This window comes from Arvicanthis niloticus, chromosome 8 (assembly GCF_011762505.2).
Source record: "Arvicanthis niloticus isolate mArvNil1 chromosome 8, mArvNil1.pat.X, whole genome shotgun sequence".
Taxonomy (NCBI): Eukaryota; Metazoa; Chordata; class Mammalia; order Rodentia; family Muridae; genus Arvicanthis; species Arvicanthis niloticus.
Genome location: NC_047665.1, coordinates 72,327,815 through 72,399,903, shown reverse-complemented (window position 1 = coordinate 72,399,903; position 72,089 = coordinate 72,327,815). Strand labels below are relative to the sequence as shown.

General features: G+C 43.2%; 1 long non-coding RNA gene and 1 pseudogene across 1 annotated transcript; one reads left to right on the top strand and one right to left on the bottom strand.

Annotated features, from left to right (window-relative positions):
* Positions 1-3,576: 3,576 nt before the first annotated feature.
* Positions 3,577-12,409, bottom strand: LOC143443377 (uncharacterized). The gene is made up of 4 exons (XR_013112320.1): positions 11,968-12,409; positions 11,724-11,809; positions 4,936-5,094; positions 3,577-4,850 (listed from the first exon to the last, which is right to left on the bottom strand). It is a non-coding gene; the product is annotated as an uncharacterized LOC143443377 (long non-coding RNA).
* Positions 12,410-49,473: 37,064 nt separating this feature from the next.
* Positions 49,474-50,947, top strand: LOC117714076 (F-actin-capping protein subunit alpha-1 pseudogene; annotated as a pseudogene).
* The last annotated feature ends 21,142 nt before the right edge of the window (positions 50,948-72,089 follow it).

Below are 72,089 nucleotides of genomic sequence, written 5' to 3'. Positions count from 1 at the left end.
CCATCTCCAGAGCTTCTCCTCTGATCAATTTGCATAGTCTTCCTTCCTTCCTCCCTCTGTTTCTTTCTTTCTTTCTTTCTTTCTTTCTTTCTTTCTTTCTTTCTTTCCTTCTTTCTTTTGTCCTTCCTTCCTTCCTTCCTTTCTTTCTTTCTATTTTATGTGCATGAGTGCCTTGCTCGCATGTATGTATGTGCCCTGTGTGTGTGTGTGTGCCTGGTGCCCAAGGAGGTCAGAAGAGAACATGGATTCCCTGAAACTGTAACATACATACAACAGCAAATGTACAATAATAAGGTAACAACAAAAATCATTTTATAGCTAAGAGTCACCACAGCATGAAGAACTGTGGTAAAGGGTTACAGCACTAGGGAGGTTGAGAACCACAGCTCTAAGCCCTCTCTCCAGCCCCTGCATATTTTTAATAAGAGCCTCAGCTAATCCAACCTGCCCCTCTGATTTGGTCAGCCAGATGCTGAACTATTGCATCTTGGCTTTAGCGAAAGCTAAATTGCATCATTAAGACTCTCATCTGAGCCTTGTTATTTTGACTTTTTGACTCCCCTCGCCCTCTGTAACATAAAGTAGCCACGGTCTCTCAAATGAACAGCCACGTTTGTTTGCCAGAAATTCTTTCTGTTCCTCAGCCATCCTTTTCAGACTCCTAATGGTATGTATTTGCAAAGTGGAAAACCTGCCGGCACTATTTGACTTTAATGGGAGCATTTAAACGCACTTTGCCTACAAATCTTATCACTTAGTTACTTAACCTGTATGAATAGGTTAAATATTTTCCACAGTATTTATATAAATATGATACCTGGTTTCAAGTTAAGCCTAATAAGAAGGAAGTTATTCTTTACTTAAATTACATCCATTTCTTTTCATTTGTTTTTATCTTCCTCTTTTTTTTTTTTTATGGGCACTTGACTAAGGAGATTCACGAGGCAGATGTGGAAATGTCACTTTACAAATATGAGACTGTGCCAGTATGCTACTGTCCATACTTTAAGGAACTGTAACTATTCCTCCAGGATGTATGCTTTGGCCATGAATCTGAAACCTAATATAAAAATCAAGTTAATGTGAGAATTTTTTTAAGTCCTGGAAATCAAGCATTCTGCACAGGGCTGGGGAGCTGTAGCAGGGTGGTGCGGGAAGCATCCGAGTGTTCCTCAATGCTAACAAAACTACCCTTGTTCCTGACTTCCTCAAAGGCTCCAAGGCACACATCCATCCCAACTCTCTGCCAATGGGCACACACATTACTGAATGCTTTGTTGCATGGGTGTACCTGGAAATAACCTGAGATTCATTCATGGACTCTCCCTTGTTTCTCCCATATTTCTGCATCCCAGGAGACATTCCTACCTCTCTGGTTGGTTCCCCAACCAAATGCCGTGATACAGGGGTGGGAGATGGCTGCACTGTTAGGAGTGCACTGTTCTTGCAGAGGTTGGAGTTCAGTTCCCAGGATCCACTATCCAACCCCTCGCAGCTGCCTGTAACTCAAGCTCCAGGACAAGCCACACTTCTGCTATGTATTTGTATTTGCACACACACACACACACACACACACACACACACACACACACACACACTATTTAAAATAAAATAAATCTTTTAAAAGAAATTATTAAACACACACGAGTGTTTTAGAGTACAGAGGCCATAGGGGTAAGTCTACATAGCTGCCAATCTTTTGTTGTTGCTCCAATTTGACTTTAGTTTTTTTAAACAAGGCTGGCCTCAAACTTGCCATGGGGCTGGAGGTGACCTTGAAAATTCCAATCCTCCTGCTTCCACCTACTAACTGTAGGGATTACAGGCATACGTCGTCATGACCAGTTAATGGGTGCTAAAGATGGAGCCCAGAGTTTCATGCATGCTAGGCCATCACTCTGTCTACCGACTGGCATCTTCAGCCCCCCCCGCTTTCAATCTTACCAGCTCAGCACATCATCATGCATGCTGAATGGTACCTTCATGACACCATACAAATCATTGCCTCAGCCTCATTTCCTAGACCTTCTGCCTTCTAGCACAAGCAGAAGAGAAGATGAGGTCAGCACAGGGCTGCTATCATCTTGTGGGAAAGATAACCCTCAAAGATGAAGCAGGTGACAGGGAAAGCGTCAGGCAAAACTGGCATCCTGCATTTGCACCTCTCATGGAGACTCGAGATGGTATGGCATGCACAGAACTCGCAGTAAAGACTGGGAAAGTCTCAGGGCCACCCTGCACCACATACATTTGTATTTTTAAAATAAAGAGAATTGGTATATGTATTAGTTATGCCTACATTGCTTGGACCCAACATATGACAGAAGCAATCGGTAGTTTTAATTGGGACGCAGGGTTCAGGGCACATGTTCCATCATGGCAACTGAAGCAGCTCTATCCCTGGTATCAAGAGTACATGCAGCTAGTTCACAACAGGAATAAGAGATCGGGCTCCCACCACAAGTGGGGCCAAGATATAACCTTTAAGGTCCACCCTCAGAGCTCCACTTCCAGCTGGGCTTCATCTCTTAAATGCACACAACCTCTCAAGGCAGCACAATCAGCTGATGACCAAGTGTTCAAAACACAAGCTTGTGGGGTACATCCCACATTCAACCCATGTAACCTGTGGCAATATCTTATCTCCACAGAGAGCAAAGAAACCCATCTAGGCCATGAGTGCTGGGTCTCTAAAGGACTGGACCTGAAGATAGGGCTTTTATTCAGTATTTCTTCTCATCTTAAGAAGCTCGATTTGGGAAAGACAATGGTGTCAGTGCTTCAGCTGCCTCATGCTGAGAAAGGCTGCTCAGTGTCCCCAGTGAAAGATACACCAGCTAAAGAAGAGGCTACCTGGGGTTAGGCATAGAGACCAGCCTGATGGGCTCAGTGAGAAGTGAAGATGACTGAAGACAAAGACCTTCTATCCAAGGAAGCAGAGACAATCTAGGCATCAGAGTGCTATCATCTCTGAGGAGAAAGTAGGTGGTTGGGAGGTAGGTCAACTAGGGTCTTGGTCTTGTACTGGGAACTGTGCAATGAGTGACCTCAGGTCTATAAGCTGATCCTTCTGGGCTCTGTGTTTCCAGCTACAGGATTGACATAGATTTGGTGTCTCTAAAATCTCTCCTGCTTGAAAGTCACAATTTTGATTTTAAAAGGTTATTTTAGCCAATGAAATTGGGCATCCAAGTAGTCTCAGCTACTCATAAGACTGAAGCAGAAGGATCACCTAGATCAAGAGTTTAAGGCAATTCTAGGCTGTACAAGGAGACTAGGCCAAATAGCAGAAACAAAAAACCATCAATTGGAAGGTGGAAGCAAGAAAATCAGGAGTCCACGGTCATCCTTGGTTACATGGCAAGTTTGAGTCCAACCTGAGCTATCGCTCTGTCTCAGTTAGAATGCCTATCGCTGTAATGAAACATCATGACCAAAAAGAAGTTGGAGAGGAAAGGGTTTATTTGGCTTATGCTTCCACAGCACTGTTCATTATCAAAGGAAGACAGAACAGGAACACAAACGGAGCAGGAACCTAGAAGCAGGAGCTGATGCAGAAGCCATGGAGGGGTGCTGCTTACTGGCTTGTTCCCCATGGATTGCTCAGCTTACTTTCTGATAGAACCCAGGACCACCAGCCTAGGAATGGCCCCATCCACAATGGTCTGGGTCCTCCTTCACCAATCATTTACTAAGAAAATGCCCTGCAGCTGGATCTTATAGGGCTTTTTCTCAATTGAGGTTCTCTCGTTCAGATAAGTCCAGCTTGTGTCAAGTTGACATAAAACTATCCAGCACACTCTGCAAAACGGTAAATGAAAGGGTGGGAAAGGAAGAGAATGAAAGGGAAAGAAATTAAGGACAGAAGTTGAGGAGAAGGAAAAGGGAACCCCTGAGTACTAGTGGAACCTTGGTTATCTTCCAGAAACATCTTAAAGACTCATGAAGCTTTCATCTTCATCTCTTAGAACAACAGGCTGGCCTGCTACTGGGCCACACGGGTCTTCAGCTCTGCTGACAAATGCCTTCCGCTGACAGAGCGTCCCGAGTCGGTGGACACAGGGAAGCTTCCGCTCCTTGTTTGAACAAGCTGCAATATTCTGATGCCACAAGCCTTGAGGGTCCTTTAACTTTGGAGGTCCTCCATTTTTTAATTTGAGGAGACTCTGACGTGGGCTGGGAGAACCATGTGTGTAGCATCCACTTTAGAAGTCAAAACTCTTGGACACTGTAGTACTTTTCCTTCTATCCCTGCTACACATTGACACCTGGCCTGACCCATTATCCATCCATGGGCCGCTCATTCCCATGCCTGAATCATGAGCCACAGAGAACTGCCAGAGTCACAGCATGGAATGTGGACCCAGAGCAAATTCTCACCAGGTTGCGATGCTTTTAAGGCACTTAAACATCTCCCTGCTGCTCCGTTTGAGCACCTGTGGTTCAAGACTATTTTAAGAAACAAATCTCTTGGGTTGCATAACCTTTGCTTCTTCTAGATTCCTATAGGTCACCTCCAGAATGGACTTCCTGCACTCAATAGTCCTTACGCTTGCTTCAACTCAAATCTCATCCTGTGGCTACAGCTCAGAGTCAGGGCAGGATGACAGCCTTTGGGTGTCATGTTGATGTTCTAATGTATAAAAGGCACAGAGAATTTTAAAAGTTATAAAGAAAAAAATTTGGGGGACTGGAGAGATAACTCGGGGTTTAACTTCTTCCAGAGGTCCTCAGTTCAATTTCCAGCAACCACATGGTGGCTCACGACCATCTGTAATGGGATCTGATGGCCCTCTTCTGGTGTGTCTGAGGACACCGACGGTGTACTCATGTACATAAAATAAATAAATCTTTAAAAAAAAAAAATAAAGGATTTGATCAGTGTTCATCCACAATATGGCACATTCACAAAGATGCCTCTGGGAAAGCACCAACCTGATTCTAGTTGTTTTTGTTCCTAGACAAGTGTGTGACAGTGGTTCATAGCACCAGATCCTCAGCTGCAGACTAGTTCTTCAAAGGAGCAGTAACAGAGAGGGCAAAGTGGTACAGCAGACATGGGCTGATATTTTAGTACGATTGCTAAATCACCAGCTGTAGAAAGAAAAGGATTCACAGATAAATATCAGGGGAAACATGGCTATGCCTAACCTACAAGAACAAACCATTTTCTCAGCCAACAACAATATACCTCTCACCCCATACTGCATTCCACTCTAAAAGCTGTAGTTAACTTAATTCATTTCATATTCAAAATAACCAGACAATTTGAATACATACCTCCACTTCCCAAATAAGAAAACGGAAACCCAGAGATGTCCACTCACTTCCCCAGGTACCAAAACTACTGTTTAGTGATGCAATCCTACCCAAGCTATCCATCTACTTAATCCCAACCCATTATGCCCAGGAGCCCCAGAAAGATGGCAGACAAAGGCTTCAAACATGTCAGTTCAGCGCTGTATTTGAGTCACTCTAATAGATTATTTCTTTCTCTTACACACTCTTCGCACATTCTCTGAAGGTCAGGCCCCAACTGCTGCCGCTCTGCACATGTGGACAGCAGCTGTCCCAACCTCACCTTCTCCTTTTTTATTAGTACTAACTCATGGGTTCAATTCATGCTGCTTATACGAACACAGGTGTGCAAATTCTGGCAAGAATGTGGAGAAAAAAAGAATGCTTGTTCACTGTGATGGACTAGTGCAGCCATGGCGGAAATAAATGTGAAGGTTCCTCGGAAAACCCAAACTAGACCTACAATGTGCCCGGCTCTACCTCTCTGGGCAGGGGCTCTTCATCCCAAGGAGCTCCTTGAACATCCATGTTTGTTGCCACTTGGTTCCCAATGGCAAAGAAATCACACCCACCTTCGTGCCCATCACCAGATGAGTGGGTCATGAACACAGGGTACATACACACCACGGAACTTTATCCAGCCAAACAGACAAATGAAATTTGCAGGGCACTAGATAGAACTAGAAGATAATGTGTTGAGGTAAGCCAGATTCAGAAAGACAAATACCACATGTTCTCTCTTACTTGCAGATCCTAGCTTCTAAATGTTATGTATGTGCATATTCATATAGAAGTAAGTATCTGTCTAGACGGAAAATTTGAAAAGGGGCAACTTGAGGGGTGGGTTTGGGGATGGCGATGGGGAGGGTAACAACACATGTGAGTATGGAAGTGGGAAGAGCGTTATCAGAGATGAAAGTGTGTAATGGGGGCAGGGATTGGAAGCGCAACAAAACTGAGGCTAGGAAAATGCTTCAAGAAAATCTGCCACTCTGTAAGCTAATTAAAACATAAAATAAAGTAAAAAGAAATTAATTCAAGAAGTTACCAAAGTATTCGATGGGGGAAATGAAAGTTTCTTAAAAAAAAATTAAGAACAAAAGGCATGAATTCTAGCTTGGGAACTGCAAGCAAACCTTGAAAAAAAAGTGTTCACCTCCGAGGTGGGGGGGGGAGGGGAGAAAGATAACCCTGCAGAGTTGAAAGCATCAGTGACAGAGGACCAGAGCTCACAGATAAGGGACTGGAGATGGGCCCCAGGATAAAAGGGAGTCAGGTCAGTAAATAGCATAAGAAACCCAAGTGACAAAAAACATCCAGAGAGAAGATAGACTCCTTGTCTGCTGGAAAGCAGCATTTTCCCACCAGAAGGAGTGATGTAATCAACCCCAAGCTGAGGATAAGAAGTGAATTAAAACCTGCCTGAAGTCCCCCCTCCGCCACCAGCTTCTACACCCGAAATAGGAAACTTCACTTTTTTCTTTTCTTTTTTGTTTCTTTGTAGCGCTACAGTTGGAAACCAGGGCCTCATGTACAGTAGACGAACACTGCTACCGAGCTACCTCCACTAGCCTAGGAAACTCTGCTTACAGCCAACCCACAAAATGGAGTGAAACCCTACTGACTAGTACTTAGCAGCCTAGACCCTAGAATGAAGCTAGACATCCTCGTTCCTGAAGCTGGCTGCTACAGTCATGTGTCCTGAGGAAATGCCTCCACTGAAGGGAAAATTAGACTGCTTCCAAAGGCAAGGAGAGACAGCAGGTGTTATCCCAAATAGATGCAAAGGGTGTCCCCTGGAGTCGGTGGAAAGGAGGAGAGAGAGACAGTACCATCACATGAATTAAGCCTCAGCCACTGGTTTCTCATTCCTACACAAAAGAGTTCAGCCCTGGTGCCATGTCATGGCCACCACTCAAGCCTGTCACCTATCACATTCCCTGGACTATCAATATAACTTCCCCTCTCACCTACCTCACCTGCCACCAGAGTGATCCAACCCTCAGATCTGACTGAGTGCCCAAGATTAGTGTGATGCCTAGTGCTATGTGCCTCAGTGTACAGTGTCGTCAGTTCCTTAGGAAAGAAATGGTGACATTTCCTGCTTAAAAGCCCCTCAGAGCTTCCCACAAACTTCAGTGGCCAAAAAACAGTGGGCCAAGTCCTGCCTGCACACACACACACACACACACACACACACACACACACACACATCTTGCAAAGCCTTGGGCATCTCCTACCTGGCCTGGTTCAGAAAGCTCATTAGACCCTATGACATGGCTAGAGAACCAAAAATCTAAACATGGTGAAACATAAAAGACCCTTCCTGCTCCTGCCCCACCTACCTCCACTCTCTGCTGATCTCCTTGCCCTGGGCTTTTCTCTCCAGTCTGAGAATGATCAGCAGCCTTGAATCTGCCCAGCAACTCCCTGATGTGCTGCTCTGGCCCCCCATCCTAGAGTACTGGCCCCTCACCAAAGCCCCTCACTCAGCGTCAGGCTCCACCCACAGGCTGTAAGCACAGCAGACTATTTAATTAAGGACTCAGTCTCTTCCTCACCTCTTTTCCAGCCCCACTCATATCCCACCCCAGAGCCTGGAGTCAAACCTTGAGGCCTTTAGTTCTGAACAGAAGCTTTATCACAGAGCAATCCCTACCCTCACTCCCAACTCATCCCTCCTACTCCTGCTTCACCTACACTATGCTCAGGATTTAGCTTCGAACCAGAGCACCCCATCCCTTCCTTCTCAACATCAACTGTGGCTCTACTTCTAAGAGCCCGCTCAGCTGGAAGCTCCTATGGAAGTCTTCACACCTGGCCATCTCTAGTCCAGCAACAGGCCTGGCATATTGTCAACATATTATCACTAACAATTAATGAAGTAATGGTTAACACAATATAAATAAGTAATAAATATTTATCACATTTATTCGTTACTAAGGAGGGATTCATTTCATGTGCATTAATCCTCTTAAATTTTTACAACTATTTGTGTGTGTGTGTGTGTGTGTGTGTGTGTGTGTGTACCATATGTATTCAAGCACCCTGAGAAGCCAGAGGATAGCACCAGATTCACTACAGTTACAGGTGGTCCTTGGCAAGACCAGCAAGTGTCCTCTACCACTGAGTCATCTCTCCAATCTCTGTATTAACCTTTAAAAAAAAATCTCAGCTCTCTGTTTATTCGACCCCAGTGTGTGTATGAGTGTGTGTGTGTGAATGTGTGTGTATGTGTGAATGGATGAGTGGATATGAGTGTGAATGAATGACGTGCGTGCGTGTGTGTGTGTGTGTGTGTGTGTGTGTGAGAGTGCAGATGCACATGTGCTCTCCTGAGTTCTGGGATCAACTCCAAAGCCTAATGCATGCCTAGTACATACTCTGCTACTAACCTACACCCCAAGTCCCTCCACTTTTTTAAAAGTTATTTTTATTTTATATGTATGAGTTTTGCCTCCATGTGTGTCTCTGCACCACTTGTGTACCTGGTGCCTATATAGGCCAGAAGAAGGCATTAGATTCCCTGGAACTGGAGTTACAGATGGTTGTAAGCCACCATGTGGTTGCTGGGAATTGAACCTAAGTCCTCTAGAGGAGCAGCCAGTGCTCTTAAACGTTGAGCCATCTCCCCAGTTCCTGCCCTTTGCATCTTTGAAGAGAAATTTGAGCTTAGTAACTTTTAACTCTGTGGTTCTGAAACTACATTATTCTATGAACAATAATAGAAACACTACAAGAAAATTTCTTGCCTATGTCTATAAAAAATTCTTCTTTTTCTTGTCTTCTTCCCTTTCTCTCTCTCTTTCTTTCTTTTCTTCTTTCTTTTCTTCTTTCTTTCTTTCTTTCTTTCTCTCTCCTTTTTATTGCCCTTTCCTTCTCTTGTTCTTTCTACTTTGTTGAGACAGAGTTGACTTTGTTACCCAGGTCAACCTCAGCATCAGGGTGCTGGTATTTCAGATAAACATGGTCATACCAGGCCCTACCACCTTTTGTAATAAATCTGAAGCTATGGAGACAAAGAGTAGACAGTCAGGGCACCACATACTAGAGGAAGCCATGTGTCTCTTTTGAAGCAGAGCAGCTACTTGGGGAACTATCATGGAACCTGAGTTTTCTACCGTTAATGTGAAGGAAAGAACTCTGGGTAGGTTACACTGAGTGGCTGGGAAAGCCCAAGGAATGCATGCATCCCTAAAGCTTCAGAAGGAGCCCTACTGTCAGGACCTTGGCTTACATGAGTCAAGAAAAAAACCCAAGTATTACTGAGAGGATAGAATTCCTGAGAGGATAGAACCCTGAGTTCAGGCTTTTGATCTTCAAAACAGGGAGATAATAGGATGGTGTCCTTTCTGAGTATGGAGTCATCTGTCACTATACCTCTAAGACACAAATATGCCTACAGATTATTGCAAGAAGTAGGCAGAGACTCCTGGCTGTTCTCTCTGCTACCTGCTAAATGATCGTGGGTACAGGTGAATGATAAGGTACAAGCCTTTAGGTAGTTGTCAGGTCCTAACTATTGTCAAACTTCCTTGAGTGACCTTTTAGCATCTGTTACTTCTTCCCTCTATTAGTGACTTGCCTGACCCCATTCACGCAGGTGATCAGAGGGCTGATTTCCACTTCAGTCTCTTCACTGGGTGGGACCCAGGAAAGTCCTCACAGTCTCATCCTGTCCAAACCCCCTACGCAAAGCTCCTCCCTCAACCTGAAGAAACATTCATGTCTAATACAAAGAAACAAATTAGTGAATAAAGTTTAAAAATAAAGAAATGTCAAGTAGATGCCAGAGAAATATCAGGACCTGCAATCTTTCAGGGCCCTCCTCTCCTTTCAGAAAACATTCTTCTCTGGGTGTCTGTTTGCCAGGGTGAAGTCTAGGGGGTCATGGAAAGCTTTCAGTGTGGACTCCCTGACAAAGGAGCTTAAGCCTTTCGTGCAGAGAGCTTTGTCTTTGAGTACATTGTCACCAAGGGCTTCATTTATGAGATGGGAAATCAAATCAGAGAAGACTTAATTCTGGAGGGGATGTGAGCTGGAAGTCTGATTCACTTTCGAATGACTAGAAACTAGGGCTTGGGGAGATTTAGTGACTTCCTGAAGGTCATGCACGCATTTAATAACAAAGGCTCATTGCCTTATACGTTCGAGTCCATAAACACACAGCATATACATCAGTGTGCACATGCATACAATTCCCAAACCTCCAAAAGGCTATTACTAGCTGCTCTAGTCTGTCCCCCGGTACACTGTTACTAAGTGTCTTGGTAAGCTTTGTGCTACTGAAACAAATACCTGAGATAAATCACTGTGGCAAGAGGAAACTGAGTGTGAAGGTGCTTATCTGTAATCCCAGCCCCCAGAAGGCTTCAGCCAGAGGATGGAGAGTCAGAAACCGGCTGAGCTACACGGAGAAACCCTTTCCTCCTAAAAAGAAAATTGAAAAGAAAAGTTTACTTTGTCTCTTGTTTTGGCGATTGCAGCCTGTGGTTGCTTGCAGGCCTGTGGCAAGGTCGTATATCACAGCGGGAATGTGTAACACAGGAAGCTGCTCAGAGATTCCAATGTCCCCTTTGAAGGTGTGCTTCCAATGATCTGGCTTCCTGTCACAAGCCCCCACCTCCCACAGCACAAGCTGGTCACCAGGCCTCAGCTGATGACTTTTGGGGGGGGGGGGTACATGTGTACCAACCATAGGACTAAGGTAGTAAATCAGCCTCTGGGGAATTAACTTAATGAGATGCAAACAATTTAAATGAGGTCCCACAGGGCATTGATCAACCCACGAATATACAGATATCTGGGTCATCCATCCTATTGGTGGAAATGTCTGTGAGAAGCAGGAAAGACAGCCATTCCCAGGAGAGGAAAGTGCAGTAGAAACCTGGCAAGACCCGGAGGAATTCACCAGAGTCACTGGGCTTGAAAGTTACCTGCAATTAAAGAGTCAATACTGGCTCTTTAATTCCACCCCCACCCCCAACCCCAACCAGCCATCCACCTCCAAAAGCTGTGTAAAATAAAAGTCAGTTTAACAAGGAGAAGAAAATAAACAAAGCCACGCAATATTTCTTTTTGTAAAGAAAGTCTTCTCTGAACTAGTGGGTAAAACTCTTGCCATGCATGTCTGAGGCCCACAGGACCCATGTAAAAGCCAGGTGGAGTGCTGGGCACATGTATAATCTCAGTGCTCCTACAGAGAGATAGGAGCTAGATATCCCCAAGAAACTAACTCAGAGGCCAGGTAGTCTGGTGTGCTCACACCCAAACAACAAAGAGTTCTGCCTTATACAAGGTGGAAAGAGAAAACTGATGCCCAAGGTTGTCTTCTGACATAAACACCACCCCCACCCCCACACACAGGGTAAACAAGAAAATGAAAAACAGTTCTAAGAAACATGGTCTGGATTAACCTTGGTTACCTGCTAAGGGAGTTATCCAGTGCTGGAGTGCTCAGGACTAGAAAATCTTGCAAGGGGAAGTGTCAAACACTTTCCAGAAATCGCTTCTGGCAATTTAAAAACAAGAAAGAGATGAATATTGGCAAACCCAACCATGCCTGCTTTCTCCAAGATTAAGCCATGGTAGTAGAGTGTTCATCAGCAGGAGTCATCTCTCTTCTCTCTTAATGAGATCCCAAGCCATTGTGCACCCAGAAATCCTCACCTGCCATCACTTCAGTCCTGATGGCAGGTGGAGAGTGGGTGTGACAGGATCTTGTGACAGCCCTTCATGTTTCGGGGGTGAATATGGCCTGGAAACCCCAGCAAGTTCCAGTTTCAGCTCAAAGAATCCCTTGCCCCATCTGCTAAGTCTTGAGAATAGTTTTCTTCACTATACACCAGCCACAGGGAGAGAGATCACCATTCCAGGACATTCTTCTTTCTTAGTGCTCTGTTGGCCCTGGCAAAGAGTCTCCTTCTGCTTCAGCATACGTGGTGACTAACTGCCTTCCTCAAGAGCCAGGACTCTGAGCCAAGTTTCCCTGAACAACTCACCACCCAGCCAGAAAGGCGCTCTGTTTTAGCCTTTGTGTTTAGAGACAAAAAGATGAGGAAAATTCCCATCCTGTCCTAGCTCATCCCTTCATGGTTCCAAGGTGAAAGATTTTTCCATTCTGTCTATAGCATGCTTTGAATCTGCTGATTGAGTTTCCAAGGTTAGCAGGACTGGGTGGCATATTGGTTTGTTTTTTTTTTTTTTTTTTTTTTTTTTTTTTTTACTTCTGTGATAAAACACCATAACCAAGGCAACTTATAGAAGGTTTATTTGGGCTGATGGTTCCAGAGGGATGACAGTCCACCATTATCCTGGCAGTGAAGCACAGGAGCACACAGATGTGACAGCTGGAGCAGCAACTGAGAGCTTACAGCTTGAATCTCAAGCAAGAAGCAGACAGAGGGAGATAAACTGCCCTGAGAATGTCACAAGGTTTTGAAACTTCAAAGCTCACCCCCAGTAACATGCTTCCTCTAGCAAAGCCACACCTCCTAAACCTCCCCCAAAACAGCTCCACCAACTGGAGACCATGTGTTAAAACATCTAAGCCTATAGGGACATTCTCATCCAAGCAACCACGGGAGGCTTTGTTATTGCCTTTAGCTGATCAGGCTATTTGTCTAGTTATCAAACTTTAGACTGCTTTAGCATTTTCTTATTACCTGGGGAAATAAAATGTAAAGTGTCGCAACACTCATACCTAAAAACGTAGCTGGCTTGTCTCAACCTCCAGTTAGGTTTAAACCTTCTTACATTTGCTACATCTTCATGTCCTATAAAAGCCATCTTATGTGGAGAAAGTTGACTGTAGGCTGGGTGAGCCACCTGCTCCTCTGAAATCCTACTTGAGCTCTAAGTGATCCCCAGCTCTACCAGGTTACTTGTGACTAGTCAGACAGTACATGCTGCCTGTGCCTCAGAGCTACATCCTGTTCTATATATCTGTAAAGAACAGGATAGTATTCTATGCCATTGTTTCTTGAGGGCCTGTTTTCCCAAAATGAGATTATGAATTCCTCCAAGACAAAAGCATTCACTTTTCATTTCCTCCTACCCCTGTCATGTGTCCCTGCTTCCCTCTCTGCTTCCTGTGAAGATCCACACACCCAAAATAACAGCATAGCATGCAACATGTTGAGACACTCCCAGTGCCACGTGTAAAGTACACTAGAAAGCAAGCCACACAAAAGTGCTTCTACAAGCTTCTGTTTGTGGCCCTTCCTGATGCATCCTTCATTTTAAGGACACACAGTGAAGGAAGTCACTTTTTCCCTTCCGCTGCTCTGACACTGACATTCATGGAAATTTTTATGCAAATATGGAAGATGTAGAGAAATAATTCATGCTCTGTTTTACAAGGAACCCATGCTGTATCTCTGCCTTTCTGACTGCTCAGCCCTTGGTGAGGTAGTACTTTATCATAGTTACCAAAAGCTCTGATGTGGTTTCTTAGTAGTTAGTAGGCAAGCTACTACATATCTGAAAAGATGAGAACCACAGTGACCCTTATGCAACAGAATGAGTAAACTGAGGCATGCTCACAATGAAGCAACTTGTCCAAGCGTGTGCAGCTTGCCACAGTAAAGACAAGCTTCTGATTTGGGTCTGTCTACTGATGGTATATTAACTTTCTACCACCATAGTAAAAAACCTGATAAACACACAATCATCCTGGCTCACATTTTCTGGAGGTCCCAGTCTGTGAGCAGTTGTCCCCATTGTTTTCAGCCAACAGTGACATGGGACATTGTGGTGGAAACTTGTGGCAGAACAACAACAAAAAGGCGCCTCTCATGCTGGGAAGCAAAAAAATGGTAGAATGGATCAGAAGATCCTAATGACCTGATGATCTCCTACCAGGCTCAATCTCCTAACGGTCCTGCCACCAACCAGTAGTACCACCCAGGGACAAAGACTAAAATAAAGTACATGCCGGGCGGTGGTGGCACTTGCCTTTAATCCCAGCACTTGGGAGGCAGAGGCAGGTGGATTTCTGAGTTCGAGGCCAGCCTGGTCTACAGAGTGAGTTCCAGGATAGCCAGGGCTACACAGAGAAACCCTGTCTCAACCCCCCCGAAAAGTACACAAGCCTTTGGGGGGGGAACCATACAAGAAAAAAAATTTGAGGTGACTTTTATTTACCTGTTTACTGCTACCACTCCTGCCCCAATCACCCCATTTCACTGCACTCTGTTGTCAAGGTTTCTGTATTTACATTATTTACCAATTACAGCAATGCCATCAAGGTGACTGGCTCTAGAATTGTCATCCTCTAGCAATGCAGTACCTACAACAGTGTAGTTACAGAAATACTACTCTATGCAGAATTAAGTAACATAATAGAGTTGCAGAGAAAGAGAAAAGAATCAACTCTAGGTCACAAAGCACCGTTCTTTAAAGAGAATGTTCCAGACTTCTCACTTATGCTCCACACACTTTTTCTGACTCCCTTCGTCCTTCTTTGCTGTGCTCAGTATCCCCAGGGCTAGTACTTTTTCACGTAAGGTGTGCAGGTGTTCAACTTTCTGCAGATTTGCTGGTCTGAGAATGCCTTTCCTTTGCTGAAATGCTTCAGACCAAATGATAGTGTGATTATTTTAAACAACGGCTTGTAGTATTATCCTGCTATCAGTCCTTGGCATGTGATTATCAAAGTAGTCTGTCTTTGGGTTGGATTGTGTCAGAATGTCTGGTTTCAGAAATTGCTGTTTGTGTCACTGACTTCCGTTTCCTACAACATCACTGAATGCGTTTGGCTTGGGATTAAGATGGGATGTCTGTTTCTTATGTGTCCCTAATTGCTTACTCAACTTTTTGTACGATTTCGTGTGTAATGTTGTTCTCAGGAGTGATGATCGTAAAAATCAAACTATTAGTCAACTTTGTAGAGTTTTGAAGGTATTCTATACCCTCCAACATTCTATCCAATATCGCAAACATTCAGCAAAGATATAATTTATGTAATTATATATTATAATTACAATTATAATTGTATATTATAATTACAGCAAGTATATCTATCGTACTGGTATGTAAATTGGTCTTCAAAAAATGGCAAGATTACATGTATACCAAAGGATTGTTTTAAAATTTTCTGTAGGATTTATTATAGTAAATGTTTTATTCAGATATCTATCTATACAGATCATGTAAGAAATTATAGAAAGAAAAATTTTATGCTCATGGGAAAAGACTAAGGAATCCTGATCAAGTGAACCTTTCCTATGAATGTTCCCTGTTCCCTTAGGTAAGTTTCTTTGACTATGTATTTGACTTTACCCATTTTAACTTCTCTGAATACTATTTCTTCCCTAGTGGAAGATTCTAGTCTACCGGCCTGTTCACTTTTATTTATCTGTTTTGGTGTTTTACTTTATGGAATGAGTGTAAGTTTTTCTTTATTTTTCTTTTAAGATTTGTCATTGGTCACATCAAATATATTTTTCAATGCAACTGTTGTACTTCTTTTTTTCTAACCAATAATACTTTAATTACCAGGAGCATTTCTTATTTTGATTATTTTTCAGTCATAATAACTTCATCCCAAAAATCTCCACCATTTGATTTTTTCTGAAAATTCCAGAAGGAATTTTTGGGGTTCTCCCTCACACACACCGTGTTTGGTTGGTTTGCTGAAGGGGTAAACACGATCTGTGCAGGTAACACACCTCCTCCTTTCTCACAGGAGGAGGTTCGGAGCAAACAACAGAGAGTAGGCATATTGATGGGTAGTGTTCCCCACTCTACAGAACTGGCAGTCCAAACTTCTCCTAGGCTGTCTTAGGCTCGAAAAACACTGGCACAGTCAGACCTGGGCAAGCTGGCTTCTCCCAGAATCTGCTGGGCTGGTCCTGGGTCCTAGGCATAACTAGTTTTTGTCGTTAGGCCCAATAGCTTTGCCTCTCCTCTCTCCCCTCTCCCCTCTCCCCTCTCCCCTCTCCCCTCTCCCCTCTCCCCTCTCCCCTCTCCCCTCTCCCCTCTCCCTCTCCCCTCTCCCCTCTCCCCTCTCCCCTCTCCCCTCTCCCCTCTCCCCTCTCCCCTCTCCCCTCCTCCCCTCTCCCCTCTCCCCTCTCCCCTCTCCCCTCTCCCCTCTCCCCTCTCCCCTCTCCCCTCTCCCCTCTCCCCTCTCCCCTCTCCCCTCTCCCCTTCTCCCCTCTCCCCCTCTCCCCCTCTCCCCTCTCCCCTCTCCCCTCTCCCCTCTCCCCTCTCCCCTCTCCCCTCTCCCCTCTCCCCTCTCCCCTCTCGCCTCTCGCCTCTCGCCTCTCGCCTCTCTCCTCTCTCTCTTCTTCCCTCCCATCCCTCCTTCCTTCCTTTTTTAAAATGTTATTGTTTGAAACATGATCTAGCTATGGTAGCCCAGTTTGGCCTTTAACTATTTGTGCAGCCCAAGTTGGCCCTGAACTTTCTGAGATTCTATTGCTTCAGACTTCAAAGTGTTAGGAGTCCAAGCCTACTATCTCATGCCCAGTCTACACTGCCTTACTTTTCAATGTTGGGTGTTTGTAGAAATCATTTGATTTTGTTACACTTGTCCCAAATTTGCCAGGTCTGGCAGAATGATGGTTCCTGACCCAAGGACAAGGCCAGCAGGTTTGGGCTTCTACAAATATGAGTGGCTGCTGCTTGTTTATGTAACAATGTACGTATTTTATGTGCCTCCTTCAAGGAATGTCCTCCCTGTTAATGACTCCATGACAGAAGTCTGGGAGGCGAAGGTGTGGCTAATATCTCAGCAAACTGGTAAATGCTGAGACCTTCAAAACAGCCCTTAAGGGCAGTGGAAAGAACTCTAAAAACATAGGTTCAAAAATATATAAGTAATCAGCTATGCAAAATATAAGGATGAAATATGAGTTATAAGGGGCTTCACGAATCTAACGGAACAAAAGCAGCCACATTGTGAGCCGACTTGTCAGGAAGATACTAAGGAAGGAGAGAAAGATTTAGGGAGTGGTGATTGCAGGAGAGCCCCCCCAGCTAAGATTTTTTTTTTTTTTTTTTGGTTGTACTTACAAAGGCAAACAGATTCCTGAATTCAAGGTCGTCCTGGGATAGAGCAATGTTAGGCCCAGGTGTGGTAAAAATTGGTAATTTCAGGAACTGGGTTCCACCCAGTTAATTTATCATCTGTGGTTAACAGAGGCAGGCAGATCTCTGAATTCTTTTGCAACGTTAAAAGAACTCATGTGCTTTTGTCTCCTAAGAATTAAGGGGCTGGGGTCACAGGATGCTGATTCATAGGACAGTCAAAAGGAAACCTGGAGTAAATAACCAGATTGATGTGTAAAATAAAAGACTGGGCTTATGATCTACAAGAGATGGCTATCCAGAGAATTTAGAACTGCTTGGAGAACTGTTTCAAGCAGAACATGAGAGAGCTGTCTGAAGATTTTCAGAAAAAGCAGAATAGAGAAAAAGCAGTTTGGAAATCTGTCTTGAGCAGAACATAGGTGTCATCTTGGACTCATCATTTGACTTCGAGCTCTTTGTTTTTGCTGCTCCAAGACACCCCTTCTCTCAGAGCATCTTTCCTAGCCAAGGCTGGTGTTCAAGTCCCCACTCAGGAACCACCTGCCAAAGGCTAGCCTCAACTTGGAGATGACTGTCCTGAAGGTCCCAGCATTTACCATTTTGCTGAAACATTAGCCACACGTTTGCCTCCCGGACTCTTGGACTCTTGCTGTCATGGAGTCATTAACAGGGAGGACATTCCTTGAAGGAGGAACATAAAATTTGTCCATTATTACACAAAGAAGCCTTATACTCTCAGCACCCATTGACACTTGTGGAGCCCACGCCTAGCTGACCCTGTCCCAGGGGCAGGAACCATGTATGCCAGACCCAGTAAAATGTACCTATGATAACGATGAATCTCACAGTAGAGAAGGGAAAGATAGGGAAGTACTTTGTTTAAGGGAAGGTGTCCCCCAATCCTGAGTCCTGAGCTTCAAGTATATACTGGTGAGTGCTCAGACCCGGCCTGCTCTCTGTCTTAATGACTCTAATCTTAGAGCATCTCCAGTCTTACGTCAAAAATCTATTTACCTCTTATGTAAGTCCAGTGTTTTCTATCTATCACTTTTATCCATAAACTGTGATTTCCACATTGCTGTCCAGCCTTGCTATGATTTTATGGATCAACAGACAATGGAGAGTTAATGATTTCAATCATTTCAGGAGGACTTTAAGTGTTGCACGCACCTCCCATGTCCCCCCTCGCCCGTGGGAGAGAAACACGAGAGGCAGAATTTGGGTAGTTACAACAGACGAGGCTTTACTCTGTATCAGCAAACGTGGAAGATGCGGAAGGGCTGAAGACAGGAAGAGGCACCACTTAAATACACCCTAGAGTGACGTATTCCCTTCTGATTGGCTGTTCGCTCACCACCCAATATTACGCCTCGGGATTGGCCAGTGACTTTGGCGGGCTTTCTGCCTTTGCAGCTGCGCAGTTACTTGTTTACTACTGGGAAGACACGATGCCAGCGCCATCTTGGAATGGCGCATACTGACTGCGGCTCCCAACATTTAAGAAGGTTAAAGATTGATTGCCAGGCCCTTTATACATCTACTCTATCAAATTATATTTGCAGGAAATCATCCGAACACATGCACACAGAAAAGCTCAGACATTATTTATTGCATAATTACTAATATATGATCTATACATTACGTAGCAATTACTCTATTTAAATACATGCATAGACACAAAGATATGAAGAGCCACATTTTAATTATAATTGGGGAAAAGCCTACCCTCAAAAAATAAAAAAAATAAAAGAAAAACCCTATATTTCAGAGCCTGTGAGGTGGCCAACTCTGCTCATAGGGTAAAGGTACTTGCCACCAAGAATATTTGTTTGTTACCTTGATCTGTGTGGTGGGAAGAGACAACTGGCTGCCAAAACTTGTCCTCACCCTTCCATAGGTATATCATGGCACAAAAATACACAAAAATAAATAAATATAAATTTTAAAAAACCACTGGGTTTCTATCAATGGAGAACTTGAGATTTATTAATATGCAAACATCCACATAGTTTGTGGAAGCTTCCTTCTATAGGAGTTAAATTGTCTGAGACTAATTTCATCTGAGCATCCTTGAGCCTCTCTGTATTTCTACCAATCAGATATATTAACAGAGTAGGTGATATTTATAATCACTAGAGAATGAAATTCAGTATTTTTAAAAAGACCTTAGACCAGACCAAACTAGCCACATCAAGACAATTTTAAACATGTCATTTTTCAATGTTTCTGATTGCAGGAATCTTTGAAAGTTCATGAAAAAGAAGTATTACTAAATTAACATGTATCAAAGAAATGTCAAAATAAAATATTTTGCCTCATAATAAATAATGGCTTATCCAAATGTTTAAAAACAGGGCTGGAGGTATGGCTCAGCAGTTAAGAGATGCATTTCTCTTCCAAAGGACCCAAGTTTGGTTTCCAGGCAGTTTACAAATAGCTGTAACTCCAGATCTAGGGAATCTGATACCCTCTTCTGGAAATCCACAGGTGTACTCACCCACAGACAGACAGACAGACAGACAGACAGACAGGCAGGCAGACAGGCAGGCAGACAGACAGATACACACACACACGTACGCAAACATGCACACAAACACTGAGAACACAGAACTGGGAATAAAACAGATGAGCAACACATATAAACAGTTTCAGGGAAAATGACTGAAATCAACATTCTGTTTGTGAGCCAGAGAGAAGTCTCAGCAGTAGAGGCAATTGCCACTAAAGGATGACCTAAGTCCCACTCACAGAACTCATAAGGTATAAAGAGAGAACTGACTACTCCCATGTTAAATAAAGTAAGTATTTTAAAATCTAAAATAATTTACTTATGTTTGGATTACTCACTCTGTCATTCTAAACATTAAAAAAAAAAAAAAAATAGGGTAGAAGTTGAACTGTAACCTCAGTGCTGTAGCCTTCATCTGACTGTAACGGAGATGACTGTGAAACAATTAAGCACGGGAATGTTTGGAAAAGTTGGCAGTCAGCACATTCCTTAAGCCTCTTCACTTTGCAAATAAATAAAGAGAAACAACGTTTGGCTCCCTGGTTAAACTTACCCTGGCCCTCTCTGCACTGAGGGTACTCTGGCCTCTTTGTCAGGCATTAACGTGCATACCTGCCAGCACACTGTGTGTGCACACACACACACTTGTCTTTAGAACCAGTGTTGGGATGGATAAGGTTTCTGGCCAGATTCTGCCGGCCTCTGCAGTTATCAAGCGTGACAGAGTTGGAAGGAAAACATCTGGTCCAAGGTCACTGCTGGCCTTTGTAGCCGGGAACACCCTTTGATCTCCCTTCAGAGTTTTCTATTGAGCCTAGCAGTTCAATTAGTTAATAGACCATCCCCACTAGTGGTCCCACTAGCAGACGGCAGGAATAGAAACTTCTATTTCTCAGTCCTTCGCTTCCCCATTTACTTAAGACAGATCCTTTTGTCCCCATTGAAATAACATAATTATTAAACCACTTCAGTCGCTTCTATGGTTAATGAGTCCCTTCTTGTCGGTTCTGCTCACCGGCTGGAGCTCCCACTCCCACCCCCACCCTTACCCCTACCTTCACCCTCACCCCCCAACCCTCAACCCACCCCAGCCCCTAACCCTTCACCCACCCCACCTCCCAACCCCATGTGTGGAAGCATGCCACTCCAGGGCTACAATTTCATTCCCTGTATAGTTAAGGCCAAGAATGACCTTCACTCTATTATTAAAGTAATATCTTGCCCTGGTCTGTTAATTCTCTTGGGGGATTGGAATGATGATTTTAGTATCTTATTTTAAAAACAACTTAAGAGAAGCATCTCACATTTTCACTAGGTTTCATTCAAAACTGGTTGGCTTTTCTGACATTACAAAGATCAGTTCTGGGAATTAAAAAAATGTACAAATTGGTTAACATTTTGATTAATGTTATTAAAAAACAATAATTATGTACCAGAAAACAAAACTGCCTTATTTGGGGATTAACATATAGAATTTAGTTAGTTTTAATGATTTTAGTGAGGGTAAGATAGGACCTGTGATTCTATGTGTTTGCCTTGGGTTTTATTACCAAACACAAAACAACTAATAACTAATAAAATAGGCTTGGGTTTTTCTGGATTTTTTTTTAAGACAGTCAAGAACCATCTTGAGGGTAGGCTAGTTGGTTCATTGGATAAAGGCGCTTATAACCAAGGCTTGACCACCTGAGCCCAATCCCAGAATTTACATGGTAGAAAGAAAAAAAATCAACACCTGCAAGTTGTCCTCTGATCTCGACATAAGTACAATGGCACAAGTGTGCCCACACACAATAAATAAATCTAAGGAAATAATTTACTAATTAAAATTGTGTGTGTGTGTGTGTGTCTGTATTCCAAGGAGCTGGGGTTTGAGACCCTGCCCATTGTACTTGACAGCAAGAACGTGAGTGTCTGACCTGTGTGCTGGGACCAATTCAAACCATGAGGTGCTCACGATGCCCCTACTGCAAACACCCAGCTGAGTGGGGTGGAACAGGGTAGCCATCTCCCACAGGCCAGAACAGTAGGGAATTTCAGGAGACAAAATAGTTATCCCATTTGGAGTTTGACAGGAATAGATGGATAAGTACTGTCCTTTGTGCCCAAAATAAAACATGTAGGTGGTTCTCGACATAGCTAAGATATGAGTCTGGAGCTCAGAATGGCTTCAGTGTTGCCTTTTTATCCCAGTGTCACTCAAATCATTCTCAGAAAACTCACAGTTCTCAAGGTGACCGTTTTTTATGTCATGTCACTTTGAGTACTTTGGTTTTGTTTTCTATGCTGGCGGTGGGACCCAGGGCCTGACACATGCTAGGCACATGTTCTTCCACAGCTAAATAAAGTGACCATGGCTCACTGACTCTGGGATCAGGAAAGTGGAGAATTACTAAGAATTTATGTCTCCAAGGCCTATGAAACAGCTCAGATGGTAAAGCTGTTTGCCTCCAAACACTGACAACAAGAGCTTGAGCCTCAAGACCCACATTAAGGTAGGAAAGAACCAACTACAGATTGTCCTTGCACCTGCACATACACAGCAATAGCACTCTTGTACACACACACACACACACACACACACACACACACACACACACACAAGCACCCACCAGATGAATGTCTGTAAGCTGCTCAGTTGATGCCGAGTAATTCACAAGAGAGGGGAAGGCAGGATAAAGCAGGACTTCCAGGGAGCTTCCCACCATGCTTGCCCCCTGGTTTATTGGACTCTAGTGGCAGCCCTTTACTCAGGGCATCCTTGCTATGACCCTTCTTCCTGTGTCCTTCCTATTGGCCTTTTTGAAAGCTACCCAGCAAACTCAATATAGCATGTTTAAAGTCTGACTTTGACTTGACACAACAGGCCGGCAGAAGCTCACACACATAATCCCAGAAACCCTAAGATCAACTTTGGCAATGCCTGTATCCTAGCTTTCAAAGCCATTGGTGTCCAAGAGGATTTTTAAAAAGAAGTAGGTAGGCTTATACTGATGTTCTATAGCTTACCGGATGAGTCCTCCTGGTTGATACCCCTCCCTTTACTGTTTGCTCTTGATAACAGCTATCCTCTCCAGGGAAGAACTAGACAATTCTTTTTTCACAAGAGTCACTTCATCCAAGTAGCTCAGGTCAGATTTTATGATGTGTCAACTTAGTGGAGAATAAATATCACCTCCAACTCTGCAAGTTGCTTACTAGGGCAGTTCCCTAATCGCCAAGAAAAGTGTTTCCAGTTGTCTTTCTACAAAAAGAAGTTAGTCATTAGGGGACTGTAAGGTAGTCCTAAGTTTTATATATATGTATATATATATGTGTGTGTGTGTGTATACATGTGTGTGTGTGTGTGTGTATTTCTGTCTGTCTATTTTGTGTGAGGGTCTTACATATGCCACCACTGTGGGGTGTGTGTGTGTGTGTGTGTGTGTGCGTGTGTGTGTGTGTGTGTGTGTGTTTTTCTTCCGCTATATGGGCCCCGGGGTTCTAGCCTCAGATCAAGCACGCTATGCTTACCTACTGAGTTTTGCTAGCCTAATCCAAAATTCTTTCTGGTCTCTTAGAGGAATATTTTCTTGCCTCATTTTTTTATACCCTCCTCCTCCTTCTCTCCTGTCCCTTATTGAATTACCTCTGGGAGCCTGTTTAGGGTAGAACTGAGCTTCTGAACCCCTGTGTCCACTGCCTGCGTCCTGGGAGGGTTTACTCCACGTGCCTCTCCTGGAGTGATCACTCCACGTGCTGCTTACTTCTTGCAGATGTCATGAGGACACTCTTGGAATATCGTGTTTCCTCATGTATGCTCCAGGCTAAGAGACCCATTTAGGAAATATCCACTGATTTATGGACTCTGGAAAACTTTCCATATAGTGAGCTGTCTCCACTGGGTTTTGACTGCCCTGGTTAAATCTAGGTTCCCTTTCCTGTGGTAGCCATAGAAAACTTACTGTTCTTGTAACCCCAGATTCATAGTGAGTTACATTTCTTTTCTGGACTTGCTTAGAATGCTTGTCTGATCACTCTCTAAGTAGGACTTGAGATTTGATGGCATACATTATAAGTGCACCATTCAAGTCTAACTTATGGGTAAAAGAGACACTGAAATGAAAACAATCCATTTATGAAAGAGTAAACCTTACCAAAATGGACTCCACACTTCCCCCATTGGTCTCTGCCACCCACACTTCAGTAACTCCTGCTCCTGGCAGAGTGGAGTGCCAGGACAGAACATCGCTTTAACCCCAAATTCAAACATACTCCACTGTTCTGGCCAAAAGGAAGAGGAGATGCAATGAAACTTTCAGAAAGTCAGTGGTTATCACCAAGTAGCAAGGCTCAAATGATTCATTTTATTTTGAGGCTCCATCTCAGTGTTCTCAGTATCAGCAGCAACATACTGGTTAACTTATCGAATACTTTATCTTATACATCTAAGTCATCAACAGCTGTTGAACTTGAGCTTACACCTGAAAACACAGGAAGAATTCAAGAAACCCTAGGGTTTTTTTCTCTCAAATGTATGTGTGTGATATGCATGCATGTATGTATGTTCACATGCAGGAGTGCATATACACATGTGTGTTTCACATGTAGGGTCTGCATGTACATGCATGTGTGTGTGTATTCATATATGCGTGTGTGCATTCACATATTGTATAGGGTGCAAGCTCATGAATATGTGATTTTGCATTTAGGAATATGCATGCACACATTTGTGCAAACATATGTGCTCACATGTGAGGGCTTGAATACATTTGCGTGTTCATATATGTTTGTGTTTATAGTATAGTATGTGTGTAGTATGCGAGCATGTGTGTACATGTTCACATATAGGTGTGCATGCATATGTGTAGTATACACATATGTGGGTATACATGTTCATATACATGGATATGTATAAATTTGCATTCACAAGTGGGTTACATGCACATGGTGTTTAAGTATATATATACATATAGGCTTATATTGTGGTGTGCATGCACATGTGCAAGCATTAACATGTGAAAGCATAATGTGTGTGTACAAGCATCTGTGTGTGTATGCATGCATATATATGTGTTCACGTGTGCGATATACATTCACATGTATGTGGTGTGCATCCATGTTTGAGTTCACATATGTATGGGTATAGATGCATGTGTGTACACATACATGTATATATGGCTCTTCACATGTGGTATCTGAATGTACATGTATATGTGGCATGCATGCACTGTGTATGTGTGTTCATATGTGTGGAGCATATACATATGATATAGATGTGCTTATACGTATGGGTTTGTATATGCACATATGTGTATGTATGTGTGCATATAGAGGTCAGATGTTGATCTTTGGTATCTACCTCCATCACTTTTCACTCCATTGACTGAGACAGAGTTTCTCACTGAAGACAGCTGGCTAGCACTGTTTCTGCCTCTGGAGTGCTGTGATTACAGGCAGGCTGCTGTGTCTATCTATATGTGGGTTCTGAGTACATAAATTCAGATCTTTACCCATGAATAGCAAGTACTTTAGACATTGAGGTATTGCCTCAACACAAAATTCTAGCTTTTAGATTGAATGATAATGCTGTCCTTAAGTGTTCTTTGGGGAGATTTAGCCAGATTGTACCTCAGTTTATGCATGTGATCAAAGAACATCACAAATGGAATGATTTCCAGGTATTTATAACCCTAGGAATATTAAATTGCCCTGTAAAATGTAATGATATATTATATATGTAATAATAAAATTGTATATGCCAACTAGGTCTTGTTCAAAGTTACATCTCAGGCTTCACTGAAGCTTTTCACACACAGACAAAATCCCTGGGAACCTCCACATCTCATGTCACTTCTGGTTTGGAGACTGTGGTGTCTTCATGGCACCATCATCCACCTCAGCAGCAGAAGGGAGGCCTGAGTGTTATCCCTGAACTGGAAGCACAAACATGTCGAACCCTTTGGCAGCTTGAAGGTAAACATCTTTGAAACTCCTTGCAGTTGTCAGAATGTTTCCAATTTGCAACGCAAATTTATCAGAAGTCTTTCTGCCAGGGAACCGGATGGCCTAGGGAATCGGTAATTGGTAATGAGTCCTGCAGCCTTTCAGGGCTCTGTTGCCCTTCTGAATGGAGCCCAGCTAATAGCGGGATCACCCGATACTGCTGGAAATCTCTGCAACATGAACCAGACCCTGGATCCCCTCTGTAGCTTAAAACACTAGAGCAGCGTACGCCTGACAGAGAACCCAGAGGAAGCTCTGGATAGGAACTGCAGCTGACCAGGAGCCTGTGAGCTCAGGGTTGTCTCAGGACCTGTGCTTTCCCCCAGAACATTCCAAGGGAAACTTCCAAGGAATGTCAAGCATAAAAAAGTAGGATTTTTGTCCACCTCACATTCTTGAAGGGCCAGGGATTCCAGTCTTGGAATTCGTACTTCTTCCTAATTACTCTCCCTTAAGAGGCCAGCCCACTTGAGCAGATTTCAGAGTGAAGTGGACCTCAACACTTATCATGTGCTGTGAGAATCCGCATCTTCATTAAGAAACAAAGAAGGGTTAGCATGAGAACTGCGCAAACAAACCGAAATCATCCAAGTTTCCAAGATACATTTCCACATTACGATGTGGTCTGCTGCGCTGTAAGAATTTGTGGTCACCCTGGGAAAACCTTCAAGCAGAAACACGGTGCTAATATCACTCGCTTCCCTGCCCACTCCACTTCCATATTTATATAGCTACTTTCCCTTTACACTCTTCAGTTTATAGCGGCAATAATTTTCCCTCATATATAGTCCAACGAACAACCAATTAACAAATGCCCAGAGCACTCAGCATTCTTGGCTGTCCAGCCTAGTGGGTCATTAATTTGGTGAAGGAAGGGCTAACAAAGTCATAAACCAGGACTTGGATTTTAGAAGTTGGTGCAATTTTACATTATTAAAAAGGAAAATGTAGTAAAAATAATAAGGGCTTTGCCAAAACTCTACAGCAAAGTCAATTAATCTCACAAAGAGCACAGAGTCTGCGATATGAACCTACATTTGGAGCCGCTTAGCCTGTTACAGCAGCTCCAAGCATCATCTCTTGGAAATCATACTTCAGGGCTCCTGCTGTGGTCTGGGTAACACGCCTGCACCATCCTTAACACAAGTCAAGGTGGGGCCTTGAAGATACATGCGGACGGCTGCCTGAGTGTATTTTTTCATATGTACACACACAGCTATCATCAAAATTTCATATAGCAAAAATAATCCTTGTGTAACAGACAGTAAAACAAACACATGCTTCATTATATAGAGACATACAATGTATTTTTAAGATACTTTTTAAAAGTGTATTTGAATCAGCAAATGGCAACACTAACATTACACATTTATATCTGTAATAAATTTCATTTTCATTTAGAAATCAGTTTTCACTGTCTCTCAAGAATCGCATATACATATGTATATATATATATATATGTACTACATATATATGCATGTATATATGTGCACACATATATGTATGTATGGTAACAGACTAAAGTTTCATTCCTTGGTAATTGGTATATTATCGTGGACAATAAGTATCTTTTTTGCCTCTTTCTGATTAACAAGAAATGATTAAATACTAAGCGAGACTATTTTCATAGGCTAGTCTCTAAAACAGTTTTCAACCAACTATGAGAGTTAACTGACAGATTTTTTTTTAAATGAAAGTAAAGATATATTTCATTAAATCCTAATGAAATCTTCCTGAATAAAATGAAACTGAATCTCTTCAGCCTAGTGGCTCCTGTTCTCAGCCTCCATTCAGACACGAGCTTTCCAGGAGACTTAGCACTAATTAGCTGCAGTTCTGTCTATATTTTGCCTTTTCTCCTGCATTGAAAGACTAGCAGGGGGTTAGCCCTGCAGAAAGATTATTAAAACTTTAATAAGCCAAGCCTTTGAACCTTTCCACATTCTTTACCATTTTTCTCATATTTCCAGCCCGGGGTCTACACAGTGTTACAGTGCTCTGTTGGACTTTGTGTTGACAGTTTTAGTCACCTTTTCTCCTAAGAAAAAAGATAGGGATGGAGAGGGAGGAAGAGAAAGGACCTATGCTGGTTTTATAGCCCTTCTAAGCAAAGGAATCCTGTTATTTTTAAAACTAAGTTTGCAAGATGATTTCTGTCCATTTGAGCTGAGTGTTCCCAACAGTACAACTGTTTTTCCTCCGTCTGCTGGAGGGAAATTGTCAGGCAGCCTAGCAACCGGCCTGCTTAATCAAGGCACCCTTTCAGCATAGCTAAAAGGCACCATGAGACTGGAAAGGGACTTCACCTTGGAAACTTGAACTCTTGAGACTGCTAAGAAAGAAAGGCACAAGAGGAAGCATCTTCTTTACAAAATTAGCTGCTTGATAGTTCCCCAAAGAAAGCGATATTTGCATATAGCCAAAGCCAATAAAACTGCCTTTTTGTAGAATTCATCATGGCAGTTGTATCATCCCATAGACACTTGCAGCTCCCTACAGTCAAGTGTTACTTTTTTGTTTTTGTTTTTGTTTTTTTTTCAGTAAAATAGCTGCAATTATTCAAGGAAAATATTGCCACAGGAAGGATTATAGTTCACTGAGCCTCACGGATATGTGCCGTCTTTTCTGATGCAGATGAAATATGAACAGCTGTGTCGATCGCTGCTTTAGGCCTTCCTGAGAGGGAAGGAAGAGCCTTCTTGCTTTCTTCTGCTTCTGAGGCGAGTATTGCTATGGTGGCTGAAGTCCAGAAGCCACAGTAGACCTTAAGTCCAAGGGACAAAAGCAAGAGCTAAGCCCCAAGATAGGAACCTGGGTGTCAGCAACCAGGGAGCTACCTTTCCAGTTATTGAAGACAAAACAATAAGTTATTTCTCACACTAAAGAGCTATAAAAGATCTTTATTGTCCAATCCACTGTTATATTGAGTATTTATTTTATGAAACAAAAGTTAGTCCTAAAGTATCACCTAGCTTATGTTGTTCTATTTGTAGCAGCATCTGACTAGCTGAAAAAGAGAAAAGCAGCCCTGGCCTGTCCATCCGCCTGGTAGAGAGAAACAGTAGAGGTTGCCTTGGCTCGCATTACTCAGAGTCAGGTCTCTGTGTCAGCCTGTTGAGCATAAACAGTTTTACGGAACGTCAGCACATGACAGTGAAGGATCAAGACTCACAAAAGGGGTCAGTAGCTCCGTGGTGGTCAAGAGCACTGGCTGATACTGCAGAGGACCCAGGTTGGTTCTCAGCACCCACACAATGGCTTACAGCTACTCGTCTATACCTCCAGCTCCAGAGTATCAGTACACTCTTCTGATTTCCACAGACACAAAGCATGCATGTGGTGCACATACATACATGCAGGCAAACACGCATAGTATAATAAACAATAGAAATGTAGTGATCATAAATAAAACAATAAAATAAGTTATACATTTATCATATCATTTACTGCATATATATATATATATATATATATATATATATATATATATATATGCCAAGTATGGTGGCAGCCTCCAATAATTTAGGAACTTGGGAAGGATTGAGAACTCAAGGCCAGCCTGAGCTGCATAGTGAGAGTTTTCTACCAGCCAGGGCTGTGTAACAACACCTTGTCTAAAAGAAAATGATAAAATAAAATAAATGTAAAATAATCAAGCAATAAAAATAATAAAGTGAAATAAAATATAGTAATATAGTAAAGGCGTTCCATATCATATCTAAATACATGAACATTACCCAAGTCACAAAACAGCCACCTTCGCTTTTAGTAATTTATTAAGATACACCATTATATTAATTAATGCTGCTTCTTGACAGCATCCAATTCAAACCAAAGTCCTACTTCCTTCCATTATTTCCCCAAGCCCCTCATAGTCCAAATCTTCCGAATCTTCCCTTGAAGACTCCTCTATCAGTGCAGCGAGGCAACAAGGCCATTGGTTCAGAGCAGGTACATGTGCACTGGAGGCCTTTCATCTATGGGCACTGATGTAACAATGTAGCACAGCTTGTGTCTCCCTACAATAGAACATAACTAAGCCCAACTGCAACTCAAATGTTTACAACCGAATGGAAGCCTTCAGGTCTTGAGAAACTCTTGCCAAGAAACAGAAGCATCAGTTTCTGGAAATCAGAATCATCCCATGCTCTTAATGCTGTGTCCACAACCTGGAACAGACCATCTGAGCCCTCCTCTGGTGACAAGGGTGAGGTAACACAGTAAGCTTAGTTTGGCACTCCTTCAAATAAATGACCTGCTGCACAGACAGTGGGTGCCACTGGCACCTGCTTCTCCCCAGTCCTTGGCCCTGCTCTCTTTCCCTCTACCTTTTCATTTCAAAATGTCTAGCAGCTGCCAAGATTCGTTTACTTAGAGCTGCTGAGTTTCCAGCACACATATGGTGGCTCACAACTGTCTGTAACTCCAGTTCCAGGGGACCCAACATCCTCACACAGACATACATGCAGGTAGGACACCTCCTCTCACCACAGGAGACTAGTCCCTGCCAAGGGCTCACATAGAGGAAAGTAAAGGGCAGCTCAGTGTCCACTCTCACTCCCCTTTCTCCTTATTCTCCCGAGTCACAACGTAGATGGCTGCCTCTCTACTGTTTGTTTTCTCAATTCCATAATTTTTAATTCATTCCTTCACCCTATTTAGTGTTTGATGTTTTATTCTGATGTACCTTTTCAACTTCGCTCGGTTTCCTGCTTTGTTTTTAAGTTATTTGCTTATTGATCACGACATCTTGAGTCCTAAATTTGAAATGATCTATTTTGAACCAATACTAACTTAGCTTCACCAACATTTAAAAACGCCACCTGATATGATTTTCACATGAGCTTCCATGTTTTCAGTGTATTGGCATAAATCCATTTTTACATGCGTTTTAAATCACAGAGGACACAATGGGGAACTCCCAACAAAAAGAAAGACACTTTTTAAATTTTTTTTGACATTCATTCATTCATCCATCATTTATTTATTTATTCTATTTTTGTCTACATTGTTATCTGTCCAGAGTCAGGGGCCTGTTATTCCAGCCTGAAGGATTCCCTGCAGTGTTTCTCTTTTGGCAGATCTGCTATCAACAGGAGCCTGCTGCTTTTATCTGGGAATCTTGGAATTTCTTTCGGTTTTGAAGGGTGGGTGTGCTGAGATCCTGTTGATAAACAGTTGTTTCACTTCAGTGTTTTTATCATCCTCCCATCACCTTCTGGCCTCTGGGTTTCTGGTGAGAGGATGGTACTAATTTTCCCGAGGATTCCCTGTTTGTGGACATTCTCTATTCTCTTGCTGCTTTCAAGGGTATATGTAAATCCATACGTTAAAGTATAGCTTTAATGCAGATTTAAATATGGACACTAATATGAGGTGGTTTCTTTGACAAATCAGACCCTCCTCTTCACCCCGGATTTGCTTTTTCTTGTTTTCTTTTGAGACAGGGCATCACTCTGTAGCCCAAGCTGGGCTTAAACTCATAGTAATCTTCCTGTTTCAGGCTCTTGAGGGCTGAAATTACAGCCTACAACATCACAGCCAGCTAGGATTTGCTATTGTGGACTGTCAGTGCCAACAACCATCCATTTGTCTAATGGCTATTTCAAACTGTATCTGTGAATATTCTTGTCCTTATCATGTACTGTTATTAAAAACTCTTTCCCCGTTATTTCAGAAGCCAAGCAATCACAGCACAGTTTCATAAAAGCATGAAACCAGAGGGATGCTCATCCCTCCCTGGTCTTCACACTTACCTGTGGGCTACAGCATTTCTTAAATGCTCAAGGCTAACTGTTTACCGCACCACCAGAAGTAAGCCTGGCTGCTTACCGCACCACCGGAAGTATCCTTTCCTGCTTGTATGAGTCTACAAATTCACCCTGAGAACAATCCTAGTGTCCACCCAGGATCCTCCTGAGCGTGCACCAAGCCCTAGGCATACACGTTTCACTTCAGCCCTTCGGTTAAGTACTAATCCATCAGAGGCCCCATTTCCCCACCCCCACCCCCACCCCCAATCTCGGCACAAGAAGCTCGCTCTCCTTCCCATCCTTTTACACAGACTTTTGTGTCTGCCTTATCTTTTGTCTTCTGCTCCACCCGACTTTCAGCTCGAGCTGATGCTAAGAAACCATTTCAGGCTATAGTTTTAAAAGAAAAGGTGAGGCCAGAGAATACAGATGGGTGCAACCGTCTACACTAAGTGAGCTCAGGGAGATGCCAAAGACACAGCCGAGAGCTGACTGTGGGACATCACTCAACTAGTATAGTGTGTGTCTAGCACAGATGAAGCTCTGGGAGTTTGACTCCCAGTACTGAACGTACTGAACATACACACATTCATGGGTGGACACACACACACACACGTGCACACACATACACACACATGTACACAAACACACATTCATGCCTGTACACATGCACACACACTCACACAAATACATAAATATGTAAACTAAATAAATATAATTAAAAATCAAATTAATTCAAGGGATAATTTAGGAAGAGCAGAGATCTGGGGAAAGCAGAAGATAAAAAAGAGAGGGGAGAAGGAGGAACCACTGGCATCAGTATTTAGATGGACTCTGTGGGGGGGAGGAGGAACCTCTGGCATCAGTATTTAGATGGACTCTGTGGGGGATTTGGGGGGAGGAACCTCTGGCAACAGTATTTAGATGGACTCTGAGCCAGAAGCACAGCCAAGACCTTGTTGTTGGGCAGCTCTAGTACCTGCTCCAAGCAGTCATGCCTTCAAACTCCTGAAAACTGTCCTCTGGCCTCCACATGTGCAAAGTGGCATGCTCACGTCCCCATAGATACACAAATATCCCCAAATAAGCCTTTTACAAAAAAAACTTTATTCAAAGTAAATAAATAAATAATTGTCTCTAAAAGTAATCAGCAAAAGTCTCAGGACCCTCCTTCAAAAAACTTTTCACTTTCTTGAACATAAATCTGTAGAGAGAGTTTTCCTTAAGATTACTTAGTATTTTTATGTATGCATATCTGTCTATTTATGTACATGAGTATAGTTGCCTTTCAAAGCCAGAAGAAGGTTCCTTGGAGCTAGAGTTATATAGTGCTTGGAACTTAACTCTGGCCGTCTGGGAGAATAGCAAAGGCTCATAACCACTGAGCTGTCTCTCCAGCCCTGTACAGCTTGTTTGGAAGAATAATCTTTGACTCTCCAACAGTCACATCATTTCATGATATTATTCCAGACATGTGAATTTTGTTTACAGGGGGAAAAGGGGGCTTTTATGGGTATAGAACACTCTGTGTCACTCCAGGTTTTTAGCTACAGGAATGGAGGAACAGCTCCATATCAGACATAGGAGCAAACAGTTGTAAGGAGATCCAGTTGCTCAGTGTTTCCCAGCAGACGAACCTCCCAGACAAGCAAATCCATCTATACCTGTCAACAAGCCTGGCTGATTTTGGAAAGAAGCTATGGGTCTTTATAGCACAAATTCTAGTTGGTTTTTAAAAGCTTAATTCACTTCAAGATGACACCTCAAGCTTTTGCAAGGCTATCAGCTGTATCATGACAACTTCTAGCCAAACATTTGTCAACTGAGCATCCATTTGAACAAAAACCACATGGACTTAGAAGACACACAGCCTGAAAGTCATCATAAGAACAGTATCTCAGCTAGGTTTCTACTGCTGGAATAAACATCATGACCAAAGCAATTTGGGAAGATGGCTTACATGTCTGGGTCATAATCCACTTAGGGAAGCAAGAACTCGAGGCAGAAATCCGGAGGCAAGAACTAAAGCAGAAGCAACAAGGGAAAACTGCTGAATAGCTTGCTCCTCATAACTTGATCAGCCCACTTTCTATTATCCAGGACAACCTACCCAGGGGTGCCATGCCCACTGTGAAAAGGGGCCTCTTCTATAGATTAGCAATATAGACAATGTCCCCACAAACTTGACAACAGGTAACTGGATGGAGGTTCCCTCCTGTCTCTAGTTAATATCAAGTTTACAAGAAACTAACCAGCACAAACTGGATTCTGAGGACCAGGGCTTGTTTTTGGTCATTGTCTTGGGAGTATTCAAGTCCAGGTAGAAACAAAGAAGGCTGTAACAGGATCAGAAGTGTTCTCAACTTGAGCCATCTGATACCAGCTCATCTCTGCTCTTGAATGACAGCTTTCTTTCTCTGTCCTGTTTGAACTGTATGGTTCACCTGGAAGCATGGAAGGGTAAAAATATTGAAATAAAAAGATATACATATATAATGAATTTTTACATAAAGAGAAATGGATTTTTTTTTAGCTGCTATTTCTCTGGCCTGTCTTCCTAAAGTGGTTCAACAGAGAGTTCATACTTGCTTGCTTGTGTATTTACTGGCCTCCCTGTATGCATCTTGTAGAGGAATCTGCTATTGTTCCCTAATTCTGCCAGAAGTGCAAATTTCAGTACCTCCTCTTATGTCTGCAGTTACTCAAAGCTATCAGCTCACAACAATCCTTAGGCCAAAGGGGTGTGTTTCAGAGTAGTATCTTCTGTTCTATCACATTGATGCCAGCTCATCACTGGAGTCTGAAAGTCTGCTTATTGCTGCACTTCCTTCTTTTCTTTCAAACTTCATTCACCTGTGGGTGTATTTCCAGGGGATTACAAATGACGTCAGTGTTTGACAGCTGGGAGGGCAGAGCTGAAGGACCTGTCATGGCCTGACCAGCTTACACCCCAGATCCCTTCCAGTCACTGAGCTCTGTGCTCTCCCTTCTCACCTTGTCCTGGCTGCCCCTGCCCAGTGACAGCCAGGCAGCTTAGCACCCTGCCAGCTGCTGGCTTTGTCTAGGGGGTGAAAGGAAAAGTTGTTGTCTTCTAACAGCTTCCTCAAGTGTCCGTGTTATGTCTGTAACTTTGAGAACCTTTGGAATAGAAACACAACTGACAAGTGGCACTGCCATATGTAAGCCACTTTGGTGACCCAAGGCCCCACCCTCATCTTTCCCAGAACTGAAGCAGCACTAGCATCTCCATTCTGTCAACAAAGTTTCCTTACACCCCCTCTTCCCTATTAAACCTTGTCCAGCAGAGCAGCTGGGCTTGGTTTGCTAAAAAGACAGTCACTGTGCTTCCCCTTCAGAGTGGTCTCAACAAAGTTAGCACCTTTGATTGACATCTACCTGTTGTTCTCATTCTGCTCTCTGTTTCCCAGTTTGTAATGCTAGTTAGCTTTAACTGTCAAATTGACACAACCTACAGTCACCTGAAAACTGAGTCTCAGTTGAGGAATTATCCAGATCATATTGGTCTGTGGGCATATCTGTATGAAATTGTCTTGAGACAGGAATGCCCAGCCCACGGTGATACAAAATTTGAAATTAATATTGTTATTCTTAGATAGACATTGTACCTATGCAACTCATTTAAAAATACAAGGCTTTGACACAGTCCTTCTAATAAGTTCTATTACAAACCGTTTCAAATGACTAAATAAGGAAAGTTAAGTACCAGATAGTAAACTCATGATTATATTAGATTCTGATCTAATTATTAAGGTGCTTTCTACAATATTCAAATACAAATAGCTAAGAATTGTCAAGGTTTAACAGTTCAGATATACTTTATACAGATAGTCTTCAAAAACATAAAAAATCCACAGAATATGATATTTAATATTAATTCATTATTAAAGAAATTTTCACTAGAGACATGTCTGCTCCTGACAGTACTCCCTTTATGGTTCAAAGAGGAATTTGAACATCAAAACCTCCATATGGACTTACTCCAGTTATGGCAAGGTAGCCACTGGACAAAAAATTGCCCTATTCATCTACAAACAAAAAAAAAAAATACTATCCAGAAAACAACACACAATGTGGAATAGTCGGCAGCTTAGCTCTGCCAATAAAGTAAACAAGTCTTTCATAGTTCCTGCTTCATCCAAGGTCTGTCAGATGGGCCAGAAGGCTGAAGACAAATGCTCCAACATTTTGAGGAATGGGGGACTATCCATTTAGTCAGCTGTCTCTACAATTTGTTTAAGTTTTGAAAGCCATATTTTTGTGCTTCCTATATATTCAGTTAATATTTATTTTGTCCTTGGATTCCTGAAGGGATTAAAGACGAGTTATAGTCTCAGAATCAAACTTAAGCTGTTTAACATTGAGGAAGATGATATAGATTTAGAAGGATGGTTTACAGATGGTAATACAAGTTAAAATCAGAACCTAATTCAGATATAGAATTGTAAACTCTTTTAAGTTAGGATAGAGGTTAGAGTACTTTATCTAAATTGACAAAATTGATGGACTGAACGCTTTTAGTGTATATCATACCTCGTAGTTTATATGACTTTTATAATTATGTTTAATATATATAGGGGAAAAAGGGCTTTTTAGTGGACAAAAGGGGGAAAATTTAGGGGCTTGTGTTCTCATACTAATTGTGTTACCCAAAAAAACCTGTTTGCAGTATCCTGCACATAGGCTAAAGGAAGCCTGACCTCAGTTGACTCTGATAGGGAAATAAAGTTTGCCAATGGCCAATGGCTGGGCAGGGAGACAGAGGTGGGACTTTTAAATTTTCTGGAGAAGGGATGAAGGGAAGAGGAAGAAGAGAATTGACATGATAGGGAAGCAGAAAGATCAGACTTAAAAGCCCGCTGACATGTAAAAACCAGGGAAAGTAGTCCCAGGGGCCACTCCCCCAATTGGACCTAGGGTAGCAGAGATAAAATATAGATTTAGCAAGTATTAACTCAAGAATACTAGAGGGGAGAGTGTGCTAGACGTGGGGAGGTTTGAAGGTGCTCAATCATTAAGCTGGTAAGGCATATTAAAAGTAAAACTCTGTGTGTGTGTGTGTGTGTGTGTGTGTGTGTGTGTGTGTTTTCATTCATAAATTTGGAGCTCTTGGGCAGGTGCAGAGCATACTCAACCCACCTGGAGTTCAGAGCAGATTAACAATTCACCACTACAGGAAGCATACAGCTTTACATTCTTAAAAGAATTGAAATCAATGAACCCTTAAACCAGGAGAAAGCACCCAGAAGGAATGGTAAAGATAGAAGCCGAAATAAATTTTAAAGAAAAAAGTTATGAAACTAATACAGACATAAAATAGTTAATCATGGAAAAGATAGTTTTGGACCCTTGTTGGTATGGTGATTACATACTCAATGATTAAATGAGCAGAGAGACACACAAAATAATCTTACAGTGGATCTCAGAGTGATTTAGCTCCCTAGAAAGATGTCAGCAGTAAGGAAGGGCTGGTTTTGTCTGACTCTTGGGCACCATGAGTGTTATGGTAAGATAACGGAGAGACATGGCTCCATTCTACCAGGAACAATGGCTTCCTTGGAGTCTGACCTAATGTGGAGCTGGCCTAGCCCAGCTTGCATCTAACCTTTTATTTCTTTCCCAGAGGACTTAGATCATCCATTATATGTGCCCTTCATCTGGGGCACATAGTTTTTACTAGAATATTCTTTCTGGGTAAGGACAGAGGACATAGAAATAAAGTCTGTCTTGTTCACCATGTTCCTAATACTAGAATCATTTCTGGTGAGTCTTAAGAAAGCAGATAGTAACAGCTTGGGGTCATAGCTCAGTGGTATATATATGTACAGTCTGTGGATTCAATTATCAGCACAGATATAGACACCATATACATGATATGTATGTGTGTAAATGTATAAATATCTCTCTTACATATGTGTGGGAAGCCATGGCAAGGCCTTACTCTTGGCAAACATTCATCCTTGGCTTTCCTATCTACTATTCTTCTTTCTGCTTACCTTCCATGATTCACTTGTCAGCTCTCAGAACTTCAAACAAGGCCTCATAGCAACCCACCTTAGTAACCATTCCGCCTGATCTCTAGATTTAGACAACATCCTGCTAGATAGATGTTTTTAGAACCCCTGGTAATGAAAAGGTTTTGTGGGAATAACTTAGTTAGACCCCACAGCTGCAGCTAGCTTCCTCCACCTGCAAAGCCCTCTTTCCTTCCCTAGCCCTCCCCATATCGTTTTTAGAGTATATAACCAGTGTGAACAATAAAAATTTTGCCAGCTTGATCGGACTTCTTGACATGCTGTGCCTTTTAATTTTCTTATGCATCCCAGTCCTCTCCACAGTGTCTAAGGGTTGATTGTCCAGCTGGCCTGGACACATATGTACATATTTCTGTGCAAAATGAAGTAAATGATTGAATGATGTTATAAGTAAGAATACCTCTGCATTCTGGACATATAGAGCATCCAAGCACACTATCACTGGGCTTCCTCCATATTCCCTCCCCCACCTAACCAAGGATGACTCAGAAGGACCCATTTCTTCTCATTTTGTAGGAGGGGCCTGGCAGAATGCTGACATTGGAGTGGAATGGACATTCCGTAACACACACACACACACACACACACACACAGTGAAACACACACCAGAGAAGCAATGGTACTTACTGTACTGGTGACCAGCGTCAGCATTAACTTGCCTTTACATCCATGGCTGTGGAGCCAAATCACCTCGGGAGATGTATCTGAGTGTTTCTTCTTCTAGTGAGCTTAGAAGTTGACCGGGATGGTAGTCTGATGTGTAAGCGTACATGTACACTCACCCAAGGCTCCTTGTACAGAAGAGCTTGGAGTCCAGTGTGTGTGCCTCAGAAACCACAGGAAAATACCTGCTGAGTGGCTGGTTAAGGAGACACTGGATTCACACAATCTAGGACAGATGAGTTTCCAGAGCTGTAAGTAGGTTACCAAGGAAAAGAAAATATTTACTACCTTAAGCTGTGAATCTACTCTATAAATCTTATTAGTGTCTAGTAAATAAAACAGTAAATATGAGTTGCTTTTATATTCAAATAGATCTAAAACCTTCTGCACTGGAATCTCCTTTTTCACTACGGACTGCACGAAGCATATACACATCCATCTTCTGACTAAGTAATTAAAAATCAGTATTCCTCCTGCTGTAGACTGTATCACAGTCTCTCAGAGAATAGAATGATGTGGACAAAAAGACAGATGCATTTTGATTTTCGTTTGACTATTAAGTTTGAACTGCCTTTAGAAACTAATATTAAACAGTACACACATGCATGCACACACACACACATGCAAACAACACACATGTAAATACTACATAAATACTGTGCAAGTGCACACACACATTTTTTATGACATCAGGACTGAAACCATCTTCATCTTCTTACTCAAAGTCAATCTGCACAGCTTAGAAAGAGACCTTGCATTTACTAGTCTGTAAAGTTCCTCTTTAGGATTTGACAGTGGGCTTGAGTAATAACAAGACACTTAAGCACTAACTGGTCCCCTACTTTTCCTTGGCATCTAAAGTAGGGCTGACTTCCCTCGGAAGTCAGAAGGTCCATGCCAGCAAAGCCCTGCCAGCCACACAGGAGCTGAGTTCTCGCCACAGGAGTATTATTCCTGTGCTGTGGTTTCCCTCCTGTCCAGCCACTCAGGTACTAGATATTCCTCTGACATCTTCATATCAGTGATTTGTCTGCCTCCTCTCTGGCCAGCTCCACCACTGGAAAATGTTTTAAACATAACAACAGAAACACCAGAGGAAAGCAGAGCTTAAACAATCCTTGCTTTTAAGGAGACTCTTGCACCAACAAAAACAAGACAGAGTCTGGAAGGGTTTTAATCTGCGGCTTTTCAAAGTACTTTTAACCATTTGGCTTCACTCTCTGGCTCCCCAGCATCACTGGACTCAGAAAAGGTTTGGAAGCCAGAGTCCCTCTTCCAGCCCCATCCCCACAAACAAGCTGGCACACCCTGGTCAGGAAGTCCTATGCTAATGGCTCAGCTCTTGCCCCCACTATGAAATTTGTCGTGTTCTTCAGAAGAGAAACAACAGCTCACCAGAAGAGAAAGCCATTTAGAGCCCCAAGCTAGTAGCCCTCCCAGGACAAGAACCTCTCACAAACTGACTGTACCTTGTCTTTCTTTTTCTACTCTTTGGCAAGAGAGCATTTAAGAACAGTGACTTACTTTTACCTAACAGGATTAAATTCTCAACTGAAGTATTTTCATTTAATCTACCCACTTTAATGCCCTGAGTCAGAAGGTAAGAAAACATTTCTATTTTGACTCAAAAAACCACATTCTTAGAAGTTGCCCTCCCCAGGCCTTCCCTGCTGAGCAGGGCAACCCTGCACTAACCCCCAAGTGGAGGGACACAGGAAAATAATCTCAACAATACCTTCTCTCCCCACAGCCCACTTATTAATCTACTACTTGATCTTGGGACCTTGACAATAGAGATGTTTTTCTCCAGAGCTTCAGAAAGAAAAATGTCTCCTGGGACAGTGGCATGGCCCAGCCAGAAAGGCCTCTGCATAACTCACTGTCTAGAGCAGAAGGAAAACTCTGACGCCTCAAGTTGAACTTGTAATCTCCACAAGAGCTGAGTGAGGCATGCATCCATGTACACATGCACACACTAAGTAAGTAAATAGCAGTGGAAAAAGTAGAATACCCATCTAGGGACTCGGGGCATAGCTGAAACATAAATATAAGAATTGGGATGATACCCACCCAAAAATCTTCAGAAACGAAAAGCACAGCCATTCCTACTGTTGTACATGAAGGTGACTACTGTTAACTGCAAATAGAAGGTACGACTAGTTGCCATTCTGAGCTCAACTCTGGGTAAAAGTCTACACTGACTCCTGTTCCTAGTTCTAAATGCAGAATATTAATACAATGCCATCCTTGGCAGAACATACCCACTCCCATAAATTCTTCTTATTGATGACTCCTGGAACTACCCTACCAAACACATGTGCATACGTACACACGCACACACACACACACACACACACACACACACACACACACACACACTTTCTCCAAGGTGATCTTGTTTTCTGTCTGGCAGCTGTTGTTGCCAGAAGACTAGATTAGTACGTAAGGTAATGTCCGGAAGTGTTTACTCAGCACAACAGGAATTTGCAGAATTCTCCCAAAAGATCATCAGGAATCTGTGACCTGACAGGGCTCCTCCCCATGGCATGCAATCATCACAGAGCCTTTTAATTGAGAATCACTGTAGCAACTCACTGACTTGTTCAAACTTCAGAAGCCATGGCGACAACTAAGTCTGGCATTCTGCTATTTGAAATGTTCCCCTATTTTCCCAGCATTTTGTGGCCATGCATGCTTAGCCTTAGGGGGAAATACACTGAAGTGTTTGCAGTCGCTTTTCACTCAGATTCTTCCGCTTCTTGAGAACAAGACCAGATAAGGTGAAAGATTGCCTTTGGGTAGAAGGTCAGGTGAAAACCTGACTTACCAGGTCACCAGACTCCTGTTTCCATATATAGCAAGGCCTGAATGAGAGATCCGCATGCTCCTTCCCTCCACCCTCCTGACCTTCAATGTCCTGGTTGGATCAAAGGGTGTTCTGGCTGACCTGTAGGTAAATTGCTCCAGCAAAGCACCAGAGACAGGATGCTCCAGGCACTTTCATCCCCTCCTGCCTCTCAGAATCAGATAGACTTCCAGGCTGATTTGTAGAGGGGGTAGTTTGTAGATTCTGCTTGTTACAAGTGGGAAGAATGTCTCCCAAGTCTCCAGTGCAATGGTTCTCAACCTTCCTAATACTGTGACCTTTAATACAATCCTTCTGTGCTGTGGTGACCCCCAACCATAAAATCATTTTTATTGCTACTTTATAACTCTAATTTTGCTATGTGAATTGTAATGTAAATTTCCCATGGTCTTAGTCAACCCCTGTGAAAAGGTCATTCAACCCTCAAAGAAGTTGAAAGTCAAGTTGAGAATCACTGCTCTAGAGGAAAGGACCTGTCTGCCTGAGAACTCCCGGAACCTTCTCCTCTCCTGATCCCAAGACTGAAGCCCCTTTTCTCAACTGCTTTTCTTAAACTGTCTCACCCAGGCTGGAAAGCTGAGTGTTCTTCCAGAGGACCTAGGTTCAATTCCCAGCACCCACATGGCAGTTCCCAACTGTCACTCCAAGATCTGACACCCTCACCCTGACATATATGCAGGCAAAACACCAATGCACATAAAATGAAATAAAATGAAAATAAATTTTAATTCACCATGTGGCATTTCTTATCTTTTCTTTTTTTTCCTCTTTCTCTTCCTCCTGCTTCTCCCCCTCTTCTACCTCCTTCTTTTTTGTCCTAGAGATCAAAGCCAGGACCTCATACAAGTGCTGACCCCTTTCCATAGTTTTATTCTAATCATGATTTTTCTGAAAGATGAACAGGTGAGAAAATGCTATCTGGGAAGATGTTGTTTTACAAGACAGGCCATCGGACTGCTATTCCCAGGCTAGCCGCAGGGCACGCTGACAGCCTGGAGGAAATGTCTTGCAGGCTTGTGCCATAAGTTATAATATTTAGCCTCTCCATGGTTCTGATCTTGTGTTCCTGGAGCTACAAGTCTCCCCTTTGATCACCCAGTTTCCCTCAACTCTGAGTGACTCTGAGTTTCCTTAGTCAAAGCTAAAAAATATGCAGGCCCGAGACTGTTGCCCCAGTTTCTCCCCAACCCTGTCTCTGTGGGGCTGGAAACCAAGAGTTATCAAAGCCGAGTAGAACAGCAGCAGGAACTCTGGTCAGGCCTTGTGCTCTGCAACTGATGCTGGACTCCATATGCATCATATCTATGTGTCCCAAGGCATGTTCAATTTTGTAGGATACATAAAATCACTAATCCTTACATCCTTTAATGGTATAAAGTATAAAACCCACAGATTATTAATGCCAGATTCTTGCTTATTGTTTCAATATTTCTGAAATCATTCCTTGTAATGAAGGTTTTCCAAAATCCTTTCTACTAACATGCCTTCCTAGGTTAGGAGGGCGTGGGTCTCTCTGCGTCTGTAATATATAGCACAAAAAGAATTATTTCTTTCCGAATAAGAGTGTGTAGCACTTGTCCTCAGAGTCCACTGCCCTTCCCATCTCTCCTGCCGTCATTGATTCTGCTTGTTGCCCTCCCTAGATGAGACCCACACACATTTGTTCTGGGTTGTTCATTACGGCTTATCTTCAATCCTGTGTCTTTATGAAAGAAACACCCAAAATCTTGGAGCATGCCTAAGTAAAGAAAAAAGAAGATATCACAGTGTCCCTGTATAATCTAAGGTGAGGGAGGTGGCTGCCTTAGTGCTTAAGAATATTTACTAATCTTCCAGGTACCAGAGTTATAGTTCCAGTACCCACAGCAAATAGGTTATAACTGCCTGTAATTCGAGGTTCAGATGATCTGACACCCTCTTCTGGCCTCTGTGGAAACCTATATGCAACTGTATTTTTCTGGTACTAAAAGGTGCTATGAAAGCTTCCAAGGCAAAGGCACAACCAAAACTCCTACCCAGATTTGATGTCCATGAAGCACAACAACAACCAATATGGTACGACAACCCCAGAGGTGCAGTAGCAGCAGCACATGTATATGGGGGTAGCCAACAGCTCTCTGATTGGACTGCTCAACAGAAGAAAAACTATGCCTGATACTAGAAAAGTAGCTGACTACCAGAGCTAGAGAAGTCACAGATCGTAGAGGACAACCTACAACCACAACTTTATTAAACCAGCATAATCCCTAACTCCATCCTAAATATCTATCCTTATACCCACAAATAAGTGTAGTCCTAACCCCTCATCAAAGAAACTTCTCTTTGCAAGAGATGGAGACTGTTATAGAAAACCACAGAGAACAAGAGATAATGTGGTGCCCAATTCCAGGATGTATTCATCTATAGCACTATTTCTGTACCCAAGGCTCAGGGATCACTGTGGAAGAGGGAACAGAAAGGTTTTAAGAGAAAAAATCAGGAAGTTTGCTGTGAGATTGTGTCTCCTAAAACTGCCAGAGAGGCTATAGCCATGAAGGCTTCTCAGCAAGGCTGCCAAAACAAGACTCAAGCATGATAATAACATGAAAGAGGCCCTCATGCAGCCTCAACCTTAAACAAAGAAAAAAAAAAAAAAAAAAAAAAAAAAAAAAAAAAAAAAAAAAAAAAAAAAAAAAAAAAAACCACAGGCAGCTTGGGAATGCTGCAAACAGGAGAAATGGATTTCCCCAGGGAAGAATTCTCCTATTCATCATCCAATACCAAGTTGTCTGCCCTGAGACCATATATACACAGTAATATTAAGTGTGCTGAAAAAATCGTATTTATGTATTTAGGAATGTGTGTGTGTGTGTGTGTGTGTGTAACAATAATTAAAGAAAAAGAACCCATGAATTTGAAAGAGAACATGGGGTGCATGGGAAAAGTTGGAGGGAGGAAAAGAAAAGGGGAAATGCTATAATTGCACTATATATATAACTAAAAAAATACATAAAGAAAAAATCTGCAGGGTCAAAGAGTGAGACTCAGTGGCAGGACCCAAGCTTCACACTCCCACATCCATGGGTTCAATCCCTAGCATGGAAAAAGTGACAGAGGGCAACAGAGGCTTTGGGATTCAGCATAGCTGTTCTTTGCAAAGCATAGTCCCACAGAGACGCCCAAGCAGTACTTCATATGAAAGGAAAATTCCACTGTACTACAGAGAGCTTGCTGCAGCTTCTGCATTGATTATATCAATCACTTAGGCTTTATGTTAACTAGGTCAAAAATTCCCCCAAGGATGTGCGGCTCAGGGGTAGAGTGCTGGCCTAATAGGCCCAAGGCCCTGGGATCAACCTTCACCTAGGACCAGAGACAACATACATACACACACCACACACACTAACATGCACACACACATGCATACTACACACAGTAACACATACATACACCATGCACACAGATACCACACATGCACACTACACGCACTAACTCATATACACAAACATAGACACACCACACATACACCATACCACACACATGTATGCTATACTAACACACATACACACACACATACCACGCACACACTAACACATACATACACACACACACACACACACACACACACACACCTTCTTCATTATAATAACAACAATAACATATGGACATGTTTTTCATGGAGAAAAATTAATTTTCAAGCATCAAAGGGAAACCTTCTAATTGTAGAAATATGGCTAAGTTAATCAACTTGGAAGATTAATTTAATGGCCAGATTGTATTGACTTTGTCTGTTTTTCCTTCCCTAGAACAAGTTCAAAATATTGAAGATTTTGCAAATAAAAACATCCATCCATCCAGTCGGTCATCAAGAAATCGGGGATCTTTTTCAAGCTATCTTGAGAAAAAGTTATCTGGAGACTCTGAAAATTCACTGTCTAATTTGACGAGAAATTCCAAGGTCATTTGATCTGGGACAAAAGAAAAGATCCTTTTAAATTAAGAAATTAATTTTTTAAAAGCAAAGTGCTTTGGTCTAAGTTCTGAGTCTCTAGGAGACTCGAGGAAGCTTTCACTGCTGAACTATCCTAAGATCTCCTAGGTAGGCTGGCCTGAGGCCTGAGAAAAAGACCTGCAAAAATGAACGCGGATCTGGTCATGCAGGTGGGGGTGCAGGGGTGCGGGGCGGGGCTGTGCATCCAAAAGAGGCCACCCCACGCTGCGGAAACCACGGAAACAAGCCCTAGGCTGACATGGCGGCTGAGAAGAGACAGATGCAAGCTTGAAAGGCAGGCCTGGCTGGGGAGTCGTTTGTGGAGTGGGACTTTTCAGAGGGACTTCTCTTGGTCCAGGCTTCTGCTTTGATTCCCGGAAGACAAAGTGCGCACAGAACAGTCCAACAGAGGACGTAGGGGAGCTTCTCAGGACAAAGCCCTGTGCCTCCCATGGGGTCTCGGTACAGGGCTACTTTTAGGCTGTCTGTTCAGATGCTGAATCACTGAGGACTGGCTTAGACGATTTTCCTAAAACAGGCTCCCCCTTGAGCTGAAAATGAAGCTGCAACCATCTATTGCAAGCCAGTTCAGCACTTCCTTCATGGCAGAGCCCTGCTCAGCACAGAATGGGTCTGGGGGGCCTCAACCAGTATAGTTTGCAGAGCTCTGAGCAGTGTGTTTCCTTGCAGCAGGGGCCTCTCGACACAGCAGCAGGTTGGGCTTCTCTGTTGCAATCTGCTCCGTTTTCTAAACATTTGGACGGTAAAGTAATTAGAGGGAGAGACATTCCGAAAATAAGAAGATCCACAGTGAGCTTCGTAATTCCAGCGTAGGCACACATATCATTCTGGGCCTCCCTGGAGCCTTGAACAGGTATGATTTCAATAATCACAGGTTTTTGCATACATTTGCTAATTGCCACTATGAATGTTTGGTTTGAACTTCCAAGTCCCAAGTGTCACTAAGGGTAGGCCTTTGTCACCCAGGCCACTCCCTGTCTTGTGTCCTAGCTCAGCTTCCTCACAGTGGGACACAGCCTAGGTCTGTTCCTTTCCTATCAAAGTGTGATTGGGGCAAAGAAGCATGGTGTTTGGGGTATGGTTGAGTGGGGCATAGTAATTATACCCCTAATCATATGTAATTTAAGAGAAAATGAATAGATGTAGAGGCTCTTTAGCCTTGACTGTAATTCTACAGGCAGAACACAGGCACCCTACTGTCACCTGGGTATCTTTCAAAGCCACCTCAGCTTTGCAGCCAAACAGTTAATTACAAGGGAGTGGTGCCTCCCAGCAAGGGCTGCCCTGGCTGCACAGCCCAGGACAACAGAGGCAGCGCCTTCCCAGATGCTAAAGTTTTCCTCAGTTGTGTCCCTAAGTCCTCTCTCTGCCTGATGCCTCAAGAGGACTCAGGCTTCTAGAGGAGCTATTAAGATTGGGGGGTAGATGAGTTACAGGCCCCAGGGTTCTACATTGGTCATCTTATTTGGTATTTATACAAACAGAAACAGAGTTAAAGTCAGGAAATTTAACATGGCAGCCATCACTTAACCAAAATATCCTTCTGTTTCTCTCTCTCCCTGTCTCTACCTCTTTCTGAACTTCCACCTATAAATACATCTCTAGTGTCATTAGACATCACTAAATGAAACCCTCATGCAAACAACCTGCTATTCAACTTATGGGTTACTATTTTCCCCTCAAAGGAACTTTCCTAAAACCACAGAGAACTACATATGTTACATACAGATATGTTTATATGACTGGAAACCAAACACAGGGTTATATAGCAAGTTATCATTTACTTGTATGTTTTACTATCTAGAATTATATTTTTAAGTTCCCTTATAGTACAATTTTTTCTTCTTATTTGCAAAAGACCTCAAGATTTGTACCTCAGAGGCAGTAGTATGTATCTAACATGCACTAGGCATGCACTAGCATCTGCCTCACATGCACTAGGCATGCACTAGCATCTGCCTCACATGCACTAGGCATGCACTAGCATCTGCCTCACAAGCACTAGGCATGCACTAGCATCTGCCTCACAAGCACTAGGCATGAGCTAGCATCTACTACACATGCACTAGGCATGAGCTAGCATCTGCTACACATGCACTAGGCATGCACTAGCATCTGCCTCACATGCACTAGGCATGCACTAGCATCTGCCTCACATGCACTAGGCATGAGCTAGCATCTACTACACATGCACTAGGCATGAGCTAGCATCTACTACACATGCACTAGGCATGCACTAGCATCTACTACACATGCACTAGGCATGCACTAGCATCTACTACACATGCACTAGGCATGCACTAGCATCTACTACACATGCACTAGGCATGCACTAGCATCTACTACACATGCACTAGGCATGCACTAGCATCTACTACACATGCACTAGGCATGCACTAGCATCTGCCTCACATGCACTAGGCATGCACTAGCATCTGCCTCACATGCACTAGGCATGCACTAGCATCTGCCTCACATGCACTAGGCATGCACTAGCATCTGCCTCACATGCACTAGGCATGCACTAGTATATGGTTGTGTACTGAACACTAAGTACACTCCAAGAAGAGAAAGACCCATTTGCCATTCCCGCAAAAGTTACTTACTCAGAAATGGAAAATAATTTTCCATTATGATTGGTGCTTAGAATTAATAGAGAGGCTTTAAATAAATGTTCCTCCCCACCCCCACTGCCTCATGTGTGAGTCAGAGAATGGGGTGTTATGGCATGAGAGTATGCGTTTTCATGTATGTGTGCTCATTTGTGCACATGTGTTGAAACCAGAAGCTGACATTGGATGTCTCCCCTTGACTGCTCTCCACCTGATGTATGAAGGGTCTCTCACTTGAAGCTCACAGATTCAGCTAGTCTAGCTATCCAGCTTACTCCTGTCTCTGCCCCCTGAGTATTATAGGAGGCTGCCATTAGTCCCTGGCATTTATTTGGGTACTGGGGACATGAACATGCTTATACAGCAAACACGTGATCTACTACTGAGTCATCTCTTCAGCCCAGTGTCCTCATTTTTATGTAAATGAAGATAACTTTTAAACATATAAGGTGAGAAGATGATAATGATCCAATTGACTTTTCAAGTACAAATGAACTCTCCAAATGCATCCACTGGTACCCTTGGTGACACTCTCTTAATCTAGCGATTCACATGTAGAAAATGCAAAACAGAATGAGACATAGAAGTAATATGAACTTGGTATGATGTGCTGGCTAAAAGCAATGAAAGATTATAATTAAAGACGGGGAACTATTCCACCTATTCATGTGTGTCTGTGTCTGTGTGTGTCTGTGTGTGTATCTGTGTCTGTGTGTCTCTGTGTGTGTACCTGTGTCTTTGTGTGTCTGTGTGTCTGTGTGTGTGTACCTGTGTCCGTGTGTGTCTGTGTGTCTGTGTGTTTGTATCTGTGTGTGTCTGTGTCTCTGTGTGTATGTATCTGTGTCTGCGTGTGTATCTGTGTGTGTGTGTCTGTGTGTGTATCTGTGTGTGACTGTGTGTGTGTCTGTGTGTGTCTGTGTCTCTCTGTGTGTGTATCTGTGTGTGTCTGTGTGCGTCTGTGTGTGTGTGTGTCTGTGATCCATGGTGATGGAGATTATCCCAGTTCTTTGTGCTTGTTAGGTAAACACTGTGCCAGAGCTAAATCCCCAACTCACTCAGAATGTAAGCATCAATTACCAACTATGTCTTCTACACTGACAGTGGCACAGAAAATGTTAACGATTTTAGACTTTCAAAAGCTCACATGTCATTTAAGTAGAAGGGAAACCATTCTCATGATCCCTTCCTGGGAGGTTACCTAGTCCTCCGCACAAAGTATTCAAGTCAGTCTATGGGGGAAGCTGCGTCTCTCAGGGAGCATGAAGACAGTGTCTGGCAGGGATCCCCTCCCTTCAGTTCCAGAGAAGCCTTGACAGATTTATCATCAGACAGTCCAGATATAAGTGTAGCCACTGGAGGCTCTGCTCTGTGACTTCTTTTTAACATATAAAACACTAGAAGTGACCAATTATTGCTAAAATTCTATGGTCCAGAATTGTGTACTCTAGAATGTACTAGAAACCAAGCATGAGACACACTCTTGTAATACTAGCAGTCAAGAAGCAGAAGCACTCAAGAAGTGGAAGCAGAAGGATCTGGAGCTCAGAGCCAGATTTAAGATCTTGTCTCAAAAATAAAAAATCATCATCATAACGATGATGATGATGATGATGATGGTGATGATGATGATGATGATAGAATGCAGTTTAGTGCTGGCTTTGGTCACTCATACCTATAATCCCAGGGTTCAAGAGGCAGAAACAAGAGAGCAGCCAAGATGGCCGACTTCGAGGATCGGGTGTCAGATGAGGAGAAGGTATGCATAGCCGCTAAATTCATCACCCATGCACCCCCAGGGGAGTTTAATGAAGTATTCAATGATGTCCGGCTACTGCTTAATAACGACAATCTTCTCAGGGAAGGGGCAGCACATGCATTTGCCCAGTATAACATGGATCAGTTCACACCTGTGAAGATAGAAGGCTACGAAGACCAGGTCTTAATTACAGAGCATGGTGACCTTGGTAACAGCAGATTTTTCGATCCAAGAAACAAAATTTCCTTTAAGTTTGATCATTTACGGAAAGAAGCAAGTGACCCACAGCCAGACGATGTGGATGGAGGCTTGAAGTCTTGGAGGGAATCGTATGACAGTGCTCTAAGAGCCTATGTGAAAGATCATTATTCCAACGGCTTCTGTACTGTTTATGCTAAAACTATAGATGGGCAACAGACCATTATTGCATGTATTGAAAGCCACCAGTTTCAACCCAAAAACTTCTGGAATGGTCGCTGGAGATCAGAGTAGAAGTTCACCGTCACACCACCTACAGCCCAGGTGGCTGGAGTGCTCAAGATTCAGGTTCATTATTATGAAGATGGCAATGTTCAGTTGGTTAGTCATAAAGATGTGCAGGACTCAGTAACTGTTTCTAATGAAGTCCAAACTGCCAAGGAGCTTATTAAAATCATAGAGAGTGCAGAAAATGAGTATCAGACAGCTATTAGTGAAAATTATCAAACTATATCAGACACTACGTTCAAGGCCTTGCAGCTTCCAGTTACCCGCACCAAAATCGACTAGAACAAGATACTCAGTTACAAGATTGGCAAAGAAATGCAGAATGCTTAAAGGCCATCTGTAGGCGTCTCCAGTACATGGAAAGAAAAGGATTCAACACCGGTGTGGTCATATGATAAATATGTGATTTATAAACAAACAAGAGTGATATTTTGCTAGTTAACAAAGTTAACAGATCTTCTAGCCTCATGGAATACTGTTGAACCTACAGCACTGTCTTGATTCTTTCGTGTGTGTGTGTGTGTGTGTGTTCTCTGCTTTGTAATTTTCTGTTGTCACTATATCTACTTGTAAATCTTTTTTTTTTTTTAATTCTGCTACATTTAATGTCAAAGAGATATATCCTGAAGTCATTTTACTGTTTAGAAACTTTCCTAGCCATGAAGTCCTATGACTGGTTTTTACAGAGTGTCTATCTGTTGAGTACTTTTTACCCCTATGCTTTCAAGCACGTCCAGTACTTCGGTGGCTTTTAGTGATCCACCAATTGCTAAAGAGGCTATGCTACCAAGAGCTAAGTGGACAATACACTCCTTCTCTGTCTGATTGCTTGATCATTTATAGCATCTCACAATTGTAGCTTTCAGATTTGGATTGGGGCTTTTGGGGTCCATGTTGGGAGGCAAAGGAAGTTTCCTGGAAATTCCATGGCAGCAGCTTCTCTGGGGACTTGTTTTTAAATCCAAAGATTTGAACCACATCCCCTGCACATGAATGTTTGCTTACTTTCATTTTCTCATTGTCTCCTCCCATCTTGTAACCATGGATGTCTGTAGGAAGAACAGCTTAGAAAAAAGCATTGAGAAACCAAGGTTGTCAATCACATGGGTCTGTTTTCTTCAGTGGAAAGAAGTAAATGATGCCTGATCACTAGAAAGCTGGAGTGGTGTGGTCACACAACCTGGTGAACCTCTGCTCTTCTGTTAAGAACCAGCCTCCACCTTAATCTCTCCTACCCCACCCCAATAGTCTAAGCATTGTTTAGGCCCTAATACTGGCCTTTGTCTCTCAGTGAATAGAACTTATGCCTGTTGCATATCCTTCCTCTCCAGGCCCTAGCCCTGAGTTCTGTCAGTAGAGTTCATTTTTATTGTAAAGGTCACAGGTGCTTTACTACTTTGCAAGGGAGTTAGATGTAGCCAGCCCTGAAGCTTTGCTATAAGAATTGTCACACAGAGACCCACCCAAAGTTCTACTATGTTTAAATGTGTGGAAAAATTAAAACACAGGATCAGAGTCTAGAAGTCTTGATCCCGTCTGGCCAAGTCTGCCTATACCAAGTTTTCATTTTTATCTATCCTGGGTCCACTTTTCCTGCCAGTGACAATACCTGCAGGAATGCCTCAACAGATGTTGGCATTTTTAGAAGAATTTTGCCCATTAGTATTGCTCTTTCATATTTGAGAACTGCTGACATACTGTCGATGTAGTAGAATATAAACTTGAAAACACAGACATTGAAGGAATAATAGGTATCTTTGCTTTATGCTCTCTGGCAGGATTGTTCAGTAAGTAGATGAATAAACAGCTGTGTCCCTCACAAAGCTGTAATGAACCAAAGTGAAAAGGAGGGCTTCCAGGAAGTATCTGTCTGTCAGAACCTGGAATTTCAGAGCATGCTAGTGCTTTCTTCTAAACAGGATGTAAAATTCATTCCAAGTTACTCTTTCTTTACACATATGTAACTGTGATATAGCTACTTTCCCAGGTATATTGGCAGGTAGGTGTGTGTGTGTGTGTGTGTGTGTGATCTCAGAACACACAGGTAATGTGATATGACCTATGACAACTGGTAACGGTGGATTCATTTACATTGTTTACACTTCTATGACCAGGCCTTAGGGGAAGGTCAGTTTTTTTAAAAAGAAACCAAGCAGTGTCTTCCTACCTGTCCCCAAATACAAGTTAAAACAGAAGAGTGTTTTGCTTCAGCTTTGTTTTCTCTCTCTGTCTCTCTCTCTCTCTCTCTCTCTCTCTCTCTCTCTCTCTTTCTCTCTCTCTTTGCTCAGTAATACAGTCAAGCAGGAGTTTGTTTGCAAATGAAAGCTGTGTAAGCATTTTTGTTTATTTCAAATAAAATATATTTGTATTATTTGTCATTCATACTATCCATCCATGCCACACTGTCTTCTGTACCAGGTAATCCAATAGAAATACACCTGTTTTGTTCAAAAAAAAAAAAAAAAAAAGACAGAAGCAAGATGGCTGCAATTTGGAGGCCAGCCTGGGAAAGATAGAAAGCCCTTGCCTATGAGAAAAGAGTAATGAGGAGAATGGATCAAAGAAAACAAATAGCAAATTATGGCAAGAATGTTGGGGACAGAAACTCTTATACACCAGAGCTGCCACAATAGAAATCAGAACGCTGTTCCTCAAAACGCTAAAAATAGATTTACGTATGACCAGAAATAGCACCCTCAAGCATATACCTGAAGGAATTTGTTATACTTGCACTATAAATAGAAGTGATTGAAACTCCGAGACATTTGCACGACCATATTTACTGCTGTACTACTCACAATAGCCAAGATATGGAACAGCCTAGATGTCCTTCAGCAGATGAATAAAGAAAATGGCTGGTCAGACACAATGAAAATGAGTGACAGCATTGTGGGCAAATGGACAGAACTGAAGACCATGTAAGACAAAATAAAGCAGATTCAGGAAGCAAAACAGCACATCAAATGCAGGGTCTAGATGGTTTTGTTGTTGCTGCTTTGTTTTTTATTTTGAAACAGGGTCTTACTATGTAGCACTGGCTAGTCCAAGACTTGCCACGTAGAGCAATCTGCCCGTCTCTGCCTCCCGAGCCCTGGTATTAAAGGCATGCACCACCACATCCCAGAACATAGCGTTAAATGGGCGTGTAAGATGTGAGTGTGTGACAGATGCAAGTTAAAGGCCTCTGGAAGGATATGTCATCCCATCCCCTTCATCTGGGTGCCCTAAGGAAAAGGAGGACCACTTCAACAGCAGGCCTTTCATCATTCTGGAGAGGGGACAGGTTTGGGTGGTTTAACCCCTTCATTGTCTTTGTCTGGATTCTGTTCCTGTTATAGAATACCTGAGCTTACACAATTTATAGCAAGCGGGCATTTATTTCACTCACTGTTCTGGGGGCTTGGAAGTTCTAGATCTAGCTTCGAGTATCTGAGAAGGTCCCTCTTGATGTGTTATTATTCAGTGCTAAGAGGCCGAAGGGCTGGAGAGCACAAGACAAAAGAAACAAGTCTTTAGCCACCTGAATGTGCCCAATCTTACAAGCTAAGCAGGGTTTGGCCTGGTTCCGCTTGGATGGGAGAATCAGGGAGACAAATTTGTTCATTGATGTGATACATCACCTCCCCCAAATAACAGCTTTAATCCTAATCCCTGAGGCTGGAGCCCCCATCACCCCAGCAAGCATCAGCTATGGTACCTTCTCTCAGCATTCCTGCTCTGGGATCCAGTTTCTACTGCATGGACTCTGGGAACATGTTCACACCCTGCCAGTACTTTGCTTGGACTGGGCTTGCCTATAACAGTTCAACAACTCCAAGTTCTTTGTCTTCATCACCTAGCAGCCATCTTGTTTCCATGCCTCCAAGCATTTCACAGGTAGACACAGGGACTCACTTGGAAATCACTCGATGCCAAAGCAAATCCTGCCCATTATCAGTCATAATGATGCATTTCTTAAATTTCAATAGGACACATTTAAGGTTTCAGCGTTGGTTTGATTTGGGCCACAGATTTCTGTCACAGAATTCAAGTGACCCACCACACCATTGACTCACAGCTAACGCTTTTTAAAGTGCTTCTTCTCTGTGGGTATGTCTTTCCCACTGAAAGATATTTTTCCTTGAAACTTTACTTTCTAGTCACCGGAAAATTGTAACAAAAGTTTCTTTTCTTTTGATTTATATAATTATGAGATTTGCTCCAAGACTAAAATTACTCTTTAAATTATGTCACTACTGCCAGATGTAATGTTGCATGTCTTCAAGGCCAGCACTTGAGAAGCAGAAGTAGGTAGTCTTGAGTTGTGTCTCTCAGGCAGCATGAAGACCATGTCGGGCAGGGGTCCCCTCCCTTCAGTCCCAAAGAAGCCTTGAGAGATTTATCACCAGACAGCCCAGATACAGTCATCCTGATCAGCTTGGTCTACCTCACAAGTTCCAGGCCTGGGCTCTGTAGTAAGACCTTGCCTTAAAACAACAAAAGGCATCACTGTCACATGCCACAGACTAGACACAGCCTTCCCAATCCCTGGTACACTTCGGAGGTAGTCTTCACCTTCCATCCCACTGAACTCCAAAGTATGCAAAGTGTTTAGCCCTAAGATTAGAGAGAGAACTAAAACAGGATGTTCATTACCCTACTCAATTCATTTTTGCAATAGGTGATTCCAATCTGCCTTTGCAGTTAGAAAACGAGTCTCAGACCATGCATGCTTTGGAGTTTAAGTCCTACTGCAGAAGAGAAAAAACGATACTTGTGTTCTCGAAAGAAAAAGAAAAAGAAAAATAGAAAGGTAGCACCCAGTTCATACGGCAGCTAGGATGTGATAAATCCGCCCGGCCACAGGATTCCTGCCTAAACTAACAATTCATTTACGGCCACAGTTCACCGCCCCTGTCATCACTTGCATGCCTCTAATTACCCCCCATCTGTTTCCCGTTTGAAGTTTACAGCACTTGCCCACTTTGGCTACACTAGTTTACATCTAACATCAAACACATGCTTATGTTTACCACATACCAGTTCTGCATTCTCGAACTTAAAATTATATCAATTTATAATCCCATTAATGGAAAACTTATGAGAAGGATCCGGATCCTTTAATAAAATGAGAAAGAACAACCATTTGGATGCTGTTAAAAATGAGCCCGTACCGAAGGCTAAATGCTTCAGTTAGATACACCCTGCTCAGATAAGGGGGCCTCAGGAACTGCCGTCTTGGCTGCTAAGAGCAGACCACGGCTTGGAGTTCATTTTCTGGGACTCCGTGTGGAAGCATATGTCTTCATTGGAAAGATGAGTGATCAAAGAGACCATGCGTACTGTTTGTTCAAAGACGTATCAAATTTGGGGCTGGGAGTGTAGCCCCATGGTAACACGTGAGGCTTAATATGCATGAAGCCCGAGTTCAAGTTCAAACCCCAGTACATCCATATGCTTGCTCAGATTTACACACACACACAGAGTGGTTTTAAATTGGGGCCTTCAAACTTGCCACTTAAAAAAATGTATTTCTGCGTATGTGTATACATGTTTGAGGTGGGGAGCCCTCGAGAGTATGTATAACATGGTACACATGGAGATCAGAGGACACTTTAGGGCTCTGTCCTCATCTTCCATCTTGTTTGAGGCAGGGTCACTCCCTCTCTTGATCTTCAGTCCTAAATACCACCCTCTCTACTGTACAAGATCCCAGCAATTCTCCTGTCTCTGTCTCTCCTTTCCAGCTGGGGGTGCACTGGGATTCCAGACACATGGGTGCTACTGGGTCTAGCTTTTATATGGGTGCTAGTGGTCTGAGCTCAGGTCAGTAGGTTTCCCAGGCAAATGCTTCACCCAATAAGCCATCTTCCCAGCCCTGAACTTACCACTAAAAGGGCAGGTTTGTAGATGAAGCAAGTTTCAATTTCAAAAATGAAAAGGGGTGTGTCCCCATATGGCAACAGGCACTCCATATGTGGCTCCCTAGTACAGGCCAGATACATGTTTGGGCATCTATATCTACTGCTGACCAATTTCCAAAGAAAACTACAGATAAGACCACTATTTAGATCTTGGAGTATTTCCAAAGGATTGCAGCTCTAAAAGAAGATATTTTGGGAAGTATAAGAGATTAGGGTCTGGTTCTGTATGCTTTCTTCCACACAGAGGAAGAGCCCCTTCCCTCCTGTGCACTTCTACCCTTTTAGTAAAGGGCGCATGGACTCTTGATCACTTTTACAGTCTTTTAAAGGGTTTTCCTTCTCTTCCCTCCCCACCCCCACAAGAAAGTAGCCTTTGTTCTGTTCCTCAAGGTCTGTAGCAACAGTAGCACAACGTCCAGAGAGATGCCTGTGTCGATCCTGAAGGCAGGTGTTATGCATAGAGACCCCTGATGAGTGTCTGCGTTGGGACAAGTGGGGTCTGCAAGTCAGGATGGCTAAGTGATCTCAGAGTGGGACCAGTGTCTTTGTCCCATCAGCAAGGTCTGCTCCAAACACAGCCCTTTCCTCCTGCCTCATCCACATGTGTTTTCTACCCATTCCTCAGCAATTTCTGATTCTTCTTTTGTGTGTAAAATGGCAAAACAGCCACAGCATCCTAAGACAGGTTTGAAGAACACAACCCTACTTTGGCTGTACAACCAAGCACTGCCTCGTAGAGACCCAGCTTCAGGGAAACTCTAAGGTATGGATTCCTTACTGTCTGCGTAATTCGAAGGCCTGATGACATCACTGGCACTTTGCATCCAAATGTTTTTCATACACATCACCTCTTAGCTTACTTGTTACCAGGGAGCCTTGGCCTTGGCCAGCATGACACATACCAGAGACAATCTTACAGGCTGGCCACAGCTAATCAAGCTCATTAACAACTTGGTGTGTGGACACTCTACCACTGTCAGACTCTAACACATTGGATGTACTGAGGGTTGTGAAAACATCCTCTAAAATACTGGTCATTTCATGAGCCTGCTTGGCTTTTAATGGCATTAAAATAACTGACCTGATCAAGTGTTCCTGGCAACATAAAATAAACTTGAACTTGCCATTATCAGCAAGTATTTCAGCATGATGCCTGGATTCCACATCCTCAAAAGTCATAGATTTAAGTGGGCATCCTCTCTTAAGCATGACCTTCTAAAGGTGGCACTATTTACAGACAGACAGTGACTTATTTGCTGGCATTAGCATATTCTCTTTGCAGCTCCTTGAGCATTTGTGCCTATTCTGTGTCCAGTATTTCCATCTGTGTCAAGAGAAACAACAAACAACTGTTCGGCTATACAGAATGCCTGTGGGACCATGAAAGGCAGCCTGGTTCCCGGTTGAGCTAAGGCTAGAAGCCCCAGTGACCCTGAAGAGATGGCAGGCATTTCATCTGATTCCTTGGCACCAGGGTCCCTATCACTAACCACAGTCCTCCATAGATTTATGGCCATCAATCATGTAAGGACAATGCCCTAAACCCCTCCACAGGTAGAGAATCGACATGTGGTCACATAGGCTCCATTTTCATGAGGTACCTAAAGGCCCAGAGGCTTAGCCAATAAGCTTTCCTTCACAGACACCCCTTCCTGCAAAAGGTATTTAATCTTAGGCCCACCCTCAGAAGTGGGGTATGGTTTTACTCATCTACTTTCCGCCATGACAATAAATGCCTTAAAACCATGGACTGCCTCTTTTCATTGAGATCTGCAATGGGGAGCCATGGAGAAGGTTTTTGCCTACAAAGCCACCATCTAATCTCCCATAGAAGGCCTCTCTGTGGTCCCAGTCATGACCACCAACCAAGCCCAAGCTCAAGCTCAAGCTCAAACCACTGCTGCAGTCAAGCCAAGAACTACACCCACCCCCATGTCCACGGGACCAGCCAGAGCTCTCCAACCAACTTCAGCAGGACTGGGAAGACATAGTGGAAAGTGACAGGGACACATGTCAGCAAAGATGGCTCGGCATGTAAGGCACGTGACTGTGACAATGGAAGAAGCAATAAGGAAAGTTTCCTATTCACCATGAAGTGTCCTGCTGAGCAGGTCAACAGAGGCGTTTGCCTTCTTGGAAGGTCTGCTTACACAGCCTGTTTTGACGGTGCCTCGACTGGAGCCCATATTTCATGAACAAAGCAAACAGTCTCTGCACTTGAACATTCTGAGGCAAGGGGACTCTATCAGGTAGAGGTTTGACGGCTTTGAACAGAGGCCACAGGTTGCCTAGCTTTGGAAGTGGAAGCACCATGCCTTCTCAGTGTAACCTCTTCCTGCTTGTTCCCAAGGATAGGATTCCCAGGTCCATGCCTGGGCACTGCCTTGGCTGTCCTCTGCCTATCAAACTCGCTCAGTGCCATGTGGCCACCAAACGGTTGAAAAGTCTCCTCCAGGCTCAGGAGCAACTGCCTCACCCTCTTTGTCTTGTCTCTTGACAGGAAACTTGATCCTCAAAACCAGTAACTAAGCCAGTGTTTGCTGGACCTCCCGGGACACTGTAGCATGGAAGTAAGCTAACATCCACACCAGACAGGCCCCAGGGAAGCTTAAAACTACCCACTAGGTGGGTAGTTTCTGAAATACATGGCTACATAAGAAGAGAATAATATAGAAACAGAAGCTGCCATAGAGGATCCTTGATTCCCAGTAGCTGATGATCTGGTGTCCTCCAAGGTCACAGGGCTGGAGAATGCTCTATTGTACATCTACCACCAAAGGGTTTCCCCCTCACACTCAGGCTTCTATTGGTGTAAAGAAGGATCAATTCTGCTAGTGCTACCCTGCAAACTGAATTCACTAATGTTCAAGACTCTCCGGCCATTCAGACTGTTATGACAAACTCCTTGGTCTAGGCAGTTTATAAACAACAGAAATGTGTTGCTCACAGTCAAGAGTAGTCCATGATCAAGTGACCTCAGGTTCTCTGTCTGTCACATGGATGGTGTCAGGTCCCAAAGAAATCCTGGACAAATGGGCTAACTTACGAGCATACCAAATTGTCTGCTTGGCCTTTAGACTCTCATAGCATTGCCAGTACCTGTTAGAGTCCTGGCTCCTCACAGGACTTCTCATCAAGTCCTCTGCTCTAAACCTCTTCAGCCCAGGGACCTTACCTTCTTTCCTCAGCTTTTCTTATACGAACCTTCCATTGCAGCCATGAGCTCTCTTGGTTCTCTCTTCCTGTCCCTGTCCCTGGATGGCACTTCCCATGTATCCTCAAATGAAAGAAAAGATAACACTCTCCCTCATTTGAGGGGTTTGATTGTTTTCATTGTTTGTATTTTTTGTTTTGATTTGGGGGCAAGTGTGTGTGTGTGTAAATGTATCTATATGAAACATATGAAAAGATAAATATCAAGCTTTTAAAAGTGATTTTCTCTGAGTAATTATATCTCTAGGTACTGTAATTATACCTTTTATTAATGTTTCTAATTTCTAATTTTACTCAAATGCTCAGATAAGGAAAAAAAGTTGTTGTGGATCAAACCCAGGGCTTTGCACATGACAGACAAGGGCTGTAATGGACACTGCACGTGATGCCCTTCAAAGTGATGTTTGCCACCCCATCAAAAGGTCAGCCCCTACAGGTTTCCTAGGAAGACCTTAAACATGAAGAGGTTACACTGAAGCCGGGTCTCCAGATCCTTTGAGTTCATAGCAGTTATAGCTTGAATCTCAAATCTCCCACACAGGTTTAACTTTGAACTCCTGTTCTCCAGTCAATGGTACTAGATGGAGAGGTTGGAGAGTCTTTAAGACAGTGGTTCTCAGCCTATGGGTTTTGACCCGCATTGTGTGCTACATATTAGATATTTACATCACAGTTCATAACAGAAGCAAAACTGTAGCTATGAAGTAACAATGAAAAAATTGTATGCTTGGGAATCACCACAACATTAGGACGGCTGAGAACCACTGGTTTAGGGAGTGCTGCCTAGCTGACAAGCATGAGTCATGTGGACCCCTGAAGGTTAAGCCTGCCTGTCTCCTCCCCAGCTCTTCTGGGTTCACCTTGATGTGAACAACCTCTACCACAGGCTCCCACCGCCAAGAACTGCGCTGTGCCTCCCTGCTGTGGTTCTGTGGAGCCGTGATGGGATGAACCTTAGAAACCATGCGTTAATTGAGCACCTTTCTGCCAGGCAGTGGTGGTCCACACCTTCAGACCCAGCATTGGGACTGGTCCACAGAGCAAATTCCAGATGAGTCAGGCTACACAGAGAAACCCTGTCTCAAAAGAAACAGACAAAAGTACCTTTTTTCTTTCACATTGTTTGGGTCTGGTAGGGAGGGTCACAGCGATGCAAAAAACAGCAGATAGAATAGCAAGATGATGTAAAGAAATGTTGAGGGGTGATTACAGGTGGGGGTCATGTACTCGAAAAATAAAATCGAGGAAGAGTTTAGGAAGAAATAATGCTGAGGAGATTGGGAGAGGAGGGATGGGAGGAGTCAGCTAAAGCCTAGTAGGTACAAAAATGCCATAAAAGTCTGCTGTACACACACACACACACACACAGAGAGAGAGAGAGAGAGAGAGAGAGAGAGAGAGAGAGAGAGAGAGAGAGAGAGATGCCCCTCACATGCACAGAGGGGATAGGAAGAGAAAGAAGGGGGAGAGAAAGCCAGAGAGCCAGAAACAGTGAGAGATGCCCATACACAAACACACAATTTTTTTTTAGTTTAGTTGATTGTTTTGTAGATAAAACGATAAATAGATCCTTGCTATGTATCCAAGGCTACCCTACAACTCTTAACTCTACCCCCTAGATGCTAGATCTGCAACGCCATACCCAGCTCTAGAAGAAATTTGAGTTTTCACCTCAAAAGTTAAAAAAAAAAAAAAAAAAAAAAAAAAAAAAACCAAAACAACAACAACGAAAAACTTCTTTTTAAAAAACCTCACTGCACTTGGCACCTTGCAGCCTGGGCTATAGAACAAGGTCAAACACTAACGTGGGCCACAGGAGGACCCTCTCCAAGACCCCCCAAGAAAACAAATTAAAATATGGGGCTGAGGGTCCAGCTCCATGAGAGGGCAAGCCCTTAGCCAGCACCGTGCCCAGAATCAGTGTCCAGCAGTGTGAAAAAGTATCAGCTAGTGGGCTTAGTGCAGCGCAGTAGTGGAGGCAAGCTTAGCCTAGGCAGGGCTCTGGATTGCGTCCCTAGCTCTACAAAAGCTTACCTAGTAAGAGAGACATTTGCCACCAAAAGGAAAGAAAACTAGCCCTTTCTCGGCATCCACCATTTAACAGTTAATGGAGGCTGAGAGCCCGGCTCAGTCAGCAGAGCGCTTGCCCTGCATGCAGGACGTCCTGGCTTTAATCCTCGGCGCTGCATAAAGCACTAATCCTATCAGTTGGGAGACAGAGAGACAGGAGGATCAGATATTCAGTCATTTTCAGCTACATAACAAGTTCGAGGCCAGCCTAGGATACAGAAGGCCTATTTAAAAAAAAATAATTTGAACAAGTGTCATCTACTGGGAAAACTCACTTCTACTTTGATTTTTTTTCCTTAGTTGGGAGTGGGAGGGCTGTGTCTTAGAGTTGGGTATGGGGACAAAGCAGACCTTTGGGACTGGGTAAGGGCAGTTCCTTCAGCACCAAGGAGGATGCATTCAAAGTTGGGGAACTTTCAGGCACATATTAACATAAGTTTTGCAATCCAGTAAGACTTTAAGAGGAAGGATTTCAAAGCCCATGTGTTTGCCTTGAGGGACCCAGGGCCAGAGTAAAGCTTGGTGCTCATAGGCTCACAGTAATGAAGCATATTCATGAGGGAGTAATGTGAAATGGACGAGTCCATGTTTCCTGCAGAGGATGATGTGACTTTGAGAAAGTTCCTTCATACATTCCCAGCAGGATGGGCTATGGGGGCAAGTTCTATTTGCAGTGAGAAATCCCCACGGAAATTTATAGGAAACTAACCCCTCCCCCCAACACACACATTTTCATTCCATCTAAAATGTGGATCACCTGATACTGAAAGCGTACCCCCATTTTAAAGGTGAGCTGCAGAGCTAACTTGAGAGTTGACTTAATCCCATGTTTATGGGGTGATTAATGTCCCAAGTAACCAGGCTGGCTGGCAAGTTAATGCTTTCTTCCTTTAACTAAGTGCACAGGGCTTCTCGCCTTTGATCACACAGTAAGTACGTCTCTGCCTCTGGATTCCAGCAAAGCTAAGAGTCAAAATGACTTCCTGAACTTCTTCTGTGTCAGATGAACATGGAGCCCTTGGCTCACCAAGATTCCTACCAGAAGGAGTTTTGGTGATTTAGGGGGAAGGGAAAATAAAATAAATTGGCAGTGGTGCGTACTTGGCAGAAGGAGAACCTTCACTGGTATGTCAGCTAGGGGACTCCACGTGTAATAATGTGACTTATCTTGTCGTGATGAGTGCCTGGTGTTTAGCTTCATTTCTATTACTGTGATGATACAAAAAGCATCTTTAAGGGGCAAACAGTCGCTTCACTTACTATTCCAAGTTACAGTCTGTCACTGTGGGGAAGTCAAGGCAGGCACTGGACTTAGTTAGTCACATGCCAGGAGAGAAAGACAGCATATATGCTTTCTGCTCCATTCACCGTCTCCTTTTTCATGCAGTGTGGGACCCAACCCTGGGGAATGGTAGCATCTACTTTCAGACTGGGTTTTCCCACACCAGCTAATCAAGACCATCTCACACAGGCACGCCCAGAAGCTAACTTGATCTAGACAAATCTCTTGTTGGGAGTCTCTTCCCTGGTGAGCCTCTATTATGTCAAGTTGTCCATTAAAACAAAGTGTCAAACCCAGCCTCAGCAGTAGCAGGGAAAGCCATAACTGCTTATTGAGGTCTGTTCTCTGGAATTCTGCCAGGAGCGTAGCTAGTTTTTTCTTGATTACCCTGAGATAGTGATGTGAGACTCAGAGACAGATCCAGCAACTGACCCAAAAAGTGTATCTAGATTTTCTCAACCCACAACTACCAGTTGCCCCATTCATAATCATATAGTCACCCATCTGCCTTGCTGAGATTCACTTACCTGCCTATTTACAATAAAAAAAGAGAGGTTTATCATTCACAGCTTCATCAGTGAAGGACTCAAATCCCACCGTGCTCATTCCCAAAAGCACTGTGCCCAGGATGCATCAGTCCCTCCCACCACACTATCACAAGGCTGTCATCAGTGACCCAGCTTCCACTCTGGAACACACAGCTCTTCTGTCTTTTAAATAGACACTTGAGTTGATCTAGCCACCATGAAAAATACCTGTTTCACTGTATTGTCACCACAACACTGGCAATATCCTCATGTGAACACTCTCCCATATAGTCCTTCATTTGTTATCCTGCATAGAAGGGAAGAGGGGAAGATAGAGGGAGAAGGAGGGAGGGAAAGGAGAAGGGAAAAGGAGGAGGGCAGTCGCAAGAACAAGCCCTTGCTGTAAACCTTACCTTCTGAGCCTTTCCTCCCTTTGGCCATATCTAAAACACACACACACACACACACACACACACACACACACACACACATCCTCTGCCCCCATTCCCAGAAGCACACCTTTGAAGAAAGACTGGAACCTGTCTGGTTTTGACTGTGGGTCGAAGTGTGAGCTACTGCACCAACCATCATTTCTGTGACAAAAGCGCCAGTGTCTTGCCTCCAGGGAGATCAGGCAGATCAGGCATCAGCCAAAAGGTAGGAGAAAGAGGCAGCTTTGGGGCTGAACAGCCCTGACCTTGGTCTGAAACACAGTCCTTCTGGTCAAGGGGAGGAACTAAGAAGGCCAAAGGACCACTCCTCAGGACGGCAGGACCAACCCTCCAAAACAGGCTCGCAGTAAGCTGTGCTGAAGAGAACAGTAATTAAAAGGTGAAATCATTATTTCTTTAATGTGATACTATCCATTCCAAATTTCCTGTCCCCTCCCTCCCCCACACACATACACATACTTAGCATGGTCCCTAAGAGCTCAGCTAGGTCTGTCTGCCTTTCTGAGTCCAAACACAGAAAAATGTAACAATGTAACTATTTCTGCCTTCTTTCTCTTTCTTTCCTATGCTGACGAGACCACAAGCACGCTTTTGCTGTACCTCAAACTTCCTTATTCTTCTCTAAAGCTCCCTTCCCACCAGGTGACTACCTGCTACCCTGGGGCTGATCTCCATGCTATCTTAACTCAAGCCTTTTTTCTTTTTCTTTTCTCCTCCTCCAGGCAGATACCAGGATTTACAGTTTGCTTGGCCTGGAGTTTTTCCTTTGAAATTCCTGCAAAAGGTATTTAATCTCTGAGTAAGACTTAAATATCTTCATCCACCATGAATAAAACAGTTTGGACAAGCGAGGACTGTCCACTTCATCAAAGACTACTGCAGGGGAGGCCTTTGTCATACAGAGTCAAGCTTAAGCCCCTCTGTACATTTGACACTCACTTGCCCCCCTTGCCCCCACCCTCTCCAGGGCTCATGGTGGCCAGTGGACTCCCATTGTTCCCAATTCCTTGAAGTCTCTTCCCTCCAGCCCCACCTCCCCCCCCCCCCCCCCCCCCCCCCCCCCCCGCATATCACCGGCTGAGACCCTTATCCCTGCATCCAAGTGGCTAGGTGGAAACACAGAATGACACAATGGCACAAGCCTTTAATCTCAGCACTCAGGAGGCAGATAGGTGAATCTCTGTGAGTTCAAGGCCAACCTAGTCTACAGAGTGAGTTCCAAGACAACCAAGGATACAAAAAGAAACCCTGTCTCATAAAACCATCAGGAAAAAAAGAAAGGAAAGAAGAAAGGAAGGAAGGAGAGAAGGAAGGAAGGAAAGCTAGGCATGGTAGCACATACTTTTAATGTTAGTACTCAGAAGGCAGAGGCAGACAGTTCTCTGTGAGATTGAGGCAAGCCTGGTCTACAAAGTGAGTCTAGGACAGCTAGGGCTAGTACACTGAGAAACCCTGTCTCAAAAAGAAGAAGGAGGAGAAGGAAGAGGAGGAAGAGGAAGAGGAGGAGGGAAAAGAAGAAAAAGAAAAGAAAAAATTATAAATAGGGTGAGACTCTCCCTCTCCCTCTCCCTCTCCCTCTCCCTCTCCCTCTCCCTCTCTCTCTCTCTCTCTCTCTCTCTCTCTCACACACACACACACACACCTCTTGTACCCATACCGTGTCATTGTCCTAACAATAGCAAGTATATATTCAGTACTTATTGAGTACCAGGTATTGTTCTGTGAGAACACATTTAATCTGCCTTTGAAATCGGTACTATTATTACCTGCATTTTACAGATAATGAAATTAAGGCTCAGAAAGATTAATTGAGACACAGCTATGAAGGGACAGCAGTGGCCCAAAGGGAACATATTAAGCTCTAGTCTAAGAATTCACTAAGTAGCTGTGTGTCCTTGTGTCTATCAGGAAAGGTGTGGTCGAAAATCTCTCTGGTACTGCCACAGAGTTCTATAATAGGATGTAGTTAAGGTCCTTTGGGAAGTGTCTCACTCTCCCCTGTGGGCTGAAATCTAATTCATGGTTATGGTGGGTGTGAGTCTGATCTTCCTGTGGCAAAGCCCTGTGGAATCCCAGGCATGAAATGCCTTCTAAAGCGCTCACTTGTTACTGTGTTACCATGCATTAATGAGAAACAGCACACTAATTTCCCCCAGCTTCTTCTGGGATTTGTCTGTATCCCTGGATTCCTTTTCACTCGACATTTAGATAATAGGGAGAGAACACTTCATTAAGTGTACAGGGAGGCATCTGGCTTTGCTTGCCCCTTTTAGATCGATCCACCCTGGCCGATCAAGATGGTGACGGTTCAGTTCACAAATGAATTTTTTTTTAACCCTAAGTCTGAAAAAAAGGAAGAACATAGGTTTATGGCCTCGATGTTCACAGTTAAAAGTCTAATACCTGCCTCTGTCAGTGCTGAGAAAGGAGCCCATGTCACACGTGCTAAGCAAATACTCTACCTCAATGCTCCGCTCCCATCTTCCATGTAGGCTCCCATCTTCCTTTGTGGGCAGCTTCTCTGCTAGAAGATTTGTAGTTTTAAAGATAGCCTGAGCCAGCAAGGCATGGCAGCTCACACTTACAGACTCATCACGCAGGAGGCTGACACAGAAGGATCACTCCTGGGCTGTGGAGTGAATTCAAGGCCAGCCTAAAATACCCAGTGAGATCCTGTCTCACAAAACAGAAAAAAAAAAATGAGGGTGAGCAGGGAGGAGGGAGAAAGGGAGGAAGCAAGAAATGAGCTGCCATGAAAGCCTCTCACTTGGCCTGTAGCTCAGTGCTGGAGCATGATCTTAGATGTGTAAGGTCTTGGGTTCCGTCCTCAGTGCCCATCCTAAACCATTCCCATAATTCACTTGACCATCTCTTAGGATCCATCTTAGGCCCTCATTTTGTGTATTTTCACTTTTTTTGAGACGGAATCTTATGTAACCTAGGGTGACTTCAAACTTGCTGTGCAGCTGAGGATGACTTTAAACATCCGAGCTTCCTGCCTCCACTTCCTGGGTGCTAAAATTACAAGCGTCACCATCACACTGCCTTTAAGAAGTGGTGAGAACTAACCCCAGGTTTTTATGCATGCTTAGATCCATCACTGTAGGGAAGCCAAGAGGACTGGGAAGTGTGCAGTAACGCCTTCCTTAGGACAACAGAGAAACCTCACGAACATATGTCCTCCAAAACACAGACACAGTCCTGACAGCACAGCTTTTCCTCAGAAGTCTCTGTCTCTATAAACCTTTTAAAATAGTGAGTAGCAGAGCCAGGATGGTGGGGCATGACTGTAATCCCAGGACTCAGAAAGATGCCTGTTCTAGGCTAATAGAGACATCTTGTCTTTTAAAAAGAGGAAGGGAAAGAAGGAAGGAAGAAAGAAAGAAAAGAAAAGAATGAACGAACAAAAGAAAGAAAAAAAGAAAAGTAGAGAGGGTAAAAGAAAGAGTATCATTTGTACTGGCTAGTTTTATGTCAACTTGACACAAGCTAAAGTCATTTGGGAAGAGAGAATCTCAACTGAGAAAATTTCTCTACCAGACTGGTCCATATGTAAGTCTGCTGGGCATTTTCTTGATTGATGATTGTTGTGGGAAGGTCCAATTCACTGTAAGTGGTGCCATCTCTGGGCTGGTAGTTCTGGATGCTGTAAGAAAGCAGACTGAGCAAGCTATGAGGAGCAAGCTGGTAAGCATTGCTCCTCCATGGCTTCTACTTCAGTTCCTGCCTCCAAGTTTCTGCCTTCAATTCCTCCTCTGACTTCCCTGAATGATGGATAGATTGTGGTGTAGGGGCATAAGAAAAATAAACCCCTCCTCCTCAAGTTGCTTTTGCTCATGGTGTTTTATCACTGAAGTGAAAACTCCAAGATAGGTAAGATAGATGGATAGACAGACAGACAGACAGACAGACAGACAGACAGACAGACAGATATTGCCAATTTAACCATTTCCAGGATACAGTTCAATGGCACTATGCACATTTATAATAAGCAATATAGAACAGGACCACTATACCTAGAACCTTTTCTGTCTTCCTCACCTGAAACATCATACTCACTAAACCTTACCTTTCCGTGTTTTTTCCTTCTGATCTTTAAGATAAGTTATCCTTACCTGATAACTTTTATTCTCCTATGTCTATGAACTTGTCTAGTCTAAGTGCATCATCAAAGTAGGATATTTTCCCTTGGCTTCCTTTATCTACCATCATGTGTTTCAGGTTCACTTGTGTCCTGACATAGGTCCAAATTTTATTCCTTTTATGGGTATACAGGTATGTAGCAGAGTTCTACATGCCACTCTTTCACTGATGGGCACATGTGTTGTTTCCATGCTCTGACTATTGTGAGGAAAGCCAATGTGAACACAGACACTCGAGCATCTATGTGAGACTCAAGGGAAGAAAAATGAACCATTGCTCACCTTGGGCAGATGCTGCCAAAGTCCACGTGGAGGATAATTCAGTGAAAATGTTTGATGAGTAGCTAAAAGCTCTTGGTTAATACCCGTACCTGTGCAGGTACACAAGTCCTAGAAACAAGCTCCCGTCCTTCAGCCAGGACAGATTTCCAAGGAAAGTTCTGGGTGTAAGGGCCTGGTGAGGGAGGCCGTCATGGAGAAAGAGCATATCGGCTTCCTGGTGCTTATCCTCTGCATCCTCTGTGCAGTGGCACCTCTGCTGAGGCAGGAGGGACATCCTTAGGACACCACAGGAGAACTGCTGAGCTAGAGAGAAGGAAGAGGAATAATCCTCTCATCCCCATAGAAGTACACCTTACAGGTGGACCTTCCAAAATCCTCTACTATTAGGGCATGTGGAGGAAATGATCACAGAGATCCCACTATGAAGGCCCAGCACAGGAGGTCATACACAGGCTGACAAATCCCACACACTATTATTGTGTCAGTAGCTATCAAGTAACATCTAACAAGTATTCACTGATGGAGAGAGACGGAGCATGCAAGCAACCCTCTTTAAGGTACAGACAAAGGAAAACCTCAAAGCCAAGAGTAGAACGAACATTCCGAAAAACTTTCTGGTAAGTGCCCAAATGTGAGGCAACCACGCTTAAAGAACTTGTAGCCTGTGGGACATGGGTAAAAAGCTATAAAAATACCAACTCTGACCTCATGGACTCACCAAATATACACTCATGAGGAAGCCCATTTGCTTCAGCCTTCACAGTTGGAACAAGAGTCAAAGAAGAAGAAAACCACTATGAGGAATATAAGAAGTTTCCCTCCAGAATCAACAAATTTCTCAGAGGTGTGAATTTGCAGATATGACATAAATTTCAGAGTTTAATAAAGTAAATGTTAATAGTTACAATTAGTGTATTAAGGGTTTTAGGAAGAAAAATATATAACATATAAAGCAGCATGAATCATTTCAGCAGTGGGGATTAAAGAACTCAGATGAGAGTCCTAAAAATGAAAAATAATAACAGAAATGAAGGGTACCACCAATAGATGCATCAGCCAATGATGGAAGTGGAGGGTACCACCAATGGCTACATCACCTGGTGATGGAAGTGGAGGATTCTACCAATGGACACATCACCTGGTGATGGAAGTGGAGGGTACCATTTAGTGAGCACTTCAGTCAGTGTCGTGGATTTACTCTGTTGCTACAATAAAACACTTTGACCAAAAGCAACTTAGAGAAGTAAAGGTGTTATTTCATCTTACACTTCCAGGTCACAGTTTATCACTGAAGGAACTAAGAATAAGGATCTACGATCATGAAGGCAGAAATTATGAAGAAACTGCATACTGGCTGGCTCAGATTTACACTTAACTAGCTTTCTTTTATAGCCCAAGACCAACTAGGATAGTAAAACCCACAGTGGGCTGAACAAGTGAGATGATACCTCAGGGCTTAAAGATGCTTATCCCACATTCAATGCCTGGGACCTACATAGAGAAGAGAGCAAACAGACTCCTTTGAGCTGTTCTCTGACCTATTTGCATGTCACACACACATACATGTACATGCAAACACACGCACATCCACTCGCATACACAGATGTACACACCAAGGAAAAAGAAAAAGAAATTAAATAAATAAATAAATTACTAAGCAGAAATAAACTTTTAAAATAAACATACACAAAATGGATATCCATTTTTGTTTGTTTGTGTATTTGGGTTTGGCAGTGTGGACTGACTCTGGGCAACAGGCATGCTGGGTAGACTAGTGGATGTAAGCCTCCACTCTGTTTGTCCCTATACTAGCTGACAGATTCTATCAGATTGCTACAAATGTGCCTACATGATTGCCTCAACTCTGGCTCTTATGTCATGTGAACGAGTACCAGTTTGGAGCTCAGTCCCAATGTGCTACACCTCCCTCCCTAACAGCCTGCCCAATGAGATGCAGGGAAAGTTGGGAGAGCTGTTAAATATTATGAGAGGGGACCAGGAGTTGGGTGATGGAAGCCTGCGGGGGCTCACTTGGCTTTGAATCAGTTTGACCTCCAGGAGACAAGCCTCACTGAGGACACTGGAATCTAAGCTCTCAAGTCTCCCCGCACAGAGCTAACTGCCAAGGGCATCCAAGTGTGGCCGGAGCTGCTCTCAGAAACTGCTTCCCTCTCCCATTTGGTTTCTTTTCTAGGTCCAAGGGGAAATAATTAATTTCCTCTTACTCTTCTAATATTCCTTTATGTTTTCTTTCTTTCTCCATATCCCCCTCTTGCTTTATCGATCTCCCATTCTCTCAGTCTCTTTTCCCTTCACTCCCTCTATACATTAAATTCAAGCAAAACTTGGAAAAGTTAAACATTGACCTTTGTTACATGAGTCATTTTAGTGGCCCTTGCATGCTAGCCTCCAGAGGAATGTTCCCTATCACCTGACATGTCATCTGATTCTAGCATTTTCTCAGTGTCAGATGATCCCCACCACACTACTACATTTTGTTCTGAGGTACCAGATCTTCACTGTCTGAAAAGGAAATGTGCATCTCTGGGCAGTGTGTCTCTTGGCTGTTTATCTCTGGGCTATGTGTCTCTGGGCTGTGTAGCTCTGGGTTGTGTGATCTGGGCTGTGTGATCTGGGCTGTGTGATCTGGGCTGTGTGATCTGGGCTGTGTGATCTGGGCTGTATAGCTCTGGGTTGTGTGATCTGGGCTGTGTAGCTCTGGGTTGTGTGGCTCTGGGCTGTGCATCTCCGGACTGTGTGGTTCTGTACTATGCATCTTTATACTATGCATCTTTGGACTAGCTGCTGATTCCAGAACAGAACACCATCTTTCTACAAATTGAGCTTACTCTTTTCTGAAAGGAGATTCTTTAGGGTAGTATTTTCAGTAAAGTGAATGGATTGTCAAACCATGGGTGGGAAGGCTGGGCTCTTTGAATCTCTTTAATGAAGAATTCACTTTGGGGATCAAATTCCAGCTTCTGGGCACTTTGAAGATTTACAAATACAATTTACATTTTATGATTTTGCAAAATACCCCTGATACTAGCCACTGAAAGTTTGAAATTATACCTCTCTCTCTTTTTCTTTAATTTTGCTAAATTTTGGTTTTTTGTTTTTGTTTTAAAAACAAGATTTCACTATATTTTGATGCCTGTCCTGGAACTCAGGATGCAGACCAAACTTGTAGCCTTAAACTTGTAAGACTCTTCCTGTCTCGGCCTCTCCAGTGCTAGATCGCAAGCTCTTCTTTAAAAAGCTGGAGATACCGTTCAGTAACAAAGTCCTCAGTAGGCTCAGTTTCTAGATTAAAAACAAAACAATAAAGAAACAAACAAACAAATACAACAAGCAAAAACCACACACCAAAACTATTTTGGATTGGGAACATAGCTCATTAGCCTACCCAGCAAGGATGAAATGAGATTCTATCCCCCAGAGAAGGCTTCCTAGGGATGGTACAGGACCATTGAATGGGTAAATCTAATATAGCATTTCTCTATATAGTTAATATTTCCAGGAGGAAATTAAATACTTTAAAAATGTCTTAACTGGGTGTAATGTCTCCTACTTGTAATCCCAGCACTTAAGAGCCTAAGGCAGAAGGATTAACATCAAGTCTAAAAGGAACTTGGACATCATGGGGACTTTGAGTTGAGCATAGGTGGTGATGTGAGGTCCTGTGTCCCCAAAACCAAACCAAACCAAACAAACCCATGTCACAAAGAATTTCACTCACTAACATAAAGCGTGGAATGTCATTGCCACTGGCTGGTTTCTGCTTCTGAGAGATTTCGAGGAAGAGAGAGGAGACTGGTACTGCTTTTTCTCTTGTCTTCCATGTCATCAAGAGGCAAAATAGATGGGTGAAAAGTTAATAATGCCTTTTTCTCGTCTGCAAAGAAGAAGTCATTAGAAAATGAAGCCCTTTCCCAACTGTTGCCAGGATGGTCGACACATAAAACATGAAATCTAACCTCAGAAATTAAATCTGAAGAGAGAGTTCTTCTCATTCTGGAAATGAGAGGCAGACAGCCTTCCTAGTTGCCTTAGAGGTATGGGACAGGGATCAAAGGAAACAACATTTGTTTATGTACATTGAGACTTTCTCTTCCTAAAAGGTAGACAACCTTCACTGCCAACACTGATTGGATTTGGAGTCACTTAGGAGGCATGTCTTTGTGGGTGTCCCCAGAGGGTTTAACTAAGGAAG